Raw genomic sequence first — 61,176 nt, 5'->3', positions numbered from 1 at the left:
GTATGATTGTTTGTCTGTAACCTGTAAATGATACTTGTTGTAGGCATGAGATGAAAAGGATAATTTTGAGGAATATTGTATTATATATAGTGTTGTATGTACCCCGCACAATTTGTACTTCAGAAAATTTACAATGAATTAAATTTCATAACGTGTAAATGTTTCCGTCACTCAACTTTCATGCTTGTTTTGTTCAACTTCTAGTTTGCCCCGCCTAATTTCAAGTTTCCCTATCTCACCTTATACTTACCCTCGCTCAATTCCTATGTTGTCTTGCTCAATTTCTACGTTGCCTCACTCAATTTGTAGGTTGCCTCGCTCAATTGCTAGGTTCCCTCACTCAATTTCTAGCTTCCCTCGCTCAATTCCTACGTTGCCTCGCTCAATTCATAGGTTGCCTCGCTGAATTTGTACGTTGCCTCGCTCAATTGCTAGGTTCCCTCACTCAATTTTTAGCTTCCCTCGCTCAATTCCTACGTTGCCTTGCTCAATTCATAAGTTGCCTCGCTGAATTTCTAGGTTGACTCGCTCAATTTATAGGTTGCTTCGCTCGTTTTCTACGTTGGCTCTAGGAACGGTGACTATTAATTGCAAATCGGAATCTTGCGATAAATCCCCACATCCGTTTGAGTTTAAATATTGGACAGTCCCTTATCTGACCATGGGGCACCCATTTCATAACTCAGATGGGCCAGGGGCCATCAGGGCAGCCCGATTTACCATATATGGGCCCAAAGGGCCATCTCAGCTAATAAGTGGCACCTGGGGCCAACTGAACTAAGCTGCAGGGTATATATAAACCTTTAAACCCTCTCTCCCTAACTCCCACAGCAAATTTACAGCAGCTGAGAGAGAGAAAATAGAGAAGGATGGGTTTGAAAGAGAGAGAGGATTGGGGAAAGGGTGTGAGTGCTTGGGGAGCAGGAAATTGGAATTCCCACACTCCTACATCCGTCATTCGCTGGAGACTGCGGCCCTACCGCCGTAAATGCGAATTGTGGCTGATAAAAGGTAACAAATTTGAGCTCTCTTCCATTTTTCTTAGCTATGGCCGCATGCATGTGTCCTGACATGCGATTCCTTAGGCACAGGGCCCTTGCAAAAAGAACCCTAGGACAAAGAGGTGAGATCCGACCCTTGACCCAAACCCTAGGCTAGTCGGGTTTTCTCTTTCCAAATATCCTTATAAACTCCACATGTTAGATAGGTTCAGACGACCCAAAAACCAAACCATATGTTAATCGGGTTTTCTCTTTCATAATTCCTTTATAAATGCTATACATATGTTAAATTTGATGATTATATAAATGCGCAAACCCACCGATGTGTTTTATGTTCGACGAAATCCCTGTGTGGGCCCGACAATAACATTATGCTAGTATCGCAGCGGTTGTCAAGCCACGGAGACACATAATTTTCAAAAATTTCATGGGAATCTCAACTAACCACCTGAATTAAGGAGCGGCCTGATCCGAGCTAGCCACAATTGGCTTGTTCGATCCACTTCAGTTGAACTTGATTGACTTGTTTGACTCCATTTCCAGATAAGAAAAAGAGAAGTACCAAGTGGCATAAGAAGCCTGAAATAAGAAAAGAATCCTTGGTAAGTCTTAATCCATACTCATTTGTTTGACCTCACTCACATCATGCATAAGCCACCAATAAAATGAGAACTTAAATCTTCTAGTTCTGACACAGTTGCATCTCGAAGAGGCACACATGTGAAAGCAAAAAATCAACATGCTAATTTGTAGTAGTGTAAATAATATAAAAACGAAGTGATTTTCTTGAGGTTTTAGGCAAGTGAAACACAAAACTCATACTACTAACCCATTCACTAGGGCTATTTACAGGATTTCTTAACTCAACGATGACATTCAACAACCTTGCTCCTAAATCCCAGGATCAAGCTATCCTTTTCTTATCAGTTGTAGCAACCACAAGCCACTTCAAGCATAATTCCTCGTAAATCATTCAAAACGTCAAAACTCCCAACATTTATGCTTATCAATAGCGCTTGACCTTGAGTCAAAAATTGAAATACGAAAAGATTTCACATACACCAAAGTTGGTTTTTACCTTATTTTAAAAACTTGTTTCTCCAGTTTCAATTATTAGAGGAATAAAAAACGATCTCAAATGTTTGGGGTGTGAATGCCATTTGCGGAGTCGACCGGGTTTCCTCACTCATTTCCTAGGTTGCCTCGCTTAATTTGTATGTTACCTCGCTCAATTTCTAGCTTCCCTTGCTTAATTCCTAAGTTTCCTCGCTCAATTCCTATGTTCTCTTGCTCTATTTCTAGGTTGCCCCGCACAATTCCTAGCTTCCCTCGTTCAATTCGTGGTTCCCTCGCTCAATTCCTAGCTTCCCTCGCTCAATTCTTAGGTTGCCTTGCTTAATCAGTAGGTTCCCTCGCTCAATTCCTAACTTCCCTCGCTCAATTCGTAGGTTGCCTCGCTCAATCCGTAAGTTCCCTCGCTGAATTTCTAGCTTCCCTTGCTTAAATCCTATGTTCCCTTGCTCATTTCCTAGGTTTCCTCGCTGAATTTCTAGCTTCCCTCGCTCAATTCGTAGGTTGCCTTGCTCAATTTCTAGCTTCCTTCGCTTAATTCGTAGGTTGCCTCGCTTAATTTTTAGGTTGCCGCGCTGAATTTCTAGCTTCCCTTGCTCAAATCCTATGTTCCCTCGCTCAATTCGTAGGTTGCCTCACTCAATTTCTAACTTTCCTCGCTTAATTCGTAGGTTGCCTCGCTCAATTTTTAGGTTACCTCGCTCAATTCCTAACTTCCCTCGCTTCATTCCTAGGTTTCCTCACTCAATTTTTAGGTTGCCTTGCCGAATTTCTAGTTTCCCTTGCTCAAATCCTATGTTCCCTCGCTCAATTCGTAGGTTACCTCGCTCAATTTCTAGGGTTCTTTGCTCAATTCGTAGGTTGCGTCGCTGAATTTCTAGCTTCCCTTACTCACGGTCAATTCGCTTCACTTCACGATATTTTCATGCATTTAACGATCAATCCTGGCGATTCCGTTTTGATTCACGGTCATTTCCATGCATTTCATGGTCAATTTCCTTCACTTCACGGTCATTTCTATGCATTTCACGGTCAATCTTGACGATTCCGTTTTGATTCACGGTCATTTGCATGCATTTCACGGTCAATTTCCTTCACTTCACGGTCATTTCCATGCATTTCATGGGCAATCCCGGTGATTCCGTTTCATTTCACGGTCATTTCCATGCATTTCACGGTCAATCCGCATCAATTCATTCATTTCAGTCATTTCCATGCATTTCACGATCAATTCCTTCCGTTTCATTTCACGGTCATTTCCATGCATTTCACGGTCATTTCCTTTCACTTCATGGTTATTTCCATGCATTTCACGGTCAATCCCAGTGATTCCCATCATGAGGTATGTGTTATATCCAAACCGTCCATCTATTTGGTGAGCTCATATTAAGGCTAGAGACGAAAAATAAGATAGATCTAACCATCAAGTGGACCACACTGTAAAAGGTAGTGGGGAATTGAACGTCTACCATTGAAACCCTTTCAGGGTTATAGAAGTTTTGGATCATTATGAAATTTGTTTTTCCTCTTCAACCAGGTCTTTGTGACCCTATGAATGAACTTAGACGACCCTATGAATGAACTTAGACGGGGAGGATTTCTCGCAAACATCACAGTGGGCTCCACCAGAGTTTCTAATGGTTGACGCTCATTCAACACTGTTTCCTGTAATGTGGTACACTTGAGACTTGGATATACCTCATTTTTGGTCTCATACCATAAAATGACCTGGAAAAATATATGGACGGCATGGATGAAAAGCAAACATCATGGTGGGGCCCACAGACCACTGAGGATCCGCACTTGGCGGGTGGCAGAGGCGTACCCAAGCCGTTTCCGTGAAAAGGAGGGGTATTTTCGTCCTGGAATTTGTCGTCCGTACGAAGAGGTCCAAGTGCGTATGTTAAGTTTGTATTGTTTCAAGAATATCCAATGGATAAAAGGTGGGGCTCACAGTCGTAAATTTCTCCTCGAGAAGCGTTTCAAGCGGATAATTATATGATACGCAGCGTCATTTCTTTGCAAAGTTGCACACGCGTTTCCAATTCTGGCCAGTGGGGCCCACGTTTGGCTAATTAGACAACAATTTTCCGTTGCATCCCACAGTAGATGGACCAAGATCCTAAAATTTCCCATATTGGTAGATCTTAGCCTCCAATATTGAGATTCTTATTCAGTTGAATGTGGACCGTTGATATTAACCTCTACCTGTAGGCCACGAATTGAAAGGTTATGATTTTTCCTGTCTTTTTGAAGCTTATCTAGGCGAATGTTCCATCGAAGGGTTGGGCGACAGAAGATCCATGCCCGGATTACACAAGCATATGGCCCACCTGTCAGAACCCAAAACCCGCGTCTATGCGTGTAGCATGTCTTATAGTTACTCCCACACCGAGCTCCATATCTCTAGGACGGACCCGGTCCTGTCAGGGATTCCATGGGGCTCACTGTGATGTATATGTTTTTTATCCGTGCCGTCCATCCATTTTTCCAGGTCATTTTAGAATATGGTTCCTAAAATGAGGCAGATTCAATGCTCAAGTGGACCACACGGATGGGATTGAACGATCACCATTAAAAACTTACGCAGCAGAAGTTTTGATCAAGCTGATATTCGTGTTCCCTTCATCCAGGTCTATATTAACAGATTGGATGGCAAATAAACATCACAGTGGGCCAGATGAAGTTTTCAACGGTAGGGTCATTATCACTACTTCTTTCTATGATGTGGCCGACTTGAGCCTTGGATCTACCTCCATTCTGGGATCATGTCATAAAATGATCATGCAAAATGGATGGACGGCATGGATAAAGCACATATATCACGGTGGGCCCCACAGAACCTTGCTAGAACCAAGTCCGTCCCGGGGGCAGGACGCAATCCGCGTTCTATCTTTTCCGCCCTTCGTTACCTCATCTCAAAACGGCCACCCTCTTGTTGCCACGTGGCAAGCCCATATCCCAAAGGCAGGAAATCACCACCATGCTTCTTCCCTAATGTTTGGTCATCACACACATCACCCAATCAACAGAAAACGAATAAAGAAATGAAATAAAATAAAATAAAAACCCGAAATGCTCCCGTGCTGCGCCTAGAGCACTATAAGTTATGGTACTCGTAGTTGGATCGGTCCACCAGGAAAGTCTAATCCGTCGATCTGAACGGTCCATTAAGTTCAGAACACTATTATATATATATATATATATATATATATATATATATATATATAAAATTCCAACCAGTCTTTGATTTGGCATTACTTTCCACAACCATCCATTTTGAAATCATGGATCAAATGGTTACAACTGCCTAAAAAAACTGACACTTTAGAATCATGAGCAATCCGGGATGAGTCCTAACAAAATAGCTGGATCAGATCCTGATAGGACCTACTTTTGTGCAAACAATATTGACCGTCCATATTAAAGGCCATCGATTAATGGATAATAGTTGTTGGATTTGTATGAAATTTACATAGTAACCAATGAAATATAGGTTCGACCTAATGGACAATCTGGATCAATGAATTGAACTGAATTGGATTGTCCAAGTGGGCCAATGCAACTGGGAGCACCACACCTTATAGTGCTCTGAGAACACATTGGAGCATTTCTCTGTTCTTAATATTAAAAAAATGAAAACAAAATACAATTTACTCAAATACCCCAAAGGTTAGTCCAAACGCGCCTCCAGTCCTCCCACATGAAGAAAACCAGTCTCATTTCACGGTCATTTCCATGCATTTCACGGTCAATCCCGCGATTTCGTTTCATTTCACAGTCATTTCCATGCATTTCACGGTCATTTCCTTTCACTTCATGGTCATTTCCATGCATTTCACGGTCAATCCTAGCGATTCCATTTCATTTCACGGTCATTTCCATGCATTTCACGGTCATTTCCATACATTTCATAGTCATTTCCCTTCATTTCACGGTCATTTCCATGCATTTCACATTTTCCTTCATTTCACGGTCATTTCCATGCATTTCCTGGCAATTCCCGAGACTTTAACCCAAGCCCAACCCAAGTTTTATTGAGTTGCTATTTGTATGGCCCAACCCCAAGACCAAACTCGATACATCTTGACCAAGCCCAACCCAATGTTGGGTCGGTCACAGGTTGGCCGGGTTGAGCCTGCCCACCTTTCAGCCATAAAATTATATATGGTACGTCAAGTAACTAATTTTGGTTTAGAAAATATTCTTATTATATGAATAAAGAAAGAAATGAAAAAAAAAAGAGATTTTTTATATATGCTTATATTTACATATTTATATAAATATGTGTTAGAAAAAAATGTAAGTAGAATAAAATTCTCCATGTAAAAAAAAAAAGAAAAAAAAAGAAAGAAAGAAAGAGTGTTGGGATACGGCTATAGCTACGGTTATAATCCGTAGCCATAGATCGGGGGGTGGATTTGCAAGATTCACGATTAATCGCCAATAAGGACAGCAACTTGTGGTGGGATACGGCTATAGCTACGGTTATAATCCGTAGCCATAGATCGGGGGTAGATTCACAAGGCTCACGATTAATCACCGCTAGGGACAGCAACTTGCGGTGGAATCATGGAATTTGTGATTGATCGCCGACTTACTGCTATAGCTACGGATTATAACCGTAGCTATATCCGTATCCATGTCTACCGTTGAAACCCTTTTAGGGCCACACAAGTTTTGGATCATTATGAAAATCGTTTTTCCTCTTCATCCAGGTCTTTGTGGCCTTATGAATAGATTGGATGGAAAATAAATGTTATGGTGGGCCCTACAAAAGTTTTAACGATGAAAATCAATTTTCCGCTGCTCTGTGTGGTGTGGCCCAGTTGATCATTGGATATGATTTTCTTTTTTTGGATAATGCTCCGAAATGATCTCGAAATATGGATGAACGTTGTGGATATAATAAATACATAGCTGTGGGGCCATGTAACTTTGATCTCTTTTAAGCCGTTCGTACAACTGTCAGTTGGAGGAGCGTCAGCGCTCGTCTTCGCAGTGAAAAGGAGGGGTAGTTTCGTCCTCAAAGTCGCTGTCCGCACGTGCTAGTCTAAGTTGGTAACTTAAGTTTGTATTCCTTCATAAAAACCGCTGGGTAAAAGGTTTTATCTACAGTGGTCATTTTCTCCTGTTCTTAATATTAAAAAAATGAAAACAAAATACAATTTACTCAAATACCCCAAAGGTTAGTCCAAACGCGCCTCCAGTCCTCCCACATGAAGAAAACCAGTCCAACCTCGTCAGAAACATGGAATCCTACGAACCATTTCAAAAAGGAAGTCAAATTGATACTCGGGCAGAGTCTCATAGTTGATACACAGGCACTCAAAAGTTCACGTGGCATATAGTTAGCTTAACTTAATTCTCCAAGGATCATATTGATTGATTGTGCTCTAATCTCTGATCAATGGGCCTTTTTTTATTCAATTTGGGCTGTTGACTGTTTCTCTTTTTGACCGTCAATTGAATGTCCACCGGTCAGCTGTTAGAAAATCAAATCTCTGTCGTTCTTTTTGGATTTTAGCCATCTAAGTTGGGAGCCACAGATCGGACGGTTTATATGTATGTTTCTAAGCGCCTGCATATCAACCATCATCGTATGTAAGAGTATGAGAGATTTTCTGATTATCCCTTTTTAAAAGACATATCAATCATCATCTTTCAGTCGTCAAAGCCAGCCGTTTTTTTTTCCTGGTATCCGGACGACGATTCGGTGGATCCGCGGAACCATGGATTTCAGTGGATCCTTGATTGTGGGGCCCACTTCAATCCATTTTTTTATATACCTACGCCGTCTGGTCCCAAAAAATATGCAGATCGAAATCGCAAGTGGACCGCACTATAGAAAACAGTGTTGATTGAATGCCCACCATTAAAAACTTCTTGGGGCCACGAAAGTTTTGGATGAAGATGATGTTTGTGTTTTCCCTTCATCCATTTCCATGTGATCTTATCAACCAATCGGATGGAAAATAAACATTACGGTGGGCCCTAGGAAGTTTTTAATGGTGGGCGTTCAATCACTACTTTTTCCTGTGGTGTGGTCCACCTAAGATTTGGATCTGTTTCATTTTTGTTTTCATGCCCTGAAATGATCTTTCAAAACGTATGAACGGCGTGGATATTAAAAAAATAAAATACATTAAGGTAGCTCCCACAGTAACATATCCACCGACCTTTGGTTCTGAATCCACCGAATCGGCTAACCCAGAATCAACGAGAGTATCCGGTGCCAATTCACCACCATTTCCATGAGAAACGATCCCATCCAGTGGCTGTCTTAAGTTATGGTGTAGCAATTCATCTCTTGCCAATATGTCACATTTGTGGAACATCCCAACCGAGCAAAAGGTGGGCCCCACCTTTTCCTCAGATTGGAGATGCAGCACGTGGCATGTTGAACGGAAAAGAACGGCTGCATCATAACTCAGGATACAACCGTTGTGTAGGATCATTTCTCCTTCCATAATGATACGACTTGATCCTCCTTACATGTGGCACGCATGTGTGGCTATCTAGACCGTCCAAATTATGAGGCACTTGTGGATGGAGCGTTGTAACTTGAAATGACAACGATCGAACAATTCTGACCATCCAATTGTTCGCAGTCAAATTGAAGGTTGAAAGTAAAATTGCGAGGGTCCAGATTGAACGGATGAAATCAGATGTTATTATCACCTACTCGGTTTGATTTTCAGGTTATAGTCTCCCATAAAAGGATCAGAAATTTCGACGGTCAGGATCCCCTACAACTACGCCGCGTCTATAATGGATGCGTAGTCTCCACTTTTTAAATGGTGGTGAACTATCATAGTACTGTCACCCATCGAAAACGGTTTCAAAGGAAAAACTACTTTCTTTACTCTCAATCCTCCTCGTCTTCCTTTTTCTTCCTTTTGCATTGAAAATTCAAAGAAAAGCAGAAAACCAACTTCAAATCAGCTCTCAAGAATTCAAAACCAACTACAATTCTCTATACTTCCCATTCCACAACTGAAGAGAAGAAACTATAAGAAAAACTCATTTCAGTCCTACTTCAAGAGCATCTAAAACCCCACCAAAATGGCAATTTGCACCGTCTATACCACCTACTCACTCCATTCAACTTCTTCAATCTCCAACCCAACAAAAACCCACTTGGGATTTCTTCATCAAAAACAGGTTTTTTTCTACAGCAGTAGCAAGAAATCCAAGAGAAACAGCACCTTCTCTGAGATATCATGCTCTGCTGAGGAAGCCAAAACAGTAGTAATTGGGCTGGCAGCTGACTCTGGCTGTGGGAAGAGCACTTTCATGAGGAGGCTGACCAGTGTCTTTGGTGGCGCAGCAGAGCCTCCGAAGGGCGGTAATCCAGACTCGAATACGCTGATTAGTGATACGACTACCGTCATTTGTTTGGATGATTATCATTCACTTGATAGGACTGGGAGGAAGGAGAGGGAGTGACTGCTCTTGATCCAAGAGCAAATAACTTTGATGTCATGTATGAGCAGGTGAAAGCTCTCAAGGATGGAATTGCAGTCGAGAAGCCGATATACAATCATGTTTCTGGTCTTTTGGATCCTCCTGAGCTTATTCAGCCTCCCAAGATTCTAGTCATTGAAGGATTGCATCCAATGTTAGTTTTCCAAGCTTTGAATGTTACGTATTTTATAATTGTGATTTGTTCAGTCTGCGAGAAAAACCATTTGCAATTTTGGGAATTTATACTGTCTGTAGAATTTCCAAAAATCACGATCGCGCGGGTGTGGAAGAGCTCTTTCTTTACAATGCAACACAATACAGTTCAATTTTGTGATGTTTGGAAATTCTATGAAGACTAGAAATTCTAAAATCATGAATTATTGTGTTTCTTTGCCTGAAATGGCCATGAGCCAAAGGCACCCAAGTTTATGGGAATTGTTGGTATTTGCAGCTTTTTTGGGTTTATAGTAATATTTTAATTGGTGGGAGATATATATATATAAAAACTAGTGATGTGTAGATTCTAGTATCTTTTGATCTTCTTTACTTCGAATTTTTTAATAGTTGTTATGGTTGGATGAGAGGTGTAGTAATCGGTATATTTTGTATTCTTTTCAGTTCTCTTGAAGCTGATTGTGATTGATTTTCATGAAATGTTTGCTTATATGATCTTGTACTCTAAGAGATGTCTAGATTGATCTCTCTCTCTCTCTCTCTCTCTCTCTCTCTCTCTCTCTCTCTCAAGTTTTGGAAACTTGTTTATTCCTTCTTTGATTGATATAAATGGTATCTTTCTCCATTATGGGTATTGATGTATACAAATGAATCGGTTTATCATTCTCTCATTTCAGTTCTTATTTCTATGAGATGGGTAATTTTGGTTTTCAGTCTCTATGAATTATTTCAATATTTCCTGAATCAAGAAGTTGGGTTCTATGAGTAATTCAGTTTGGGTCACGAGAAAAAAAAATTGTGAGTGGTGGGAATTTTTTTTTTCTTAGTAGAATTTCTAAAAATCATGAAATGATACTTGCCTAGATATAAAAGAGCTCTTCCTTTTCTGGATATTCTTCTAAGAGTATAATTCTAAATCACAAATTGCTTTCTCCAATCAGTTGCCACCAGTGGAATAAAATTTTCTGTATTTCTCAGGTTCGATCCTCGAGTGAGGGAGCTCCTGGATTTCAGTATCTACTTGGACATAAGCAATGAAGTGAAGTTTGCATGGAAAATTCAGGTCAGTAAACAGGCATCCTGTTCTGAAACTTACTGCAACTGAGCATTTTTTATCCGCCTTCATTGGTATAACTTGTTTTGTGAGAGTTGCAGAGAGACATGGCAGAGCGTGGGCATAGTCTCGAGAGTGTTAAAGCCAGCATCGAAGCCCGAAAGCCAGATTTTGATGCTTACATTGGTAATTTTCTTCACCATAGTTTCTTTCTTGAATTGGATAGGATGTAATATGTTTATTGTCCCTATACCACCATGTTTAGTCTACATTGGTCTCTGGCAAGCATTCATATGAATGTGGACAGGCAGGGCGTGGGCTCAGTCAGTGTCAGCCAATGATCCAACAGGATGGCCCATCCCGTTGATGCCTTGCGCATTCATGAGGTTCATTGGTTGATTGTTTCAATACAGGCATGGTTTTAAAACTGAGTCGACTGAGATATGCTGGCTTGATTTGGCTGTAATCCAGTAAATTTTCAGACTTGATAAAAACAATTTAATTGGGAAAAAAAGAAGAAGAAAGAGGATTTCATTATGGATTTTTTGAGACAATCTTAACCATTTTATCCATTGCTTGGAAAATGGATGGCTGATATCAAGAGGGGCATCTGATTGATGAACCAAATCATCCAGTCAGGCTAAGTCGATACAATGTGACCATTTGCCTATTCGAGCCCAAATCAGGTTTCCAACTATGGATAGGACATTTTTTTTTCCATTTTCATAGCTTTCATCCATGTAGATACTAGAAGAAAATAGCTCTCTTCTTGGTCATCATGGACAAGAACATCCATTCCCCCCCCCCCCCCCTGCAAAACCAATATTCATTCCATTGGTTTGTCTGTGCAGACCCACAAAAGCAATACGCGGATGCCGTGATAGAAGTCCTGCCGACGCAACTGATTCCTGATGACAATGAAGGCAAGGTCTTGAGGGTGCGGCTGGTGATGAAAGAAGGCGTGAAGTACTTCAACCCTGTTTATCTGTTCGACGAGGGATCCACTATCTCATGGATTCCCTGCGGAAGGAAGCTGACTTGTTCATATCCCGGCATCAAATTCTTCTATGGGCCCGACACATACTTTTCTCACGAGGTAATGCATTCAAGCATTTCAAAACTAACTTCCTCTCCGATTTCAAACATTACAATCATTTTCGTACTCATCATCATCATCTTAGCCTTTCTCTCAGCATTTTGGGGTCAGCTTTTATGGTATACTGGCAAAAATTACCAGGAAAAACCAAGTATCCTGTTACAGTTGTTACAATGTGCATAGGGTACGATTCCATTACACGAAGTGCTCACCGAGAGCCCGTTTAGTCAGTCTCTCATACAGTCATTTCCCACATGTACAACCCCTTCTGAAACATGAGCCTTCTAATACTATTGTTGAGAGATTACACAAATGAAACAGGATCTTGACACCTCTCGCCAAACTCTCTGGCAATGTTTTAAAACCCGGACCGGACCTCTACACCTTTTCTTGGGTGGTTCGTTCAAATTGGCTTGAGCTTCGATTGATGTAGGTGAATTTCTTTGTTACAAAACAGTTACCTTATAACTGACTGGGCTTAAGGTGACTAGACCATTCTCGGTGGCCAGTTCTGATCCAAACTGGTCCAACCGCCAGCTCCAGTCTGGGTTTTAATTTTTTTAATTTTTTTTTTTAGAAGATTACAATTATTATTTTTTCATTAAGGGTGTGTTTGGTTGCAGCAAATTTCATCCAAATAACACTGATTAAGCATGAAATTTCATGAAATATGCTGCAACCAAACACACCCTAAAAGAAAATCAGTCTTTTCTTCTTCATGTTCTCCTATTCTCCTCCTTTTACAACCTCAATATTTTTCAAACACAATACAACTATCATCATAGTGCATGATCAACTGATACGCTTGTTCTCTTAGGTATCTGTGTTGGAGATGGATGGGCAGTTTGACAGGTTAGATGAACTGATATACATCGAAAACCATCTGAGCAACCTCTCTACTAAGTTCTACGGGAAGTCACGCAGCAAATGTTGAAGCATTCTGACTTCCCAGGTAGTAACAATGGGACAGGTCTCTTCCAAACGATAGTCGGTTTGAAGATAAGAGATCTCTATGAGCAGATCATCGCCGACAAGTCGAAAGCTCCACTAGAAGCGACCAAGGCCTAATAACAGTCGAGGTGGAAGAGGCAACTTAGTTCCAATTCAAACTCCATTCCCACTGGAAGTAGGCTCCTATTGACAGTGAGGATTGTTATATATTTAAAATAATAACTAAAAAAAATAAAAATGTAGAGATGATGTAATGTATCAAAGTCCCAACACAATTCAAGTGTTGGAACATTTAAATCATGTACTGTATGAAATGCATTTCATCTTGGCTTGCCATCACTTTCACTGTTAAGAGACGAAAGATCAGAGCCATTGGTGTTATTGTAGAAAATGAATCAGAATTATGCAATTGCCTAATTAACAATCGCTAGGGGGCGTTTGGATCGCAAGTTACTTTGGATAAACTACTTATGGCACAAGTAGCTTATCTTGGTTTCTACTTATTCAGTCCATAAGTGTGTTTGGTAACTAACATACTTATTAATCAAAAAGTAGAAAAGCATGTTTGGTTTTCAACATCATAAGCAATTATCCCTCAAGTTTTGTTTGATCCCCCTCACATCCACCATCAATCGTATGGGGCCAACCTTTGATGTAGAACATTCATTAGATGGGCCTCACCTTTGATGTGAGCTGTCCATCATATGGGGCCCACCTTGGATGTGGGCCATTCATTATTATGGCCAATCTTTAATGTGCACCATTCATTATGTAGGGCCACCTTTGATGTTGGCCATCCATCAAGTGGGGCCCACCATCAATGTTGTTGTCGATAATGTGGGGCCTGCCTTCAATATCCACCGCCCATCATGTGGAGCCCAACTTTAATGTGGGCCGTCCATCATGTGGGCTCCACCTTTGATGTGGGCCGTCCATCATGCAGGGCCCACCTTGGATATGGGTCATTCATCATTAGGGCTGCCCTTTGATGTGAACCATCCATCATGCAGGGCCCACCTTGGATATGGGCCACTCATCATTAGGGCCGACTTTTGATGTGGACCATCCATCATGTGAGGCCCATCATTAATTGCCCATCATGTGGAGCCCACCTTTGATGCGGACTATCAATCATCTGGGCCCCACCTTCAATGTGGGTTGCCCATCATGCAAAGGTCACATTGGATGTGGGTCATTCATCATAAGAGGCCAACCTTTGATGTGGATCCATGATGTGGGGCCACCTCAATATGAGTCATCCATCATGTCGGGCCCAGCTTCATTGTCCACTGCCCATCATGTAGGCCCTACCTTTGAAGTGGATGGTCCTTCATACCAGCTCGCTTTAGATGTGGGCTTTTTATCACTATGAGCCGACCTTTGATGTGGACCATCCATATGTGGGCCCACATTAATATGGGATCATCCATCATGTGGGGCTCACCTTTTTTGTGGATTGTCCACCATGTGAGCCCCACCTTCAATGTACATAGTCCAACACGTGAGGCCTCCTTTGATATGGGTGATGAGACAGTCTTCTTTTATAAATTACTTGCACTGTGAGAGAGAGGTAGAACAGTCACTAGTTAAAAAACTATAAAAAATTACTTATCAAGATAAGTAGCTTTTGGCACATAAGTTACTTTTACGCTAATGCTTACAAAACTAACTAAAGTATTTTGATTACTTAACATAAGTTTTAAAAAGTAACTTATTTGGTGGTATTCAAATGGGCCCTAGGGGATATGGCTTGTGCAATAGCTATGGAGGGAGACACAAAGTGGAATAATGCTCGGATGTATTGAATGGATTTCATACCCTACTCATGGTAGGCTCAATATAAGCTTTGTCGCATGAGGCAAGTTACATGCAATGAATAAGAGAGCAGCGTACCTCAGGACAAACAACAGTCAAATATTTCAATTTCCAGAATACTCCCAGGTTATTCTCATACCCTTTTAATATTCAAAGTTCTCCACCCTAAGAAAACTAGCTTCCTATCACATTAAGCTTCTCTGAGAGGCTGTTGCATTATATATATATATATATATATATATATATATATATATATATATATCACAAACACACACACACACACACCCCTAGCATGGTGACAAATCCAGTTCGTACATACTGCATATAAACTTTTTTGAGAACCCATCATATGTGATGTGAATCCAAAATCTGAACCGTTCATGTGAAGCAGCACCTCGTGAAATCCCTTGGGACCAAGTTTTTCTTTGATCTAAAACTTTGATGGGGCTATGAAAAATGAAAACAGTTTCCTCCCTTGATTTGCATTTCTCTTTGCTATGGCCCACCAGAATTTTAAATCAGGGTGAAAATTTGTCACGGGGGTTTTCATGGGATTCCGCATCACATGGACCATTCAGATTAGACACCCATGACACGTGTGCAAAGGTACACACATGACTCTCTCTCTCTCTCTCTCTCTCTCTCTCTCTCTCTCTATATATATATATATATATATATATAGTACTAATAATTCACGTACTTAACTGTCCACACCATTCTAATAAACTGGCATTTCACCATTCCACACACCCCACAAGACCACCCAAAAAAAAAAAAACGAAGCCCCAAATCCAAAGAAACCTTAGGGGCCTTGAAAGGTCCACCCAACCATTCCACCATCATACTTCCAATTGAGGTATTGAAGGACCAAGCAATCCCAAAACAAAAGGAAAAAGGCACACAACCACCATAGCCACCAAACAATGGAAGATGTAGACGATTAAAATTCCCGATCCCATGTCAGATATTTCTAGGAGTGCATGTAACATCCAAACCTTCCAATAGGTTACCCATCCAACCTGTTGAACTTGAGGCCTTGTCAATAATGGTATATCAAGATAAACAGAGATCATTTATAAACACAAGACACTCCACCATGTAAAACCCACAAGGTTTTGCAGCTAGTAACACTAGTGTTCTCAAGCAATTCAAGTGAAAATCCACTAGGTTTTGCAGCTAGTGATGCTAGTTTTCTCAAGCAATTCAAGTGAAAATCCACGAGGTTTGGAAGCCAGTAATGCCAGTTTATCAAGCAATTCAAGAGAAATTGTTCACGTTGAAAATAACAAAGGGCAATCAATATTGGCACCTGCTCACTGATAAATGCATCCATTCTTTTCTGCTTTTGGTAAGATAACAGTACTGCTTTGTACAACTGTAATGCCAAAAGAAGATACAGTGGGTGTATCCATCAACAGAGGGGGGCGTAAATAGCAGCCCCAGAACGAAACCTGCTTTATATGATAGCATGACAGAAACGGTCATGTGCGGCTGGGTGCCAAGTAGTTTCTAATGGGGTGCGCTCCAGTGGTACCAGGCAGATGAGGGGCCCATGTCATGTATTCAAATCATCCAACCGGTCTATCAGATGGGTCACTTCAGAAAACTCAAAGGTACCAAAAACCATCCCAATCCAAACCAAAGGTGGGCTACAGTAAAGGGAACAAGCTAGGGGGGAACTCCCACTTATGCATTTCATAGGGGCCCACTTGAGCCATAAAACAGCCAACAAATTTTCCTGACCCATCATCTGGACTGTAAGAAGGATCTGAACAGCCTTGATTATAAATACACAATGCAGTGGACCCCCACGCTTATCAATGGTAGGCCTTCCCAATCAATATGTTCCATATTCTGTTAGCCTGAGTATTGGACCAGACTGATATTTGGGCTCTTGAGATTTTCTGAGGTGATGCATCTCATGGACGGGTTGGATGGGTTGGATTCCATGAACTCATCACTGGGCCCCACATCAGCCTCTTACCATCGTAAGCTTATCGTGGTACCGGTATCACTGGAGCACGCCCCATTTCTAATTACTTTCAGATGAGCCAATGTAAGAGAATTAGTAAGATAATCCCAGTGCAGCTCCTTGACCATATACCTTCTTTACAGAACGTAAATGATCGAGGGAAAAAGATCTTTACAAGCACTTGTGACATGTCATGAAGATACAACAAGAAACATGCTTAAATTAGAGCGAAAAATGTTGTAATCTAAAGCAAACAAAAGATGGTACTACCAACTCTTTTCATATCTACCTGATTGTAACGAACTTATTAGTGCCATGCCGAGCCCAGTGGTTCTTCAAGTCGACAGAATGAGAAAGGTCATGGCCTTCGGATGCAAGTCTCTGTAGAAGTTTCACATACGCACCATTGCTCATCTTCCTTCCAGCCACGCGTGCTCCTGACTTTGAGGGGATCAACGGGAGAGGATATTCAGATATGCTAGTGGTGCAACAGGATGATTGCCATCCTCCATCACCCCATCTGTAGCATTGGTGGGCCACTCCAGTACAAGAACATACCGGCGCAGGTGCGCCCGATAAATCTAACGTTGTTCCATTGATAATGATGCCTGTACTCTTTTTCTCGCATTTTGGGGCTGCTTGTTTAGAACTGCCCTTTCTCTTCGTCTTTTTCGATTGCTTCGGCCTCAAAACCTTGGAGGCCACCTGATTGGACTTCTTTGTAGAATGCTGCAGATTTGTAATTTTCGCCATTTTATTCTCCAATTCTCCATTCTGTGTCATGTTTCCCGGAACACCAGGAAGCATGGGAATATGACCAATCCCCATTTCTGCATTCGCTTGAGATGCTTGCGATGAATTTGGCCCAGCTTTTGTGGCAGATTGGAAGTTTCTCTGGTGAACCCAACCCGTGAAATCCATGGTGGATGCTTCTTTGACAGCTTCAGAGATAATACTAAAAGGCACATTAATTTAAATGTGTTAGTATATAAAGACTAATATAAGTATGAGAAGGTCTGAAGTCCAACCAGCTGGACCATAGGGTACAGTCCACCCCACGGGTAACTTCCAACCTATTAAGTGCATGTGATCCAGTGCATTGCTTGCTGCAACAATCAGCCCTACCTACCATCAGGTGGACCACACCATACAAAAAATCTCTAGCCATTGATAAATAGCAGAATGCAAGCGTAGTGATGAGGGGACATCCCCCCCTCACACAAGTTGATCCTCATGATAAGGTCAACCTATTGGACGGTTGGATGTTGCACAGACATGATAGGTTGGAAGTTATTGGTTGGGTGTACCGTAACTTATAGTCCAACTGGTAGGGCTTCAGACCTCTATAAATAAAAATATATCAAGATAAATAAAGAGGTAGTAAATGGTCAAACTACCCATCAGAAGCTCCATCTAGAAACCCTAGAGATTTTGCAGCTAGTAAAACGGATTTCTAAAGCAAGTCAAGAGCATGTTCATTTTGAGATAACTAAATTTCTTGGACTTTGCGACCACTATCCACTGAAATAGTTTCAGCTATTTCAAGTTTTCACATCGAAATTTCTGGGCTATTTCTACAGATTCTCAATGAATCGCATGCACCTCCACCATAATGACAACTATACAAATGAGGGAAACTGATATCTACACACACCCTGATTGATTTTCATCAGCCCAATTTCAATTTGGGTGCAAATAGTCTCCCATGAATAATAGAAGAACATCTAATGAGCATTTAATAAAGAGGGCGCCAATGCACATTGAATTGTGGAACCCTGCTTACAGTGCTATTTGAGACTGTAGATAAACTTTTCTCAGTCAGCACAAAAAAATAGCATGTCCTAGCATGATGGGTGTGCATATTCTTAACAAGATCACTGTAACAAGAGGCATTCTTCATGTCTGACTCATCTGACTCGTATAGGGATCATCTCTTGATTGTTGCAATTGATGGTGGGCATCGAATTTTTTAAATCATGCCTGCCGGACCCCACGCTCAGCATGTGGAGAGAATGAAGGTTCTGTGGTTTTTTATTTTTTATTCCTGAAAAGGATTCATAAGACAACCCCTGGATCGTGAGTTGCTTGGGCATGTGGTACAGAAATGGGCACGTGGCATGCTACTTCCTCCAATGTGTGGTACACTAGGGGAAGGATCATGTGGGTTGGTCCAATACATACACTAGGTAAATACAGTATATTTTTATATACTAAGAGATTTTGTAATCATATTATGAAATGATCAATATCATTTTTATAGGTCCTGCATTTATAATATTTATATATGCATGCTGTTGCATAAATCAAAGTAAAAGTCTGTGTTCTGATATTGGCTGACATTAGCAGTTAATCTGCACTAGGAACATAAAACCACAATTTTGGTTTGGTAAAATAGCAATTGTGATAGCAGACGACCCACAGTCCAGATCACGGGATTCAGAATAAGAAGTGTGTGTGGGTGGGCTTAGAATGTACACACTAACAGAGGTAAATAATTGAAGAAATGAGAAATCTTTATGGAATGTCTGCAAAATGTCTTGAAGATACAGCACGAAACACTGTCTAAAAGGAAAACAAAAGATTTCTACTAGCAAGCAAATGAAAGAAAGCACAGACGACGATTAATATATTTACCTGATTGTCACAAACTTATTAGTTCCATGCCTGGCCCAGTGGTTCTTCAAGTCCACTGCCTTAGAAAGGTCATGACCTTCAGCTGCAAGTCTATGCAGAAGCTTCCCATATGCACCGTTGCTCATTTTCCTCCCAGCGAGGCGCGCACCAGGCCTTGACAAACTCATCGGCAAAGGATATTCGGATATGCTTGTGGTGCAACAGGATGACTGCCAACCTCCAGTACCCCATCTGTAGCATTGGCGACGTATCCCAGTACAAGAGCATACTGGCGTTGGTACCCCTGAAAAATCCAATGCTCTCCCATTAATGAAAATGTCATTATTATTGTTCTCATGCTTCATAGTAGCTTGAGAGCTGCCCTTTCTCTTCTTCATCTTAGGCACAGAGTTCTTTGACTGCTTTGGCCTTAAAACTTTGGAGGCAATTCGACGATCGGGTTGCTTTGTAAATGGCTGCAGACTTCTAATTTTAGTTGTTTTATTGTCAAACTCCCCGTTCTGTGATGTATCTGCTTGTGTGCTTGGAACCATTGAAATATCTGTGAGATGTATTTCAGGGTTGACTCGGGTTGCCTGTGATGAATTCGTACTAGCTTTTGTGGCAGATAAGAAGTTCTTCTGGTGAACCCAGCTGGCAAATTCCATGGTGGAGGCTTCTGTTTCAGCCTCGGAGATAATACTAGAAGCACATTAACATAACTACACGTCAGTATATCAAACTATAACAAAAATAGCAATATATCAAGAAAAAGGTAGAGCTTTGCTAAGCCCACATGCGTGTACAAGGCATATCATTATACGCCACCACATGTGCCAGAGTGGCGGACCAGTGCCATACAACTTAAATATTGTAAGAGACTAGGATCAGTTCATGGGTTTAAAGTGCATTAGCTCTCTACTGAACGTTCATAAAAGATACAGCATAAAGGACATCTAAAAGGAAAAGAACTGAGTTCTACAAGCAAGCAAGAGAAGGACAGCACCACCAACTCTTCATATCTACCTGATCGTAACAAACTTGTTAGTACCGTGTCTCGCCCAATGATTCTTCAAGTCAACAGCATTAGAAAGGTCATGACCTTCAGCTGCAAGTCTCTGTAGCAGTTTTATATATGCACCGCTGCTCATTTTCCTTCCAGCCATACGTGCTCCTGGCCTCGAGGAACTCATTGGCAGAGGATATTCAGATATGCTTGTTGTGCAACAGGACGATTGCCATCCACCTGCGCCCCATCTGTAGCATTGGCGACGCAGGCCAGTGCATGAGCATACTGGTGTAGGTACACCTGAAAAATCAACTGCTGTCCCATTGACAATGATGACCGTATTCTTTTTCCCGTATTTTGGACTAGTGCACTTTCTTGCTGATGTCTTTCTTTTTGTTTGCTTTGGCCTTAAAGCCTTGGAGGCAATGCGATCAGAACTCTTTATCAAAGGCTGCTGCCTTCTAATTTTAATGGTTCCATTCTCAAACCCAACATTCTGTGATGCTTCTGGCGGTCCACCTGGAACCATGGGAATATTTGTGAGCCTCATTTCAGGGTTCGCTTGAGTTGCGTGAAATGAATTTAAACCAGCATTCGAGGTGGATTGGAAGTTTCTAGGGTGAACCCAACTGGCATACTCCATGGATGCTTCTGTTTCAGTTGCAGAGATAACAGAATTTCGATATGTGAATACAATCAGTTTCAGATAAAGCAGTTTGACATGCAAGAACACACCAGACGAACATTCTAACACCGCCCTACCAGGAACTTCAACATCGGAAACAGGTTTCAAAAGTCAAAACGGAATCCAATCTCGCAGCCTACTCTGAGAAATCCAATTTCTAAGACCCAATCCACTTTTGCCACCCATGCATGAACACACAACATGCTAAAGCATGATGAATTTCCTGATCAGTCCATGAAGCGAACTAAATCTGCAGACAACAATGAAACGTCAAGAAATCACAACAAACAGTTGAAAGTCAGTGTGACCTATCACTGGACACAGAGAGGCACCAATCTAAACCAGCGGCAAAATGCCAGGAAAGCACAACCACAAGAAGACAGTGAAGTATTCAAGGAAAAAAGAAAAAAAAGAAAAGAAAAATATATTATTGGAAACAGGACTTTGTCAAAATAAATAACCAAAAGTACACAAAAAGAAAATCAGAGTTGGTACTACAGCCAGCCATCAAATCTGGAGACAAGTATTAAAAACCTGTTCACAAACAACATAAAGAAAAAAGCCTGATTGTAATGAAACTGATTGAACACAAATGATCATCATCACAACCTTGTCCTAAGCTCCCAGTATTTGGGTTTGGCTGATTGAACACAAATATTCAAGAGAAAAAGGAAACCGCTTCAGAAGCAATTAAATGACAGTTGAAAGAGCAGCCAGGCCATGTATTTAACAAGAGAAACCTCATATTTTCAATTCGGGTGGCAATGGGTAGGGTACAAGGGTTGGCTGCAAATCAACTTGCCCCGCCCCTGCCCATTCTGAGATGGGTCCAGCCCAAGCTGCTAAAGGGTAGCATGTCAAGCTCAGGCAAGTAAATTGTGGCTCGTTTAAGTAAATGGGTCAGGCTTTGGTTGAAACCTGCGCAAACCAAGTACCCAACCCAGCCATATATATACTATAGGTTATCAATGGGTTGAAACCTGCGCAAACCCATGGCATAGTTGAGAGGTGTGGTTGTGTATGAACCAAGTTATCAGCATTTTTCTATATAAGTTGAAGTAAATAAGTTCAAATGTGGCTATGGAGATGAAAAATGTCATTGGTGGTCCCTCATCACTAGGAGAAGTGTTTCTACCGTCATTTAATGTATCCATAACATCCGTGAAGTTGAATAGGAAGAATTATCTTCATTGAGCTAAATCAGTTGAAGTATTTCTCTTAGCTCGAGAAAAGGATTAATTCCTCATAGAGTCTAAACTGAAGGAATCTAATTCTAGATATAGACAGTGGATGCATGATGATCCCAGATTAAATCGTGGTTATGGAATAACATGGAACCTGAGGTGAGCTTTAATTTGGTGTTCTTGAACATTGTGAAAGATGTTTGGGATACTGTAAAAAGGATATACTCCTCAGAGCAGAATATCTCACAGATTTATCAACTATATGAGGAGATTTTCTCATTCCAAAAGGAAGACAAGTCCCTTAGCGAGTATTCTGCTAACTAACTAGCATGTGTGAACTGGGAAGAGCTCTTGATATATCATCCTATTGCCTCAGATGTTACTGCTATAAAGAAGCAGCTGGAGGTTATAAAGTGGTTAAACTTTTGTCTGGTTTGCCAAAAGAATATCAGTCGATTAAATATTAGAGTTTGAGTGGCGCATCAATCCCTTTGGTTGCTGAAGTCTATACTAGGCTTCAGAGAGTCTGTCTTACAAATGACTATGACAGTATTCATGCGAATGCGTATTCGTCTAATAAAGCTTCATTGGCTTCTTCATCTAGTTTCATTGGAGTGCATGGAGGTCGTAGTGGTCGATCAGGTCATGGTATGTATTGTGGTGGCAGAGGTGGTAGGTTGCTTGGGAGAGTTAGAGGTGGCCATGGTGGTAGATGAGATTGCATATGCACTCACTACGGTCTAATGAATCACACTATGGACTTTTGTTGGGATCTCCATGGAAAGGCTCCGAAAGCTAATCAAGCTCTCGTGGTGGACGATCTTTCTACTAACAGTAAACCCACTACTACTGCATCAAATGTTGGTGGTGACTGGTGATCATATTAGTGTCACACCAACACAGGAAGAATATGCATGGTTTCTCTCTTTCAATGGCTCTATGTCCAATAATACTTCTACTTTTACAGCCACGCATGCTAAGTCAGGTAAAAGGTGCCTCTTATCATCTCATCCTTCTCCTTAGATCATTGATTCCGGTGTGTCTGATCATATCTCTAGTAATCATAGTTCCTTTTCTTCCTTTAATCATGTCTCGTCAGATATGCTGGTTACTTTAGTTGATGAGACATCGTTCATGGTTGTTGGAGTGGGTACCGCTCAACCTAATAAGTATGTGTCCTTATCTTCTATCTTGTATGACCCCAAAGTTCCTTTTAACCTTTTGAATGTAAGTAGACTAACAAAATCTCTAAATTGTTCTGTCTCCTTCTTTCCTTCTTACTGTGTTTTTCAAGCCCTCAAGACAGGCAAAACGATTGGTGGAGGTTGTGAGAGGAATGGTCTGTATTTGGAAATGAAATCAATAGGTGTTAATAGTGTTTCCTGGGGGTCAAACAATCCAATGGCGTCATCATTCGGGTCATCAATCTCACCAAAAACTATAGACTCTCATTCCATCCCTTCCAAATATGTCGAATTTAGAGTGCAAAACATGTCAGCTAAGTAAACATCATGGAACTTATTTTCCATCCAGAGGCGAGGAGTGATGTTCCACTTAATTTAGTTCATTATGATGTGTAGGGACCAGCTCGAGTCCCTAGTTTGTAAGGTTTTAAGTACTCTATTCTCTTTATTGATGCTTTTTCTACAATGACGTGGTAATATCTCAAGAAACATACATCAAAAGTCTTTCATGTATTTCAAAATTTCCATAATGAAATAAAAATTCAGTTTGGTACAAATTTATGTATGGAATTTATTTCTCAGTACTTTTAGACCTATGTACAAAGTCAGGGCATTATCCATTAGACCTCTAGTACTTATACACCTCAAAAAATGGGGAAGATGAGCGCAAAAATAAACATCTAATTAAGGTCGCTCATGCTTTGTTATTAGAAATGAATTCCACAATCTCATTGGGGTGATGCAATTCTTTTTTTATTTTTTCAAAGGTAACACTATTAGGGACTGAACCCTAAATCACACACACACACACACACACACACACACACACACACACACACTACATTGTCTCTACTAGCTCATCTAATTGGGTGATGTAGTTCTCACCACATGTCATTTGATAAACAAGACACCTTCATCAGTTTTCGCTAGCAAAACTCCATTATCATTGTTATTCCCTAATTGACTAGTACTTCCGGTTCTTCCCAAAGTGTTTAGTTGTACTTGTTTTGTCCTTCTCCTTGGACCTGGTCAAGATATACTCACGCTTGGTCGGTTAAATACATCTTCCTAGGATATTCTCGTACTAAAAAAAGTTATTGTTGCTATTGTCCTTCACCCAAAAAGCACTTCATGTCAGCCGACATTACATTCTTTGAAAGTGTCCTGTTCTACAGTACTGCTGAAGTTCCTTTGCCTAATATTTTTCCTCTAGATTATGTTTAATAAGGAATCACCACCTCAAAAAGATGTCATGTAGACATATTACAGAAGAGGAGAAAAGGTCAAGCATGAAGCAACATAGACTATTCTCTCTCAATCCATGCCAGTTGCTACTGCGCCTAATGAGGTTCTCACCCTTTCCGAGTCTTCAAAAGTTATTAATGATCTTCCTATCGTGGTTCATAAAGGTAAACATTCATATGTTTCTCATCCAATCTCCAATTGTGTTACCTTTAACTACTTGTCTACAAATTATCTAAAGTTTTCTGTTGCTTTGTTTGATGTGTCTGCACCTAAGTCTGTTCAGGATGCATTGTTGAATAAAAATTGGAAAAGGGTTATGGATGAGGAGATGATTGTTATGTATTTAAATGATACATGGAAACTAATTAATCTTACATTGAGTAAGATAACAGTGAAGTGTAGATGGGTTTACACGGCAAAATTTCTTCCTGATGGATTAATTGATCCTTATAAAGCTAGGTTGGTTGCTAAAGGGTACACTCAAGTATATGAAGTAGATTATCTAGATACACCACTGGCCAAGTTCAATTTGGTTCGAGTCGTTATATTTGTAAACTACAAATCGTGATTGGCTTCTCTCAACTAGATGTAAAGAATGCATTTTTGCATGGAGAATTACACAAAGAATTTTGGCATCTTTTTGGTTGTTGGTCAGCCTATGGGGGTTGTGGGAAGAGAGGAGTGGAAGATGTTTTAGGAATTCGAGCCACAATTCGATTGTGTGAGAGTGGCAGGTCTTGCTAGCAGTTGGGTGATTTCTTAATGTAATTTTGTGGGATTTTGTTGTTTCTTTGTTGTGTATAGTTTTTTCGCTTCCTCGACGCTTTTTTGTTAATAAATTTGCTGTTATCTTTCAAAAAAGAAAATTAAATGAAGAAGTCTATATAGAGCAAACTCCTGGGTATGTTTGCTTTGGGGGAGTCCTTTAAAATCTACAAACTAAATAAGTCTATCTATGGATTGAAGCAATCGCCGTTAGCCTAGTTTGAGAAGTGTAGTAGTATGCCAGTATCGTATGGGTTAAAGAGTATATTGTTTTCTCAAAGTATACTAAATCTAGCTATATTGTACTTGTTGGGTATGCGGATGACATTATAATGATAGGTGGTGACTTGGAGGGGTATCGAAAAGCAAAAGTTTTATCCTCAATCTCAATTTCAAATCAAAGATCTTGGTCTTCTTCTACATTTCCTAGGCATTGGAATGTCGAGATCCAAGGCTATAATAAATCTGTGTCAAAAAAAAAAAAAAATGATAGTGACTTATTGGAACAAATAGGTATGCTAGGTGTCAAGCCTACGGACACACATTGATGGGTCTTCATGAGGAGTTATTGGCAGATCCTAGCATGTATAGAAGACTTGTCGGTAAGCCCATCTATTTGACATTACTAGACCAGACCTTTCTTTCTCTATCAACGTGGTTAGCCAATTTCTGCAAGGTCCAAAAGCAACTCATTTCGCTACAATTCAGGTACTTGTAGGGTACGCCTAGGAAAGGTATCCTATATAGGTCTCATGGTCATCTCAAGATAACAAGTTATTCCAATGCAGATTATGGTGGGTCGAGATATGACTAACAGTCAACTACAGGTTACTGCACCTTCCTTGTGACAATGTTGTTAGCTGGAAAAGTAAGAAGCAAAATGTAGTTGTCGGGTCAAGTACTGAGGTGGAATATAAATCAATGGCACACACATATTATGAACTTGTTTGCTTAAACTTCTTCTTGAATAATTGGGGTTCATCGTGCAAGATCCAATGCCTTTACATTGTGAAAATCAAGCTATTATACAGATTGCCAACAATGTATTATTCCATAAGAGAATGAAGCATATAGAGGTTGATTGCCATTTCATTCGAGATAAGGTCTCTCAGAAGAAACTTCACACTTTGTATATCTCCTCCCATGAACAAGTTGCATATTTATTCACTAAAGCTCTTGAGAAATCTCAATTCGAAAAAACTTATATCCAAGCTAGAGATGTTTGATATCTATGCTCCTTTTTTAGGGGGAGCGCTAAATCTGTCAAAACATAGATTGGTAGTGTATGGAATGTTAATTGCCCTTAGTGTATGGGTTTTGGTGGTGTTTGGACCCATTGCTTAAGACTTTAGGGCCTGTTTGGATTCGCGTATAAGGGTGCGTTGTATGGTATTATAACAGAATATTCTCGAATATACCCATTATACAGCGTTTGGATTCGAGCTGGCTTCCGGCGTTTACCATGCATGCGAATACGCCAATAATCCAAAACTTTCAAAAGGCAGTAAACTGATTTGAGACGCCACTGCATCGTGCAGTGCAGTCTCTTCAATGCATAGTATTATCGGGTGGCGTCTATCTCTTTGGATATTATACATTTCAACTATGGAGAATAGAGATATCCTGCTCCATCATCGCAGAAGATCGTCTTCTTCCCAGTGCATGTGGCCATTCAGCTACCGAATAGTTTCCTCTGTTAGTATTGATAATCTATATACCACTGGGCTATGGTGTAATCTCTCTCCTCTCCACTATTTCTCCCTGTCCACGCAAAACCCTGCACGTAGCAGCATTCCGTGAGAGATGAGTCTAGAACCACACTATTAGGATCGTTACGGTTATTATCTTCTTTATATTTATAGGACACCCGCCGTTGCCTTTCTTTCTCCATCTCCATCTGAACCTCTTTCTCCTCCTCCGTCTATCAAAACCTTATCCAGGGTCAAGATGGCATTTTCTCTCTCAAGGATCTGGATCCCTGCTTCCATCCAGACCGTCGGACCTTCATCCCGATCGAGTATCAACGGTGATCAGAAGAACACGAATCTCCCTCTACTGAAGAAAGATCCTCTCTCTTGTAATCCTCTCTGTTCCGATCTCTGTTTTTATTTTTATTTTTCGTTTTTAAAAAGTCCATCTGACTGATAAATACACCCACGCTTTCTACTTTTGGTAATAGATTAGTACAAGGTGATATTATTCTCTTTTATTTTTATTCCTTTTTAGAATCCTATATTTTTGATTTTTTTTTTTCAAGTTCATTTTTGCTCTTGGAGGGAAAAAGAAACAACCCGAATCCGTCGGAAGGCCAGCAAATCGGACGGCCTGGATTGAGGTCACTGCTCCTCCATGGGGTAATAACCCTCCAGATGTTGTATGACAGTATAATACGTAGGCTCAATACGTCGTATCCAAAAATTGCATAGTACAAGAAATTGTATACTTGCCCGAACAATGCGTCCTATCCAAACATTGAATAATGGCATGCTGATTTGGATGTATTCTCAAAACCGTCTAATGTATACATGAACAGTACCCAATTACAATACAATACAATACTATATGCGAATCCAAACAGGCCCTTAAGTCATTGCTTAAGCATTAACTTCTTATTAGTGAAGCCTAATAAAATATAATAGAGGAGGCGCGTGGAGGCTCCATATGGTTCAACCGTTCACCTCTCTTCTTCACCCTTTATCTCTTTTCTCCTCTTCTTTTCCCTTATTTTGTCATCTTTCTCTATTTCCGTTATAATATTTCTCCTTACACATTTTACATAAGTAAGCAAGCTATTGTGAAAGTCATTTTCTTCTTTTTAAGGTACTTTCCTTGATTCAATATATTATTTAATTTTTGGTTCTTCTATTAAGCATTAGTTAGATACTATTGTAAGGTATTTTTCTTATGTGGACAAGGTATTTATGTTATGTGGACCATTTAATGTTGCCTGCCCCTTTGCCTAAGGGATGCTGAATTGGTGGACCATTTATTTTCCCACTACCCTTTTGCCCTTGGCGTTTGGTGGAAATTCCTCAAGCTTTTCGACATAGAATGTGTGTTACACGGCCTTTGATTGGGGACTTCTTCTATGCTTGTCATGGGAGTTGTAAGTAATGCAGAGGAGGACATCTATATGATGGCTTATCTTCCTAGCCTCCTCATGAACAATTTGGCTGGAGCACAATGGAAGGAGCATCCAGGACAAGTCCTACTCCTCAAACAAAGTTTTTTGAAGGCTAAAAAGGATGGTCACCGAACGGGCTAGTGCACTCGAAGACTTCGGAGATATGACCTATTTAGTTGCTTAGGGGCTCTTTGGGGGGGGGGGGAGGGTTGGTGTGGTTTCCTCTTTGTATTAAAGGGATGATGTCTTGTATTTCCCTTTCCTTTTTCTTCTTAATAGAATTGCAAAGGCGAGGATGTTGAGATGGACATTTGGGAAGACAAGGATCCAATCAACAATCAGGTCAGTCGAGAGAGTAGCCCCAATAATCAGGTCAGATGACGTAAGGAACGGAACTTTGAATGCAGTCTAAGGGCCTGAAACGAGGAGGGGAAGACCTAAATGGACTTGGATTGAAGTGGTGACTGATGAGGAGGGATACAGAGGATGGGATTCTCTAATCAAAACTGATTTTTTACAGATGCGGCAATCCACAGCGGGTCCCACCATTTGGGCGGTTCAGATTTGAGGTAAATGCCACGTGTATAGTAGGGGAACCTCCGCAGCATCCAATCACCATTCCTCCCACCCATCACAGCACACACACACATACAAAAAACAATACCCATCTAGAAAAGAAGTAGAAGAAGAAGATTTCAAAAACCCACATCAGAAAACAGTGAATCATGGAATTTGAATCCAAACAGCAAAACCCACAAATCTAGATCATGAACTCAAGCTCAGAAGAAATGTTAAATCCTCATTAATAGAAAATGAGTAATCCTTTCTGCATGACGAAACAGAACAAAAACCAAACTAAAGTCTAACAGAGAAAAATACACCCACATTTTTACAGAAATTAGTACAAATCATAGCAGATTTTGAGTGACCGGAGGTAAAACATCATGCATTAAAAAGAGCAACAGAAATATCTAAAAAATGGAGCAAAATGGAAAATTTTCGATATGGGTTAGAGAAAACTTACAGATAATCTATATCAGCTTCTTCTTCTTCATTTTTTTTATTTTTTATTTTTAAAATTCGTATTTATTTTTATTTTTTATTTTGGTGTTTGGGCGTGAGAGTATTTCTGCAAAAGTCGGGCTCCTCTTGTTTTAGCAGTGCTTCGTTTCGCCTCGGTCGCGACAGAAAAGATAGTGTGTGTCGCCGCGCACTGTGACACGTGCGGAATGGTCCTATTATCTGAACCGTCCATGCTGTGTACTCTGTACGGTATGGTCCAACTAAGGAAACTATGATGAATGGATGATTTTTACAATCACTATCAATAGTTTAATTTAAGAAAATGGAAAGAAAAGTTTCAACGGTTATCAAGCAACCATAAAAAATCAAAGTTTAGGATCATCGAATAAGGGAGATTACTGGTTTAAGAAATTTACTAAAGATAATATGGACGGTTCAGATCATCGGACCGTCCCAGCATGTAGTCCCAGTAGTGGCGACAAACGTTTGAATCTGATTCGCGACGGAGGCAAAAGGAACTCTTTTATGCGGAGGCATAGGGAAGAGGAACCATACGATACGTGGCAGGCATCTGCGCATTGTATACGTGGCCTTTAATTCTGGCAAGTGGAGTATATGATTTGATAATCCGTACCGATGATCTTGTGTGTCCTACCGAGAATGGTGAATAGAAATTTCTCATAAGGTTAGATTTTAAAAAGAAAGATTAGAACGCATTGTAGTCGAATGTAGACCGTTGAACGTTGTTCTATGCTACGCACTCGCCTTATTCATGGAACGAGCTGCATCGGAGCCGTTCATCAGGCGATCCGCTGTGTAAATTCCATGGACATGAAAGGACGGATAGAATCTTCGGGCGGTCGCACGTGTATTAGAACAAATGAACCATTAGCAACGGTCAAAATATTTAATGTATGAGTAGCCTTTTGATGATCAGATGGGCCTGATTTTTGTGACATGGCCAAGGAAGCGAGGTATCTCCTTGAGCGTACCTGATGCCTCACACGCGTGCCTTTTTCCACGTGTGATCGTTTCTCGAGGTCTCGTACGGCTCGAATAAAAGTACCTAAATACCGACAAAATTTACAAAAATGCCCTTGTAGTTTGTTAGATTGCGAGGTTAATGAGGATTATGCGGTGGACACATATGGAGCGCACCGAACTCCTCTCCTTCGGCACCTGTACATGGCACACGTGCCAACAGACAGCTGCTTTAGACATCTGAACCGTCGATAAGGTGGGTCGTACTTTGGAGATGGCCTAGAGAAAGAATCACACCGATCTACACAACAGAAGAGTATGCACGTCAGAACTGTATCTAGACAACTGGCGTTAGTTTTTAACCGATAAAAGGTGGGCCTTGTGATGATTGGACCATAGTAATTGTTCTCCAGAACATATTCAGGTGGACCCAACGTTATGTACGTCGCAGATGCCATTACACGTGTAGGTTGGTACGTGTAATGGCGCGCTTGTAGAAGATCCTTGTGCGACTTAGATAACCTGAAGAACTAATCGAAATCAATTGCATTATATATTTATACTGTACAATTGGGTCTATATATGGCGATTAGGACACTCGTTGTGGTGGGCCCCACTATTGGCCAGTCATAGCCCAAAAAGATTTCACCTCTTGGATAATCGTAACCGTCCAATATGTAGCCTAGCAATGGATGGTGAGCCCACCAAGTAGGCGGCCCATATGTGGCACTGGTGCACGTGTACGGTGGGAATGGTGCAACTGTCCAAGGGCTTTTCTATCAGTGACGCAGGATGGGAAACCGATCTCCTCGCCAGTGGATTTAAAGCACTTTTCATGTAGAAATTTAGGGTTCTTTTCGTCCACAAATGAAACGTGTGGGCCTCATTTTTCTATGATCTAAATCGTTTCTCTGGTGGGACCTATTTCCCACAATGGATAAATATAAAAATTTCCTAAATTTAAAATTTTAGTCATTTTATATTTGGCCTTTTTTCTGTTGAATGTGGACCGTTGTTGCATTCTTCTGTTAACCAATACATTTTGGCAACCATATATAAGAATTGATATCATCCAACCAAAAATATCTTACAACCCTCCATTCATTACGTGTCCCATCAGAGCAACGATTTGGATCACCAAATCATCGGGCCCATATTTATTAAATCATGCGCATAAACAAACCATAAGGTTTGCCGATGAGCAGGGCCGATATTCCGTCCTTTTCACACGCCTTTTCATGCGTCAGGTGCGCGCATTAATTTTGGGAGAGTTGTTTGAAACTCCGACTGCATATGACTCTTGATACACAGTCACCCATAAATGTCATACGTACCAATTATATTGTTGTAATCACTGTTTACAACTCAAAATCCCAAATTAATATTGATTGAACAATCCTAACGTCTGATTCAAGGACACATGTTTTTTAGATAGAACCATTGGATTTTTTTTCCATTTTTAACGGTCACTTAAATGTCCAGCAATCAGACAGTTGTATTCTCAAATAGTTCTGATTTTTCGTTCATGGTAGATCTAAATTGGACACATGCTTTGAAGGTTTGTTTTGAAATAATTTTATACTCTGTATGCACTTTCCAAGTGACTGGGTATCATTCATCGCAAGATTCCAGAGTATCAAAGTTTTTCTCTTAGCTTTGGTAGCTGAGAACGTTGCGATGTACGCGAGTGAGATGAAGAGGTTTGCTAGCCCCACACGCACCAGTACACCGTTGAATTCTTTTTGTAAAATTTTATGGCCCATTTGATGAATTTACCGTAATGATATCCTGGTGGGATTATATTCTCAGTAAGATACGTCTTATGCAGCCGTCAGATTCCCATTCACTTTCCTACCTTCCCATGTGTGCTGGCTGCAAAGGTCTGGGTGCATTGCGTGTGATGTTTCATCCTCACGTGTGTTGTGCAGCTCACATTGTGGGGCTATTTCGATCGGAGTAAACGAAGGGGTGATTGAGAGCTTGTAAATGGAATTAAATGGAAAATGAATTTAGAGGTAAATGAATTGAGAGTAAATTTTTTTCACAATTTTGTTTGGATTGGAATAAATTGAATTCAATTGAAATCAAAATATTCTATTTTGAAGATTGTAATTTGAATGTATTTGAATTTTTCAATATATTCACATAAATATATATGATATCTTAAATTAGCTTAAATATCTCAAATTTTGTGTGTGTGTGTGTGTATAATGATTGTAATAAGTCTATTGAAATATATACTTTAGCAAAAAATAATAAAAATTTGAACACAGCCACGAATATAAGAATTATAAATAAATAATTTCTCAACATTTTTTAAGAATGCATTTAGATGGTCGTTCTTTTGATGATTTTTATCATTATTTTCGTATGAATTTAGTGATATAGTCAATATTTGAATATTATTTTGGAGTATTATTAGTGTGACATATATATGGTGGACGTGTATAATGATATCTTTGTTTATACGTACGACTCTCCACTGGAGTTTTTAAAAGGTATTTCATCTCATTTACCTTCAAATCTCATCTTATAAATTTTATTTTATTTTTAAAGGTTTTATTTGCATGCACAATTACTGCCATTTTATTTCTTTTATATATAATTACTTCCATCTAACACACCTTAAATACCATTTATCTCAGTTTACTCCAAAATCCACCCATTCACTTGTATTTACTCTCATCTAAACGATCTCTTAGAGAAATTGGGAGTAATTGGGAATTAATGGTAATACGAGGTTATTTAGATGGAAGTAAATGCATGTAAATGAAATAAAATGAGAGTAAATTGACATAAAAATGAAATCCTCTCTACAAAAAATTATTTAAAAGGAAATGGGGTGAAATGTTTTTTGAGCTCTTGTTATTTCTATACACATGTTTGTCATTCTTAAGGATCATTGTTTCTACCCATGTGTAGAGTTAATTTTTTTACACCCACACCACACACACTCATGCACCCACCCACACTACATGGGCAGTCATCCGTGGTCTCATTGTTGAAACAGTTTGCCTACCACTGAGCAATGGAATCAGATCTTACCTATGCGTTGAGTTAATGACATTTTCTATCCTCTTAACTTCTTCTTCCATGAGAGAAACGTTATTGAGATGATAGTATAGGTAAAGAGAATGGGCCTAAAGCTTAAATCCTAAGCATAGAGTTCCCGAGAAGTACTGTGGATCTTACACGTCCTTTGGCATACGGGAATTGAGTGTAATCAGAGATGATTGAAAGTAAATGCACTAAAATTCAGTGTTTATTTGAGTCACACCTAACATGCTTTTTAGCATGTTTTGAGATCCTTTTATTTTGCTATGAATGGTGTGAAGTGGTCGGAACATAACTAAAATCGCACTAATAGAATGATTAGAATTGTTCAAACACTGATCATCAAAATGGATGGATGGTTTTTTTTTTTTTTTTTTTTAAAAAAAAAAATAAAAATAAGATGAGTAGTTCATTTATGACCCCCTTATGCTTGTAATTTTCTCATCTCTTGTGGAAGCACCCTTATGCTTGTAATTTCCACATCTCTTGTGGAAGCATATATATTTTAATGGGCTTATTATAATCATTATATTAAATATCATGTGGAAACTAATTTAAGGTATTATAGTTAATAAAGTCAATTAAATTCAATTTAATGTGAAAATACTAAAGAATCCCAATACTTTCCAATTAGAGGCATCCAAAAATAGTATTTGGATTCCAATAATTTCAATCATAAGTTGTTAAACGTAATTAAATATTCCAATTGGATTCCAATGTAATTGTGAATTGGATTCTAATGCATTCTAATTACAGAGGTGCCAAGCAAACCCTCATTTTACTCCTAATTAGTAAATATCTTTTTTTTTTAATTTTCTTTTTATTCATTTTCAAATTTGTGTGAGTTCGCTTATATACTTTGTTGGTTTTCCTCATGTTTGTGAAATTTCCCAAGTGATTTACTTACAAAGAAGAGTTTCACATCTTCTCAGTAATATGAACTAAAATTCACAAATGAAGGTCCTTTTTACGGCAAATTAAAGGCATATCCATGCCAAGATTTTAGATGAGTGGGGCTATTAGTGGACCCATCTTGATTTTAGTGGACCCAAGTTCCATCTCCTTGACCCTTAAGAAATTGGGTCGGTTTGGGTCTCACGTATTCAACTTGGTTAAAAATCAAGTTACATCTGGCCTAATTAGCTTTTAATAGTATAATCATATTTTAAATAGAGCTAGGCATCGGTCCAAATTAGATCAGATTGGGTTCAACTCGATTCGATCCGAAATGTCAATGGCTTGACCCGAACTCGATCCGATTCAGGGACTGAGTTCGGGTCACCTGTTGAACCGATCTGATACATGGTTGGCCTGACCCGAACCGAGTTCGACTCGGTCAGAGAAACCGAGTCAGATCGAGTTGGGTACGATTCAGATCGCATGAATTTAATCCAACTATTTCATATGGTATGGTCCACTTCAGCCTTTAATATACCATCTTTTTGTGCTTAAGGCCTAAAATGATACGTCAAAGTGGATGAACGACTTAGATAAAACATATACATCAAGGTGAGCCCTACATGGCTCTGAAAGAGCTTTCCATCTATCGTATTCACGATTTTACCGAACTGTTGACGTGCACTACACGAAATCGCAGTGACTTGCTTTTCACGTAAGCACAGCTTGCAGTGTAACTTTGTATTGACGTTAGCGAGTTTTGTTGGTCTAATCATGGGGTATGTGTTATATCCAAACCGTCCATCCATTTGGCAAGCTCGTATTAAGGCTTGAGACGAAAAATAAGACAACTCTAACTATCAAGTGGACCACACGAATTGTTTAATGGTGAAAATCATTCTCTGCTGCTATTTGTGGTGTGGCCGAGATGATTTTGGATATTATTCATTTTTTGCATAATGTTCGATAATAATTTCTACAAATATATGAACGGTGTAGATATAATAAATACATCACTGTGGGGCCCATATAACTTTGATCTCCTTTGAACCGTTTATACAACTCGGAGCTCGAGGAGCGCCAGACGCCCGTACTGGAAACAAATTGGCTACTCCCCCGCCATCAACCAATGGTCGGTGGTCAGTGATCTGTGGGCCTCACCATGATTTATGTGTTTCATCCATGCCCTCCATCTATTTTTATAGATCATTTTATGTTATGAGAAAAAAAAGAAAAAAAAGAAGAGGTATATAGAAATCTCAAGTGGACCACGTTATAGGAAACAATGTTGAATGAATGTTGATCATTGAAAACGTTTTGGAGGCCATAAAAGTTTTTGATCAAGCTGATATTTATTGTTTCCCTTCATCTGGGTCCTTATACTTAATCAACAAATTAGATGTCAAATAAACAATACAGTGGGCCTTAGGAGGATTATAATGATAGATATCCAATCATTATTGTTTTCCTGTGGTGTAGTCCACCTGAGATTTATATCACTATCATGTTTTTGTATGAAGCCCTAAAATGATCTCTAAAATGGATGAACAGAATGGATGAAACACATACATCATAATGGGGCCGGATCGGATCAGTCTAAGTAGGTATGGATCTTAACTCAATCTGAAAATCTTTTGGATCTGGACTGCCCTACTCGATCCGTACTGATCTAGGCCGTCGTATTGGGTCAGATTTGGTCGGATCGGGTCAGGATTGCCCAGCTCTAATTTTAAATACGTGTATACATACATGTGTCATGTTAGTCATGCACATGCTAGCCCATTTACATAGCATATAAGTGTCAATGTATATATAATGTAGAGCGGGTCGTGGACAGTTTCATGGTGAAGATGACAGAAGTGATCCGGACTGTCGGACCTTAGATCGGGCGTATCTCACAATCCGGAATGAGTTATCGGGCATAAAATATATGATTTTGGGGTAGAACAAGTTACTTTAGCCAACCAAACCCGCTACGCCAGGTTACGCAAGCTGGATTTGCGAAATACCCCTAGATCGATAGTCGTTTCTTTATTTTAATTTTGTTTTTACTATAAATAGTAAGTTTTAGCTTGATTATAACTCTTTATCCGTTGGGCTTCGCCCAACGTGAAAATAGCTTAGAATAATTAGGAGAATGGTTTAGTGAAGCCAAATAGGACACTTATGATTTTTGGCCAAAAACCTTGCACACTAGTAGACATCATGACTGTCTATAAATAGTAAGTTTACTATTTATGGTAAGTTATGAATTCTAGGAGTTTTAGTTATAGTTTGCTTCTGATTTCTCTCCCATTGCTTGGTACCTCTATTTAAAGGGTTGCGAACTTGTTTATTTGATTAATCAATTAAATTTCAAATTTATTAAAATTTATTTATATTTTCTTGTTTTCTTTCCTCGTGAATTCGAAAAGTCTTTGTGAGGAGCCTAGAGCAGCTTCGTGGATTTGGGAGTAGTTATCCTTTAGGAAAATGGTGCTCGACCTCATCATGTTCATCCCTGTGTCAATATATGTCCATGCAATGCGAGCCATCCATCTAGTGGGCCCTACTATGTAGCCATTCTTAGTTTTTTTTTTTTTAAATTAATTCCAAATATAGATTCAAGTACATAATGGGTAGTCTACAAAGATAACAACCTGATTTTATATGGTCAAAGTATTCAAGAATTAGACTCATACTGGAATGGACCCGAACTTTGCAAGACCTAAACTAGGTTAGCCCCAATACCAGTACAATCAACCCGACCTCCCTACAGTCCTCGGTGCTATGATTTCTATGTGGCATACACTCCATACATCATAAGCCTGAAAATAAGATGACTTAAAAACTCAAGTAGACCATACCACGGGAAATAGTGAGGATGGGAACCCCAACCATAAAATCGTGCTTGAGCCCAAAATTGAGATGGATCATGCTCATATTCATGTATTTCTCCATTTGGACTCACCTAATGAACGGCCTGGATGGGCCATGGGCCTAAAAGCAACTCCTTGCGGGTGCTCCCAGTTCACCCATTTTGTACAAGTGGCCCCATGGTTGAATCTAAATGGCCCCTAGGCGTGCTAGGTTCGTGCCATTCCTCACGTAGGTCCACCATTTCAACTCACGAGTCAACTCTCCCGAGTCGTCTCTCCAGTCTATTCGCAAATATTTCAAAGCAATCCGGTTTCAGGTTCCAAGTTTTTAACTACTTCTCTCACAATGTATGTGTTAGTGCCAACGGCCCTGCCAAGCTAGGTCTAGCCCGGGCTAGCCATGCTAAAAGGTCCAAAGGGGCTAGCTCGCCCATTAACAACACTACGCATTTGATGGCTGCTCACTGCGCAGCTCATACTCGAGAGAGAAATGGCACGTGCGTCGCCTCACACGTGGAAAAGAAGAAGCATGCATCTTGCACTCGTCCGGCCGTCCTAAGTATATAGATATCATGTGTTAAACGTCAGGTAGGCCACACACGTAGATAGATTCTGTTCCTCATGCTGTTCATTTACTTTGAGCGAACGTGGTCCACCTGATGATCGGTCCATCGTAGTTGAGGCCAGCATGGCCACGTGGATGCACACCCGAATGATCCAGATCGTCCATCTGGATGGGTGATACCATTGACGGACAGATGTAGGAAAACCCCGCTGGTCGGATGAAACCAGTGGCTTGACTAGACTTCTCCATTAAATGTGGACCATTAATCAGACTGGTGCGAAATTCATATAGTTGCCGCTCCGCTCCAAGGCATATCAAATGTATGATGGACGGTGCAAATCATCCATCTTCGAACCAGGCGGGCCCACTGCAGTTTGTGAAGCAAGCGATCCTCAGCAAAGGTGGATAGATGGACAGAACATCAAGAAATTAACTAGTGCTATGGTCCGACTTATGAATTCTGCTCCCCCTCAATGCTAATGTATGCAAGAGATTCTGACTGTTCATCACGTATGGTCCACCTGACGAACAGCTCCGACATCGCGCAAAGGAGAGAAGGATTGGTGGGCCATCCCATCTCTTTGGAACTTGCATTTTTGGCTTAGTCCCACCTCGGAGAGGATAAAAGAACATTTGCAAACGATGTGTATAAGAAGCAAAATCAGAAAGGAAGAAAATCACGGAGCCGTGTGGTGCGCACAGAGCGAACTATTCTTTCGCCTTTTACTAAAGAATACCGTGTGTGCGCTACTTACAGCGGCATACGCCTATTTTTGGAGGGCATTTTACTAAATCTAGGGAAAGGCCCACTATCAATCACATCTTCAAGTGTTTTGCGTTTTGACCGTTCCCTTTGCTGTGCTTAATTTGATCAATGAGTAAAATCCGTTATTTGGATTGGCTATCAATAGCCATCTAAACAGTGGGTCCCACCTGTTGTAACATGTGGTACTTGTGATGATCCAAACGGTTGATAGTATGGTCCCACTGTGGGTAGCCATTGCTACAGTCTAGGTGATTGTGGATTTGATGGGATGTCTCATGCACCAATTTGATCCGGAATAAATGGATACTCTAGTCCAATAAACGGTCAGTACTCAACTTGATAAAAAAAGCCCAACCTGGGATTCCTCGTCTATGGCCATGCATAGTGTTGCTTGGGAGCGGATTAGGTGTGGCCTAGCCCTGATTGTGGTCCCACCTTGATCTATGTATTCGATATCTGTGACTTCCCTCCTTGTTTTTCTAGCTCATTGTTGGGAATGAGCCGAAAAATGAAGCATATTCAAATCCAAGTGAGCCACACTATAAGGAACAGTGGTGATTGAACACCCACTATTAAAAACTTCTTAAGCCCACCTTAACGTTTGCTTGCAATCCAACCTGTTGATGAGTATTGATGACTCGAAAAAACCAATATCAACTTGATCCAAAACTTGTTGATCCAAAACTTGTGGCCCACGAGAAGTTTTTAATGGTTAATCACCATTGTTTCCTAAGGTGTGATCCACCTGAGATTTTGATCTACTTCATTTTTAGGATTGTGCCCTACAATGAGCTGGAAAAATGGATGGACAACGTGGATACATAATACATAGATCAAGGTGATCCCCATGGTCAGGGCCACACCTAATCCGCTTCATGTTGCATGGATCAAGGAGAGTGGGCCCCACATGTGGAAGTAACATTTTAGATAACATCTTAATCCAAATCATGTGTAAGACTGGAGTGGGCCATGACGAATGAGGAGATGATGTTTGGAAAGACTAGGAAGGAGACAACCATCAAGTCATTTCATTCGGAAGAGTAATCCCAAATGTAGATAAATGACGTAAAGCAGTTTGAGATGGTTGGTGATTGATGGAGATGGATGTGAAGGATGGGATTCTCTAATCAAACATGGTTCTGCTGAAACAGGAAATACAAAGTGGGTCCCATCATTTGCACGGTTCGGATTTAAGGTAAATGCTATAAACGGCACAGAAGAACATAAAAATCAATACACAGCATGAAAATAAGTGGAAAATGGAGATTTTCAAAACCAACATAAAAGTGGTGAAAACATGAAATTGGAATCCAAATAGCAAAACTGCCCAATTTGGATCAGGAAAGTCTTAAAATTTTCTTTGAAATACTCTGAACAGAAATTGAGTAAATCTTTTCGCGCACGAACTAAAGATTAGAAAAGAAACAAACACCCACATTTTTGCATAAACTAGTAAAAACTAATGTAGATTTGAGTGGCTGAAAGTTACAACAGCAGGCATGAAAACATAACTATAGAAAATTCTTTAAAAAGAGAAAAGCAAGAATTCTAGGAGGTGGCTAGAGAACGATCTATGAATTCTATTTTATTTTATTTTTCAAATTTTTAGGTTTTTATTTTATTTATTTTATTTTTTATAATTTCTAATCTTGTATTTTCTTTTTTCTTTGTTGTTTAGGGATGAGAGTATTTTTGGTAGGGAGTCACTTGGATGCTTATGAAGTTTTAAACTGTAAATGCTTTATCTCTAAAAGGAAATTCAGCTGTAAATTGTTTACATACTATTTTGTAAAACTTTTAAGTAGGGCTGTGAACGGGTAGGGCCTGAGTAGGTCTCGGCCAGATTTTGAACCTCTTGGGCTGGGCCATCAGGACGGCCTAATTCAAATTTCTGATTTTTCAGGCCTGTACTTAGCCTACTGACACCCTTACTTTTAAGCAGTAACATGCTTATAAAGAAATAAATTGTGTGTTTGGCTAAACTTATGTTTATAATATATAGGGTGTTATAGGAAAAATTGACCGACCTATAGAAGCAAGTCAGGTCGAGACCTGATACAACTCAATGTGCAAAAGAGGATGAGAAACCCAACTGCCGGATTAAGGAGAAAGGTCGGCACGACCTATAATGGACTCTCTGAGGGACAACCCAAAGATGCTATCAGGACTCATTATGAAGTTAAAGGCTACATAAATTGGACATCACAAAAACATTCCTTTTGAAAGGTCTAGTTGGCGGGAGAGGATACGTTCTTAAAGCTCGGCCAACACACCTCTAATGTGTTGTTATTTCCATTGCTCGACCTTATCCGAAGGCCGGGCAAACTTACATCAGTTCTCGACTAATGCGTCCGACTTTACCTGGATCTGCAGTCCAACCTTACCTAAGGGAGCGGTCCGACCTTATCTTGGAGAATGGTCCATCCTTATATGGGGAAGATCCATCTTGAGTTCTCTCCAAAGATCACGGAAGCTAACCTACGATAGGCTTGGGATTCTGAGATCTCCACCGAGGATCTCAGGAGACTCTCCATCCGTTATGAGTCCTAATCCATATACAACACGCACATACTAAATCGGGAGAACCCCTCTATGTTACTACCTCTCCTCAACTATAAATATGGGGCATTTCCAATGGTGAAAGGTATACATACTATCTATACCCTTAAATTATTGGACCCAGATTCTTGACTTTAACATTGGAGGGTCTCTTACACTAATCAGGGTCTTCCTTGTTTGTTTTTTGTGTAGATACTCAAGGGTCAAAGAAGGGTTAATTAAATTTCAGCATTAATATAAGGCATGTATTCACATTAGATAGAGTTTAATACGGTAAATCTCATCAAAATTGACAAATCAAATAAAAAGAGAATTGATTTTTTTTTTAAAAAACTTTTGGGCTCTATAAGAATATCAAGGCATGCATGCTTTGGATGAATTTGATATCCTTTATTCACCACAGTGGGTCCTAAAGGCAGTTTAGAAGTTTTTAATGATGAACGTCTCATCCTTTGCTCTTGTATGGACCATTTGATGATCAATTAAAATAGTTTGTAAGACCTTTAAAGGCAAATGTATGTATCCGTAGCCCTTTCCACGGCGTAGCGGCTTTCACTTTGGTCCAGGTAACCCTTTCCAAAAGTCGCATCTTATGTGACTTGAACGTGGGATGTGGTGTTGGATCAAATACTAATTGTTAAGAACCTAAGCAATGGATCAAAAGCCTAATTATAATGATGGAACATGTAAAGTTTAGCTCTTAAACCCTTGAATCGTAACATATAATCATCTGTCGAAGCGTTTGGGGATAATGGTTTATTTGTGGGTGTAAAGAGAATATGGACGCTTCAAAACATAGACCATCTCAGCGGGTGGATACACACGCTAGAATGCAAGTCATGACAGAGGCAAAACGAACTCATTTTAAGCAGAGGTATTGGGAAAGATGAATTATACGATACATGACCGGCATCTCTAATTCTCTATATAGTAAACACGCACTTTTAACTCTGACGGATGGTAGTTTTATCTTTCCTCACTACTAATCCATTTGTTAATTTGATTTTCATCCTAAAAAAATCTCTCCATCGTTGATTTGAAATAAATGTTTCTTGTATGTAAGCTATATGAAGCTTGTGAGTGTGTCGACGAGCCGGGTTAGTGCCGGGCCAGGCTCTACTTAAGCCCGGTCTGCATTGTTCAATGTAGGCTTTACCCGGCCTAGGTGAGCCAAAATAGTCTAGCTCAAGCTCAACCTGATATATTTATGCTCAGTCCGAGCTCGAGCTTGAGCCCGAGGGTTGGCTTGGTTGGAGGAGGGAGATGTTTACGCTAGGCTCATTGCCATTGCTAATCATAGAGTTAAAATAACCTTAGAACATAAGGGGGCAATATGATTTGGACATACTCAAGCTCTACCCTTATAAAAACAGGCTTGAAATTTTGGCTTTGGTCATGTTGCCAGGCCCAATACACCAGCCCAAGCCCAAAGTTCAATGGGCTGGCTTGGACATTAACAACCCTACACGTTTGCTGGCTACTCGCTACAGCTCAATCTCGAAGGAGAAATGGCACGTGCCCTCGTTTCACACGTGGAAAAGAGAAACATTCATCTTGTACTCGTGCGGCCGTCCCTAGCGTGTACATGAACTGTCTTGAACATCAGGTTGGCCACACATGTAGATAGATTTTGGTCCTCTTGCTCTTCATTAACTTTGACCAAACGTGGCCCACCTGATGAACGGTTCAGCTATTGAGAACGTGTTTCTCAACACTACGGATGAGGCGAGTGCACTGGATTTCCATGGTGTGTGTGTGTGTATATATATATATATATGTACACTGGTTGCTCCTGTTGCATGTTACTCACTCCATCGGAGTTGAGGCCAGCATGGCCGACGTAGATGCACGTACGGATGATCCAGACCGTCCATCTGGATGGGCGATTCTATTGCCAGTCAGATGTACGAAGATCCAGCTGCCATGTCATCTTTTTCCAACTTTCATCTTTTAGCTTCTGTCCCACCTCGGAGAGTTGAAACAACTCCATTTGCAAACGAGTTGAATAAGATTCAAAAGCCAGACGGGAAGATAATCACGGAGCCGTGTGTTGCACACAGAGCGAACTATTCTTTCGCCTTTTACTAAAGAATACCGTGTGTGCGCCACTTATAGCAGCATACGCCTATTTTTGGAGGGCTTTTTCCTAAATCTAGGGAAAGGCTCACTATCAATCAAATCTCAACTGATTTAGGTTTTGGCTGTTCGTTTAGTGGTCTTATTTATTTGGTATTGCAATCATTATAACTGTTCTAATGTAGGTAGCCATCTAAAGGGTGGCCCAATGAAAATACCGACCACGCACTAAAAAAAGGGTCACATATTCAATTGTATGATTTCCGACATGGGACTCCTTGTCTATGGTTATGCATAGTGAGGCCCTGCCACATCAACGGCTTGGATCAATGAGAAGAGCATTTAGATGCCCTATACATAAAGAAATGATGGTGGCAGGGGAAATATAGAGTTTGGTCCCACCATTTTGGACGGTTCATATTTAAGGGGAAGCGGATTGGTAGAGGGAATCTGACTCCAAAGTAGTTTAAAGGTAGGTATAGTATGTGTACCTTTCACCATTGGAAATACCTCTATTTATATTTCATGAGAGGCAGTACCGTAGAGGGATCCTCCCGGTTTAGTATTTGTGTGTTGTAAATGGATTAGGATTCATAACGCATGGAGAGTCTCTCGAGATCCTTAGCGGAGATCTCAAGATCTCGAGCTTACTGTGAGTTAGCTTCCACGATTTTCGGAGAGAACTTTGGATGGATCTTCCCCAGATAAGGGTGGACCGTTCCCCTGGATAAGGTTGGACTGATCCCTTAGATAATGTTGGACTACAGATACATGTAAAGTTAGACGCGTTAGTGGGGAATCAAAGGTGATTTTGCTTGGCCTTTGGATAAGGTCGGGCGATGGAAATAACAACGCACCAGAGGTATGCTGGTTGAGCTTTAGGACCATAAGGAAGCTCATCCTCCTCTACCGACCAGACCTTTCAAAAGGAAGGTTTTTGTGATGTCCAATTTCTTTAGCCTTTAACTTCTTCATGAGTCCTAATAGCCTGTTTGAGTTATCTCTCAGAGAGTCCATTCTCGGTCGTGCAGCGAGTGTGGATGCACCACGTGTTGAAACGAGGGAATCGAGGAAACATCGTACAACCTCACATTGATGAGGGGCATTAAATGCCCGTACACATGAACCCCCTATAAAGGGGGAGCCCTAACCCTCGAGCGAGCTCATTTGCTTCTCCCTGCCTTTGACTCGCTCCAATCTTAGTGATAGGCGATTTTTGGCGACTGTGCTGCATCGGACTCCCGACGACATTCTCTCTCCGGTGAGCTTCATCCATAATCTCCCCTCCCTTCATTTTATCTTCTTCTTTGTACAACGATTTTCTGGCATTCTTGGGTCGACTGTCATGCTGAAAACTTCAATTTCTCGGGAAGGGACCTCATGTGTTGATGATGGGGTGGACGATCTTCACCCCATGTTGAACCCGCCATCTCCTCTGATGATGATGAGCGACATCAAGTTTCAGGCATCGTAAGCGTTGCGGGTACTTAAGAGATCAGAGGAGGATTTCCCTATAGAAGAATGGCTCGTCAGATCCTCGGCAGAGGAGGATGAGGAGGAGGAGAAAGGACCTGTGGAGTCCGTCTTGAGGGAGGCCAACCTAATGAGGATTAGGTCGGGGTATCACATATATGACTCGGTGGTACTCCGAGTCTCCTCACCGAGCAAGCTTTCGAATAACCCCTCCAAGGGAGAGGTGAACATTTTCCAAGTCGCCCTCCAATGTGGCCTCAAGCTCCCTCTCCAAAAGATAGAAAGACAGATGCTCGTGCATCTTGGGGATAGCTCCAAGACAGCTGATCCCCAATGCGTGGAGAGCATTGGTCGGATATTTCGTCCTTTGGTCCAAGCTTGACCAGCCCAAGCTAACTGTGAACAAATTCCTCCATCTGTACCAAGTGAAATCCAGCCCTCTACAAGATGGCTGGTATTACTTTTCTTCCTGGCGGGGAACTTGGAAGGCCTTAGTCATGCACATCTCGACCTCCAATAAGAATTGGAAGAACAAATGGTTTTGGGCTTCGGGAGATTGGGAAGTGCTAGGAATGGTTGAGCTTCGCTATTGGGTCCCGACTTTCTTTTCTAATCTAGGTTAGTATCGTTCGGACTTATTTCCTCTTCTTTTTTTTTTTGTTTAGTCATCTTTGGTACTTTGACCTAGTCATATGCACTTCCTTTTGCAGTTATTCCCAAGTTTCCTTTCGTGCTTGGGCTTGAAACTCTTGCTCGGATTGCTGGAGTAAGGTCGCTAGAGAAGGAATCGAGATCTTAGAGGAGGCTCCTTCAACCCGAGCTCTTGCTCAAGTCAAGTCTGGACTCCGAACTAACGGGTATAAGTCCTAGCTGACCTTGGGACTTACAGACTTCATGAATTTGTTGCTAACTTTTTGTTTTTGTTGGTACAGACATGCCTAAAGCTCGACCTGTCATGAAGCGCAAGGCACCCCCTCTTGGGGATGTGGCCTCAAAGAAGAAAAAGACAACCTCTAAGAGCAAAGGGAATGTCAACCCTTCAACCTCGGTTGCCATGGAGGTCGTAGATGAGGCACCGACCTTAGTGCCCATTTCCATCGCTTTTGAGGGGCTGCTGGGACGATCTCACCTGAGGAGGCTCGTCTTATGGAGGTCCAGAAGACAACGAACGCCTCTGCTACGCCCCAAGCGGGGGTTCGTCAGTTGGCGACGGAGAGAGTCATGGCGCTCTGAAGTTGTCAATAAGGACTTTGAAGCACCTTTTGCCATGGGTGGAGAGTCATGTTCCCGACGTCGAGTTCACCCATTAGCTAAATGTGCCACTGGAAGGAACCATCAGCCAGTTGTTAAAGATCTGCTTTGGGGTGAGCTAATCTCAAGTTGTTGTTACTTCTCTTTTGTCTCGTTTTAATATTTCTATTCTCTTTTTGGCAATTCGGCCCTTGCTTACTGAACGTACATTGCGAGCTTTTGCGTTTACAGGAGGAAGTGAGAGAAGCAGAAGAGGGGTTGCTGCAGAAGGGGGTTGAAGCTGAGTGATCCCATCTTGAGGCTAAGCAACTTCGCTCCGCCATTGAGAACCGGGTAACGGAGTTGATGGCCGAGCTGGGGGCAACTAAGAAGCCGCTGGCCGAGGCTTCAAAGAGGTCGACACAGTGGAAGGCTGATAATGCTGGGTTGCAGCGCACCTTAGGGGTGAAGCTCAAGGAGGCTCGGGTAGCTATCTCCTCAGCTCGAGCAACCGCTGTCAAGGAATTTAAGTCCTTTGAGTTGTTCTTGGAGGACAGAGACACTTTATATAGCGCTAGTTACGAGAAGTGTCTCGAGGATGTGAATGGAGCACATCCAGAGCTTGATCTCTCGGCCTTTGAGAAAGCCAACTCTGACTCCGAGGCATCTCCCGAGGAAGCACTTGCCGAGTAGCTCCCCAACACCTAGCAGTCAGTTCCTTATATTTTTCTTTTTTGTATGTTTTCTCCCCATTTTTTTGTAGACTTAGTGTACTACGCTCTCCAGAGCTTTAATAATATAGTCAAGTTTTTGACATTTCATTTGTGTGAAAATTTTTCTAAGTATGAAGGTCGATTTTTCGACACCTTAGTCGTTATAGTCATCGAAGATCCGGCCATTTTTCCAAGGGCCGATGAATTGGTCAGGGCTTTTTTCCTCCTTGTATCAAGGGGAGCCCTTAGAGAGTGATCTTATCAATCCGCGTTGTCAATCTATGATATATGGGCCCCCATAAGGAAACTATATTGCATTTAGATAGTGAGTGACAATCACTATCAGTAGATCAATTTAAAAGAATGACATTTCAACGGCTCTCTATCATCTATAAAATCCTTCTATCATGATGTTAAGAACCTAACGAATGCACCAAAATCCTAGTGACTGATGGAACATGTAAAGTGGCTCTTGAACTCTTAGGATTGTAACATTCCAGCTGACATCTACGGCAGCTCACTCTCCTTTCCAGGGCGTTGCGGCTGCACTCTAGTTGTTCAGGTAGCCATTTCTACAGTACCAGCGGCTTTCACTCTAGGCCTATGCTGAGCCAAAATAGTCCAACTCGAGCCCAACCTAATATGTTTATGCTCAGTCTAGTCCGAACTCGAGCCTGAGCCCGAGGGTTGGCTTGGTTGGAGGAGAGAGATATGTTTATGCTAGGCTCATTGCCATTGCTAATCATAGAGTTAAAATTACTAAAATAGCCTTAGAACATAATGGGGCAATAGAATTTGGACACATCCAAGCTCTACCCCTATAAAATAAACACAGGCTTGAAATTTTGGCTTTGGTCATGTTGTCAGGTCCAATACAGCAGCCCAAGCCCAAAGTTCAATGGGCTGGCTCGGCCATTAACAACCCTACACAATTGCTGGCTACTCACTACGTAGCTCAAACTCGAAGGAGGAATGGCACGTGCCCTCGTTTCACACGTGGAAAAGAGAAACATGCATCTTGTACTCGTACGGCCGTCCCTAGCGTGTACATGTACTGTCTTAACATCAGGTCGGCCACACCTGTAGATAGATTTTGGTCCTCTTGCTCTTCATTAACTTTGACCAAACGTGGCCTACCTGATAATAAGGTCCGCTTGATTTTTTAAGCATGGCTTCTTACTAGTGAGGCCCACCTGATGGACGGTTCAGATACTGCGAACGTGTTTCTCAACACTTCGGATGAGGCGAACATGTCACTCAGTCCATCGGAGTTGAGACCATCATGGCCCACGTGGATGCACATACGGATGATCCAGACCGTCCATTTGGATGGGCGATACTATTGACAGTCAGATGTACGAAAATCCAGCTGATCGGATAAAACCAGTGGCTTGACTTTACCCGCAGTTTGCGAAGGGATCATTAGCGAGGGTGGACCTATGGAACTACCATCAATAAATGACTAGTGCTGTGGTCCGACTTACGAATTCTGCTCCCCCGCGATGCCAACGTGTGCAAGAGATTCAGACTCTTCATCACGGGTGGTCCACCGCACGAACAGCCCAGATACCGTGCAAAGGAGAGTAGGATTAGTGGGCCATCTCATCTTTTTCCATTTTTCATATTTTAGCTTCAGTCCCACCTCGGAGATTATAAAAGAACTCCATTTGCAAACGAGGTGTATAAGATACAAAATCAGAAAGGAAGAAAATCACGGAGCCGTGTGGTGCGCACAGAGCGAACTATTCTTTCGCCTTTTACTAAAGAATACCGTGTGTGCGCCACTTTTAGCGGCATACGCCTATTTTTGGAGGGCTTTTTCCTGTATCTAGGGAAAGGCCCACTATCAATCAAATCTCAACTGTTTTAAGTTTTGGCTGTTCGTTTAGTGGTCTTATTTATTTGGTATTGCAATCATTATAACTGTTCTAATGTAGGTAGCCATCTAAAGGGTATCCAGACCGTTGATTTTATGATCCCATGGATTTAAGGGATGCACCAAAAAAGGTTGCATATTCGATTGTATGATTTCTGACCTGGGATTCCTTGTCTGTGGCCATGCATAGTGAGGACCTGCCACATCAATGAGAAGCGGACCCCACATGTGTACAAACTGAAAGCAGACTATATTCTTGGGTATGGCACAACATCTTCAGAAGTGGCCGTAGCATCTGAAGTGGGCCATGATGAATGATAGATATACACGCACAAGCCATGCCTTTTAGTTTAGATGCCCCATGGGTGATGAAACGATGGTGAACGATAAATACCGTGAAATGGGTAACTATGACGGTCATAGCGTTTGAAAATCCGTAAGAGTTTGTGCATTTCAAACCGATTCAATTGAGATAATTTAAATTTTAGTGCACATTGTGACATATATGGCATATCTGTTCTGCCCATCTAGCCTCACAAAGTTTTTAACGGTAAGTATTGGATTCCCTTTTTGTATGACGTTTACTTGAGTTTTGAATATATTCATTTTTTTGCTCATATTATAAATTCAAATGCGCATAACGGATGAATGGCATGGATAAGAGAAATAAATCAACGGGATCTATATATATTTTGTAATGTTTCTGGTTTCGTGTCAAAAAAGTAAGTAGCCAAATCAGATGCCTTGTAAATACACAGAGAAATAATTATTACTCTTTTACGTGGTAGACTCTGGAAAAACAAAAGGCATGGATGCTGTTGAAGGCTGACATCACCCAATTAACGTCAATGCCATTAATCACAGAAGAAACGAAAAATCAGTAGGCAGCTTGAAAAGAAGATTTTTGAAACCAACGTAAAAGGTAGTGAAAATCATACTATTGAAATCCAATCCAAAGATTAGAAGAGAAACACACGTCAACAGCAGGCAGGAAAATAGAATTAAAGAAAATTCGAAAAAGAAAAATAGACTGCTGAAGCGAAAGCAAAGGGCCCACATGATGTGTGTTTTATCCATGTTGCCCATTAGTTCTGACATTTCATTAATGGATTGAACAAAAAAATGAAGCAAATCCAAATGTAAGGTGGACCACACCACATGAAACAGTGGTGATTGAACGCCCACCATTAAAAACTCCCCAGCGCCCACCGTAAGAAGATCCGTAATGTTTATTTACCATCCAACCCGTTGATAAGGTCAACCGGACCTGGATGAAGGGAAAATACAAAGATCAGCTTGATCCAAAACTTTTGTAGGTATATTAAGAAACTTCCCCAGAAGTTTTGTAACACACACATATTCATAAAAATAAAAATAAAACCATCAAGACTTCAAAATTCACAATTATTTTTTTCCTGAACAATAGTGCCTTTATTTTTCTAACAAGACAATAACCAAGATATATGGTAGACATGCATAAAAAAATAAGTTATTATAATGAGAATTTAACGGTCTACATGCAAGATGCATTTGTTGCCTAACTGATTATTGTAGAACAGAACGCATGCAGAAATTAAGTGGGCCATGCTGTGCTGGGACAGGTCAGCCCACAAAGGCAGGATCCCAAGGAAAGCCTGAAAATTAATCAAGTCATGTATGGGAGGCCTAATCATGGCCCACGGACCAAGCTAATAGAACGGGCCAGGCTCACCAGCCCGTTTCCACCACTCATTACGGGATTTAAGTTACTACAATGCCTTAAAATGCACATCCGAATGCTCTAGATCGTACATCGGGACAGGCAATACCATTGACGGTCAGATATACAAAAATCAGTTTATCGGATGAACATAGTGGCTTGACTTTCCCCAATGCATGTGGACCATTAATCACACGGACACAACTCTCCAACAGAAGGGAAAGATCATGGATGGAACTAATCTAGCAGGTGAACAGGGCCATCGATTTGCTGGTCATGTGATGATGGGCCATGGCCCCAAAAATCTCGCAAAAAGAGAATGAATGGCCTGAATGCATGGGCATAGTAAAGGTGGGAGCAACATTTCATAATAGGGTGGTTTTAATCTTAGTAAGAGATCTCTCAGCTGCTGTTGGCAGGGTTAATGGGTCCTTACCATTTCTAACGTGGAGACCGGCCCAACCAGATCAGGAAAGGTTCTAATCATTTTAAGAGTGGTCCACCGTCTCAGCGAATCATCACCCTAGAATGTTTGTTACCTTTTATTTTTGCTGAAACTTATAAGCAATTCAATTTCCGCAACATTCGGCAAACGTGTATGAGATCTGAACCAATGATCATGTCGTCACCAGCTAGAACGGCCGACATCCCTTTCAATAGAATTGCGAAGATCGTTAGATTGATCTAATTTTTGATGCGTGGGCCATCAGGAATTTAATCCCACATCGGATATTAAAGAAGATTCCCAGCTCCAAATGGATTGTATAAGATCCAAAAAGGCCCATCAGAAAAATCACGGAGCCGTGTGGTGCGCACAGAGCGAACTATTCTTTCGCCTTTTACTAAAGAATACCGTGTGTGCGCCACTTTTAGCGGCATACGCCTATTTTTGGAGGGCTTTTTCCTATATCTAGGGAAAGGCCCACTATCAATCATAGCCTAAATGTTTTTTATTCAATTTGGAGCACTTAAATGAATGCCATCCAATTCATTAGATTGGGATTTCATTTACAAATTAAAGTGAACCGTACATCGTGTTTTTGTGCTGTGAAATACTGTTAATGTCCGACTACTTTTTTGTCTATCTCAATCCAGATTTTGGTTGAAACATACGGTTCACGGCCAAGTGTGGTCCACCAGATGAGAAGCTCAGATCTCGCGCCATAATCACATTTCTCTTCAACTTACGCTATGGTTAGGCAGATGGTAATCTTAGCAGAGAACAGAGTCCCACATTGAAGAGCAGGGAGAACTGCAGCTCCAAATGGCGTGCACAAGTTCTATAACGCAAATTCAAGAAACGTACGGAGCTAACTATTCTTTCGCAATACCGTGTGCACGCCACTTACAGCGGCATACGCCTATTTTTGGAGGCTTTTCCTTATATCTAAGGGAAGGGCCCATTATCGATCAAATCTCAACTCTTTTACGGTCTGGCCGTTCGTTTCTTGGGCTCGATTTGATCAGCCCAAATCAGGGAATTCCCCAACTATCAGTACAAGTTCAGTTGTGATTATTCCTATTGCCACGTGGACGGTTGCTGCATTTCGTATGGATTTATGGATCGTTATGGTGGATACCCCATATACCAAAACTCCGAAGACTCCATCTAAGAGGATACCACAGGAAACAGTGTGAATTGAACGTGCAAAACTCATTATTCCCGTTGTTTCTTATGGTGTGGTCCACTTGATGAGCTTTGGATATACTTCAACAGTCAGTATGCAATCCGATTCTTGGATTTCGGCCAGAGCATTGCATAGACGGTGCTTCAGTCGAGAATGTGTCAAATCAGGTTTGGCAACCGTAATTGTTCACACCATAGGGATCCACTATGGATGGCCCATGTACCAATTTTCTCAAGATGGTCACCCTTCGACCTGAGTGCTAACCCTTCACCTGGTCAATGGTCCACACGCAACTGAGAAAAGGCCCAACACTGTTATTATTATTATTATCATTTTTGGTGAATAACCAAAGATTAAATTCTTTGATCTTCCAATCTGAAGACTCATGACGCCCGGGCCATCCACAATGAGGCCCATTGTATCAATGGCTCGAATCACTAAACCTTGGAATCCACTACAAACCGAAAGACCAAGCAAAATTGATATTTCTAATTTCTGGTAGAGCATTCCTCAGAACATCTTTATACGAACCCTGGGTAAGCTGCTGGCACAGCCCTTGGGAGTAGGCCAGCGGGCACATCGACGAAAATGATGTCCAATCACAGGGCATGGGTGCGGTGGAAATGTTCCTGACAAAGGATCATCGGTTTGCCTATAAATGTGATGTGGCATTGCCAATGGTGGAGATGAGCTGCCATAGTTCCCATGCATCCAGGAATTGAGAAATTGTGACCATTTCAAAGCGGACAACAGCAGCCTGACTCAACAATGCTCTACATGAGGTCTCCATGATTCCAGCCGTGGATATAATGGGCCTCACTGTGAGTGGCCCATGCACCAAAAATGGACTACCGCTATAGGCGGTGTCTGGCAAAGAGAGTCAAGCACAAAACTCCGGCAATCATCATCCACATTCACCTTGAGGGAAAAAAAGAAAAAAGAAAAAGTCAAAACAACTACACATGCAGGGACTTCTCCAAATGATTAACTGTTTTTCCAGTAACACTTGTATGCTAGGTATACCATTTTCAGCAGGAACAAGAGAGAAGGAGAGAACTGAAAACAAGAACTCTAGATTGACAATAGAGCTTGAAAAAGTCACGACACCTCCTGTTCTTGTAGAAAGTTTGCCATTACTCTGGACTGCTGCCTCTTCAGACCCTCTTGGATGCGGTCTTTGATGGCAGTTTCCTGTGAAACAACAGTAATGATTCAAACAGCAGATAAAACTATGGAGTCTGGATATCCATTCTTGGTGCAGTGAAGATGGCTATTATAACTTTACAAAAAGGTCCCAAAAATCAAGTCCAACTGGACCTGGATTCAGTAGTTTCGATATCTGCTCAACCAACTTCTCAGCTCTCACTCCCACCATATCATGTTAAAAAAGACAATAAGGCAGGGTGTGAAGAAAAATATGGAAGAGTTGGGATCCTATCTTGGTGCGGTGAAGATGGTTATTGGTAATTGATGTGAAGATCCTGAATCATGGGTTGGTAGTTTCAGTCCTCACCGAATTGATTTCTCAGTCATCAAGACATCGAAGAGAAAGGAAGGGACAAAAAGGAAAAGAAAAAAAGGAAAGAAAAAGACAAAGGCCATGGTGTTGCTGAGGTTCTGAGTAATAAGATTTGATTCCAACTCACCATAATGTGGCACCCTTCCTCAAACTTCTCAAGAAAACCTGCAACCCAACGATCTGCATTCTCCACCCATTCGTTGTGATGCCTACCAGCTGTCTTTGCCACAGTATGCAACTGCAAAACAAAGCTGGTTATAGTTATGATCCTTTTGCCACACATTTATTATCACCATAGTTTAAGAACTCAGATGACAGAAAGGCTCAACTAGCAAAGTTGTCGACCAATGGCAGTTATATTAATCCACCTGGACCAATATAATTTTCCATATCAACCAACCATGTTCCCACATGTCATCACCACCACCACCATCATCATCTAAGCTTTATCCCAATTAATTGGGATCGGCTACGTAAATCCTGTTACACCATTCCACTCTATCAAGGGCCAGGCCTATGCTCAGGCATGAGTTTGGAATGTCATATTGTTTGGATTTATAATGAAAGTTAAGGTATAGGTTTGACACCGGTCGCCATCCTGACACAGCCCTCCTTTATCCAGGTTGGGGACTGGCAATGAGAACCCAAGTCCTACAGGAGGTAATACATCATTACGCATTGATTACAATCAAGCACTATCGAATAGTCTATTACATAGGTTGATTACAATCAACGAGTTTCCAATCCTCACCACGTGTTCATTCTCTCTTTTACATGAGGAGGTTCATTACAGCTTCCTACATGTGTGATTAGGTGGATCCCACTCCCTAGTAGATATTGGTTAGCCTTGTTGAAGAGTGGGATCCACCTAATCACACATGGGCCCTATGTGCACGAGTGGTAAATTAATGATTACTATCGTTTGAATTCTCTAATAAGTTGGAAATGACCTAGATGTCCCTACTTGGTTCATTATAGGAATAACTGAAGAACGGGTAGTTTGGACATTTCAACTAGCATTAAGGTTTCCTCTTCTTGCTAAGCCTATATGAGACCTCTACATCGACTTGTAGCTCATTATGTATTGGGAGAGAGAAAAATAATCAGTTTGTGCTTTATTTATATCTTTGCATCGAAGAAGAGGACAGGTTGTTGCAATTGAGATCTCCACTGTTAACTAGAGAGTTGTTGGGTTTTATCACAATCAAATTTGATCATCTTCCTTCACATCTTGCTTTCCGGTGCATTACCTATTGTTGTATACTGACCATTTCAAGAAGAGAACTAACCTATGACCTATTTTTACAAGCATTTTGAGGTTCAAAATTTATGATATTTTCAGCGGCAAATTTAGAAACAAAAATTATGGAGAGCAAAAAGCAAGGGTGCTTGTAGGTGATCTGTCCTCTGCCGAGATACGTAATGCAGTGCATGAACGCTATTGCTATGCATTGATCACAGTACATATAAGGAATAATGCTGCCAGAGGTAAGTACCATGTAATGCACATTACTACAGCCCCTTGGCAGGAAAGCTGCAGTTTTGGTTGGAAAATACAAACCTTTTGGCCCACCTTTTCTTGATGTTCTTTCACTTTCTCGCGCAACTTAGTTATCCCCATGTTCACTCTCAACTGCTTCTCCTGATAGAAACAAAACAGGGATCAGTGGGAATAAATGACAAATCTTCATAAGAAAGGGGGCAGTCAAGCATGGTGCGCTATAATGGCCGTAAAGTCATTATGTAAAGGTAACGGTGGCAACCATTACACATTATGGGGTCATAACGACCCCATAATGGTCCATTATAGGGCCGATACAGGTTTTTCAGGTTTTTTAATAAAGAAAGAAAGAAAGAAAGAAAGAAACCATAACGGCTGTTACAGCCCGTATCGTAAAGGTAATAGTGGCGGCCGTTATGGCCACCGTAACTCTTATGGAATACCTTGGAGGCAAGTGTTTAGGACAACAAGACTATGGGCAAGGATTATTTGCAATTTGCACTGTGTAGGCTATTCAAATAACTGTAGCTCACTATCTCTTATTTAGTGATGAAAAGGATAAGCTTTATTATCTTTCCATACCTTCACATAGCTGACACCAAGGTCCTTCCTTGAATATCCACGGGCCAGGTTGCGCATGACATACTGATTGTAGTCCTTAAGCATCCTCATTATAACATCTGATGTAGAAATCCCTTCTGTACGCTTTGTTTCCTTGAATTTTCCAATGGCCTTAACCTACTCCAAAGGCCATATGATCAACTCATGCATATATCGAAGTTATTTTGAAGACACAAGTTTATGATAGTGCAGATGAGAAAACTAACAAATTCATAGACATCCTTGCCGGTTCCACTCGCATCCGCATATCTGCAAACAACCAGCCATAAATCATGAATCAGATTTCCATTAAAAAGAAATCTCTGTACAGAATCAAGCTTTTATCAGAACACAGAGATCTCGCATGCTCATAGCTTCACACTGCAGCATGATAAACAACCATAATTGCACATATGAAGGAACTAAATGCAAACACTTCTCAACCTGCAAAAGAACTATATGGCCCATATGAACAGAAAAAACAATTCCAAGCAATGTGAAAGCCAAGCAAAAAACAGAATTCTCTGGAAAGATTAAATTTGACAAAAGCAATTACAACCAAAGTACCAAAAGTATTTATGCAGATCAATCTTACGGAAGAGAGTCATGTGCCACATAGTCAATCTTGTGCTCGTCAATGAACTCCTGTGTGATGACCCATGGGGCATCAGGAATAACTTCATCGACCCACCTATGGAAAAAAGAAGAAGAGAGAAGCACATTGGCATTATACAGCCATTAATTTCTCATAATTCACCGATTATTATATGAAAATTGTTGCTTAGTTTCTATGCACGAAAACAAGTGATCTTTTGAGCATAGATGAATCAAATAAAGGACATGCAACAGGGAAGAAAAGGATAGAAATGATGGATCAAAAATGTGATTAGCTTCTTGATTACTACGAAATTATTCCATGAAACTTGAATGATGTCATATGAAAAGCTACATATCTGTTAACACGTGAATCAATGTCGATGAAGCTGAATACCTGCAGTGACGAAGAGATTCATAGCGCTCATTTTCAGTCATTACAGTTTTCCCTTTGTACCTATGAGTGACTTCATCGTTGCAGCAACCAACAAGTAGATATGTGTTCGGGAACCTAAACCAAGAGCATGTCAGGTCACTTAAAGACTACTAATTTGAAAATATTTCACCACAAAAGAACAAAATTTATCAACTCAGCAGAACAAAGAAATGGAGAAACCATGATCAAGCCAGAGCTCGTGTGGATCACACGAATACAGGGTAGCATGAAAAACTTACAATTCAAGATACTTTTAAAATGGCCAATAACACCATACAAGCAATTGAATGATGAAAGAAACTGAAGACCAAGTGTTTTCTATCGATTTGTAGAGTTTGAAATCAATAATGGCCATGCAAAGTTTGGTCAGGTTTCAATTGACTTTCTAAACCTTGCAAGGACATGAGACATAATCGCCAATAAAAACACTAAATCCCACCACAACAAGCAAAGGAAAAGAAATGCAAACAGGACTCAGACATTTCAATATAGCATTGGATCAAATGGCACATGTTTGTGAGATCCAGGCCCTTTATCCCTCATCAGTGCATGTCCTCTTGCCCATAAGTCAGGCTAGTCTGCTCATCAGATGGGCCACGCATGTATGTTGAATGTAGACCATTGGCCTTTTTCCCAACTACCGATCTATTTCATACATGTGCAACGCAATGGATTAATGGACCGGCCTGATTTTTGGGCCAGGGCTATTACATACACGGTGAGGCATGCCTGCTGAACGATCTGGATTTCTCACCTATGTGCCATGTTGGCACATATTCTCTAGACAAGTCCAGTGTATAAGTGCCCCTAGAGCCTGGAAGGACCAATATATGACAACCATAAAATGCAGTATGCTAAAATGACCTTGGGAGCATCTTGAAACATCTTTAGTTTTGTTATCAAATCTCCAAAGTCGTTATACAACAAACTTCTCCATGTGCTATCTAACAACAATATCTAAGGTCATAGGTCATACCAACCCAAGGTGTTTAACTTCAAACATTTCATAAACTTGATGAGTTCTCTTGAGACATTGAACAACCCATCACTGAAGGGATTGGAATTAGTGTTTTGAATGACAAGGAGTTTGCTACATGTACATAAGCTGTCAACTACGTTATTTTTATTATTGTTATTATTATTTTCAGTTCCAAACGTCTGGAGCTCAGATTGTTCTAGAATTTCTTCATTGAAAGAATTAAAAATAAAAATAAAAATCAATTTATGAATACAGGTCGTGCTCGTTCTTCAATTCCTTGATATTCCAACAGTAAGCAAAGACTACTATGTGCAATCTCTACCATTTCCAAAATGGTGATTGATCCATCCACTGTACACATGGTGTACATTTAAGTAATTCCAGACTGTCCAAAACCAACACCCTGGATGAAGCACATGCCAAAAATCACACTGATCATATACTGCTAACAGCTGCTAAATTTGGACGGCTGCCCACGCTTGTTTTAGCCGTCCATTGATTGGATGGTTAGGATCATTTTACGAATGTAATGTGTGAGATATGCCGCATCCACAGCAGGCCCAGCAATTTGGATAGTGCACATTGACAATTTCCCCCACGAACATGTTCTATAAAGCGTTCTCCACCAAAATTAGCAATCTTCCAACATCAAATCATCAACAAGGCGTAATTCAAATGCAACAACTTAATCACAGATATAAACAACAAATCAAATCGAATAACACAAATTACGGAAAATCTGAAAAAAAAGAAAAAAGAAAAAAAGAAGAAGGAATTTGAGAATTAGGATTGAAATTCTCACGATTTCTTGGCCTGCTCGAGCGATCGAGCATGTCCGAAGTGGAAGAGATCGTAGATGCCGTCGGCGTACACGCGGACAGGCTTCTCTGGTGACAGTTCCTTCCCGGTCTCCACCGCCGGATTCGGAGGTGGGTCGAAACGGACGGGAGCGTTGTCCGCTGTTTCTAGGGGTTCTGCCGCCGGACTGTCGTCGACGTCATCTTTCTGAAAGGGCTGCCGCTTCCGGGGCAGCCGCGTCATCGAATCTCCGCCGTCCGATCTGTTTTTTCCTGGAATTTCTGCAGATCAGAGGGGGAATCCGGTTTTCTGGGGACGAAGAGTGGTTTTGGACGGAGGATCTAAGGGCGAGAAAGCAGTTTGAGAGAGAGAGAGAGAGAGAGAGAGAGAGAGAGGGAGGGCTTTGTGTAGAGCGAGGGTGAATGGGAGTTGGAGAGTTGGAGTTGGTTTTGTGGCGGCAGAAGGAGAGCGAAAGGCGGGTAATTTCGGAGGAGTCCTAAGGAGGCTCGCCCGAGCTGCTTGCTCTTTCTGTGCCACTATGTGATAATCCAGACCGTTGATATAGAAGATCCAATGGTATATGGGCCACATATCAAGAATTTGACTGATCATAGATGATTTCCATCCTTTAAAAAAATCTAATTAGAAATTTAATTTTTGGACCGCTGGTTCCATTTTTAAATTTCTAAGAAGAGAGATATAATCTGTAGATTTTTTTATTTATGGCTCATCCGAGTTGGGATGTTTTAGATGAACGGATCGGATCATTTAATGGTGCCACAGAAGGAGCGAGCAGATGGGGCGAGCCTCCTTTGCATCTCTATTGCAGGTCTACGGTGAAATCGAAAGTTGGGATATTTACGGAAGCGGATTGGCTGGTGTACCTCACATCAGCTATATAGCTGCTGTATTGACGTCAGCAAGTTATGTGGGTCTGATCATGAGGTATGTGTTATATCCAAACCGTCCATTCATTTCACGAGCTCTTCATACAACTTGAGACGGAAAAAAAGACAGATCTAATTATCAAGTGGACCACACCACAAAAAGCAGTGGGTGATTGAATGTCTACCATTGAAACACTTTTTGAGGTCACCGAAGTTTTGGATCAATATGAAATTTGTTTTTTCCTCTTCATTCAGGTCTTTCTGACCTTACGAACAGATTGGATGGAAAATAAACGTTATAGTGGGTGGGCCCTGCGAATTGTTTAACGGTGAAAATCATCATCTCCACTGCTATTTGTGGTGTGGTCCAAATTATATTTGGATATGATTCATTTTTTGGATAATACTTTAAAATGATCTCAAAAAATATATGAACGGTGTAGATATAATAAATACATCACTATGGGGCCGATGTAACTTTGATCTCCTTTGAACCGTTCGTACAACTCGGAGCTCGGGGAGCGTCAGTGCTCGTCTTCGCACGACACGTACTTACAGAAGCTATATAGCTGGTGTATGGTAAAGCAGCCAATCCGCTTGGAATTAGCGAGCGACGGACCGAAGTTCCTGAGCTGTAAACTTTGGCGAGGCCCACCGTGATGTTTGTTAGAAATCCACCACGTCCATCCGTTTTTTGAGATCATTTTAGGACATTGGCCCTAAAATGAATAGGATCGACGACTCAAGTGGGCCGAAAATGTGAGGATTGAACATTCACAGTTGAAATATTCGTCTGGCCACGATATTTTGAATCAGTCTAATATTTTTTGTTTCAGTTCATCCGTATAGGAATGACGTTATGAACGGTATGGATGAAATGTAAACATCACTATCGACCCCAACGAGGTTTCAACGGTATGAATTTCCCTACCCACCTTTTCCTTTTGTTTGGCCCACTTGAGTATTGGATCCTTCCCATTTTTTTCCTAACGTTCTAGAATGAGTTCTAAAAACGGATGGACGGAGTGGATTTCTCAAAAACATCACGGTGGAGCCCACCAATGTTTCTAGCGCAGGAAATCCGCGTGCGCGAGCGACTTGGGCGACCCTCCTTTGTATCTACCCTCTGTTGCAGGGCTGTGGTTGAATGGAAAGCAGGGCGGCGGACCGCTATTTCTACACCGTGCTTACGCAAGGGCTCCCGCACGTGCGATGGCAAACCTGTGCGCGATCCATAACGTTCTTCAGACAGGCCCAGGGTCCATGTGCCCTTCCCAAAAAACAGGCCGGTTCTCTCATACAGATAACAAGGAGGGAGGGTCAGAGCGAGACACATTGAATGTGGACCGTTGGGTGTTGTGCTTTTTAACTGTCCATTTTTATGTACATGTGGCTCACTTGAATAGAGCGCCAGATGTATCTTTCGGTTAAATAACATTCAGCATGTTACTTGCCTGATGGATGGCAACGATCTACACCACGTATGCGATATGCCAACGACGACTGGACGCGAATTTCCTGTCACCCCACCTACAGAAAGTGGTTGTAGGCTAAAACCTAGGGCGCCCACGGCGGTGTCCGCGGGACATCCATTCCATGATTTCCATCCATCAGTTTTGCCGCCTCACATTAGTGATCCGAACAATGAAACAGATCCAAATCTCAAGTCGGCCACACCAAAGTAAACAGTGATGATTGAAGTATCACCACTGAAATCTTCTTCGGGCCAATGAATTTTTTCATCAGATTGTTAAGCGTATCTTTTCGTTCATTCCAGTGGGAGTAATCTCGTGAACGGGTTGGATGGCATATAAACGCCACGGTGGGCCTGGTAAGGTTTTAGTGGTGGGTTTCCATCCCCACTGTTTTATGTGGCGTGACCCACCTGGGTTTTAGATCTGCCTAATTTTTGGATTTATGTCCCGACATGATCTGAAGAAACTGATGGACGGATAGATTTCATACGGACATCGCAGTGGACCCCACAGAGCTAACGCCTACAGTGATTCCCTGTGTGCCGGGGGTTACAGGAAATTCGCGCTTGTGTTAGGCGC

General features: G+C 41.0%; 3 protein-coding genes, 2 non-coding genes and 2 pseudogenes across 8 annotated transcripts; 5 read left to right on the top strand and 2 right to left on the bottom strand.

The window, feature by feature from the left end:
* Positions 1-8,922: 8,922 nt before the first annotated feature.
* On the top strand, positions 8,923-13,180 carry LOC131247972 (phosphoribulokinase, chloroplastic). Its single transcript, XM_058247979.1, is given in 7 exon segments — positions 8,923-9,513; positions 9,516-9,693; positions 10,692-10,776; positions 10,869-10,953; positions 11,619-11,863; positions 12,681-12,774; positions 12,777-13,180. Coding segments are annotated over 7 exon segments (1,218 nt in total). The 5' UTR covers positions 8,923-9,137; the 3' UTR covers positions 12,932-13,180.
* Positions 13,181-16,694: 3,514 nt separating this feature from the next.
* LOC131247971 (uncharacterized) lies at positions 16,695-29,587 on the bottom strand. Of its 2 annotated transcripts, XM_058247978.1 has the most exons (5): positions 29,435-29,587; positions 20,986-21,158; positions 20,241-20,874; positions 19,236-19,916; positions 16,695-17,556 (listed from the first exon to the last, which is right to left on the bottom strand). In XM_058247978.1, the coding sequence occupies exons 3-5, from the start codon at positions 20,864-20,866 to the stop codon at positions 16,887-16,889; spliced, it is 1,977 nt and encodes a 658-aa protein (XP_058103961.1). In that variant the 5' UTR covers positions 20,867-20,874; positions 20,986-21,158; positions 29,435-29,587; the 3' UTR covers positions 16,695-16,886. The 2 variants fall into 2 exon arrangements, with proteins under 2 accessions (XP_058103961.1, XP_058103960.1); XM_058247977.1 differs by having other exon boundaries at positions 20,241-21,158.
* An 8,884-nt stretch (positions 29,588-38,471) lies between these two features.
* Positions 38,472-38,584, top strand: LOC131250315 (U5 spliceosomal RNA; annotated as a pseudogene).
* Positions 38,585-43,154: 4,570 nt separating this feature from the next.
* Positions 43,155-43,267, top strand: LOC131250327 (U5 spliceosomal RNA; annotated as a pseudogene).
* A 5,055-nt stretch (positions 43,268-48,322) lies between these two features.
* LOC131250290 (U5 spliceosomal RNA) lies at positions 48,323-48,442 on the top strand. Its single transcript, XR_009173217.1, has one exon. It is a non-coding gene; the product is annotated as a U5 spliceosomal RNA (small nuclear RNA).
* Positions 48,443-50,979: 2,537 nt separating this feature from the next.
* Positions 50,980-51,099, top strand: LOC131250268 (U5 spliceosomal RNA). Its single transcript, XR_009173194.1, has one exon. It is a non-coding gene; the product is annotated as a U5 spliceosomal RNA (small nuclear RNA).
* A 1,595-nt stretch (positions 51,100-52,694) lies between these two features.
* LOC131247970 (choline-phosphate cytidylyltransferase 2-like) lies at positions 52,695-58,628 on the bottom strand. Of its 3 annotated transcripts, none has more exons than XM_058247972.1 (8): positions 58,240-58,628; positions 56,420-56,533; positions 56,024-56,119; positions 55,656-55,698; positions 55,411-55,566; positions 54,889-54,969; positions 53,455-53,565; positions 52,695-52,999 (listed from the first exon to the last, which is right to left on the bottom strand). In XM_058247972.1, exons 1-8 carry the CDS (start codon positions 58,476-58,478, stop codon positions 52,907-52,909), a joined length of 933 nt encoding a protein of 310 aa, XP_058103955.1. In that variant the 5' UTR covers positions 58,479-58,628; the 3' UTR covers positions 52,695-52,906. The 3 variants fall into 3 exon arrangements, with proteins under 3 accessions (XP_058103955.1, XP_058103958.1, XP_058103959.1); XM_058247975.1 differs by having other exon boundaries at positions 54,901-54,969; XM_058247976.1 differs by lacking the exon at positions 56,024-56,119.
* Between the last annotated feature and the right edge of the window lie 2,548 nt (positions 58,629-61,176).

The sequence above is a fragment of the Magnolia sinica genome, chromosome 6 (assembly GCF_029962835.1).
Source record: "Magnolia sinica isolate HGM2019 chromosome 6, MsV1, whole genome shotgun sequence".
Lineage (NCBI taxonomy): Eukaryota > Viridiplantae > Streptophyta > Magnoliopsida > Magnoliales > Magnoliaceae > Magnolia > Magnolia sinica.
This window is presented reverse-complemented; position numbering and strand designations above follow the sequence as displayed.

Coding starts and splice junctions, on each gene's coding strand:
- LOC131247970 (XM_058247972.1), bottom strand. CDS start 58,478: ATGACGCGGCTGCCCCGGAAGCGGCAGCCCTTTCAGAAAGATGACGTC. Junction 56,120..56,419: donor GAATCTCTTCGTCACTGCAG/GTATTCAGCTTC, acceptor TTTTTTCCATAG/GTGGGTCGATGAAGTTATTC. Junction 55,699..56,023: donor GTGGCACATGACTCTCTTCC/GTAAGATTGATC, acceptor GGTTGTTTGCAG/ATATGCGGATGCGAGTGGAA.
- LOC131247971 (XM_058247977.1), bottom strand. CDS start 20,866: ATGGAGTATGCCAGTTGGGTTCACCCTAGAAACTTCCAATCCACCTCG. Junction 19,917..20,240: donor AACAAGTTTGTTACGATCAG/GTAGATATGAAG, acceptor ATGTGCTTCTAG/TATTATCTCCGAGGCTGAAA. Junction 17,557..19,235: donor AATAAGTTTGTGACAATCAG/GTAAATATATTA, acceptor TGTGCCTTTTAG/TATTATCTCTGAAGCTGTCA.